At 44.1% G+C, this 72,089-nt stretch overlaps 1 protein-coding gene across 1 annotated transcript; it reads left to right on the plus strand.

Annotated features, from left to right (window-relative positions):
* Window positions 1–1,728: 1,728 nt before the first annotated feature.
* LOC147666016 (pyridoxal phosphate homeostasis protein-like) lies at window positions 1,729–51,747 on the plus strand. Its single transcript, XM_086949321.1, has 6 exons — window positions 1,729–1,818; window positions 2,478–2,553; window positions 6,531–6,665; window positions 10,358–10,500; window positions 20,823–20,921; window positions 51,236–51,747. The coding sequence occupies exons 1-6, from the start codon at window positions 1,729–1,731 to the stop codon at window positions 51,371–51,373; spliced, it is 681 nt and encodes a 226-aa protein (XP_086805447.1). The 3' UTR covers window positions 51,374–51,747.
* Window positions 51,748–72,089: the final 20,342 nt, after the last annotated feature.

Raw genomic sequence — 72,089 nt, forward strand, 5'->3', positions numbered from 1 at the left:
AATCATGGGTTCACACTCTGCAACTCTGGGCATTGAGCTTGCTTAATCTCCACAACGGCCCCCCGCGGCGGGATGCCTGGCTTTCACCTTGGGGATGCCTTGTAGGGGCTATCTCACAGGGAAAAACCAGGACGGGTTCCCAAGGCAAGCGCGGAGATACCCCTTCGGGGGTCGATTCTGGCGCTATATAAGAAATATAATAATAATAATAATGGTAATGATGGCATTCACATTGGAAAATATGCGAAGTAACGGCATGCAGTGCAACGAAATGCGTTGTAACCTCATACTACCGTTTAAAATCTTATGAGAAAACTTGAACCTTAAGATAATCGGCAGCATTACTGTAGAAAATCTGATATACTTCTAACAGATTTTACCCCACATTGACGCACCTATAGAGGAAGCGAAGCATAAACATCCAGTGGCTGAATTGCACAATGTGAAACCAGAAAACCTGGGAAATACCGACTACACCACTCTACCAAACTGTGTGATCCTAGACAATTGTTTAATTTCACTTTCCCTCCATTTTCTTCATTATCATATAGAAAAGGACATTGAATAACATGACTTCTGGATGTGCATTGTTCCAAACCTTCTCCTGTGGTTGATTTAATAATCTGTAATACTTTTCATGTATAATAGGGACCGAGCCCAAAGAGTGAACTTTACAACTGAGTTGCATCTTAGTTCACTATTTACATTATTGTCAGGTTGGTGTAAATTAATGTTTGAAAACGATTGCTATGAAAACATACTTCTCAATCTGCTGATAGAATGTTATAATGTGGTGTAAAGGTGAAGCTGTTCTGCATGTTAATTAAATTATAATATTTTGCCACTTTTTCTGCAAGATGTATTTTAAAATAAAGGTGTTTCTAAATTTAGGCTGTGCAGAATAACCTAGTTTATTTAACTTATTTCTTAATGTTAGTGCTGAGTCGAGAAAACAGTACCCCAGTGCTGCTTTTGACCACGGAGCTCCATGTAAAGGTCAGGAGGACCGCATGCGGTCCCCAGGCTGTACTTTAAGTATCACTGGTCTAAGGTCTCTACCTGTGACCCTTGACCACAAACCCATTTGCTTTGTTGATTCGTATTGGACTGGATAATAACATTTTCAAGACTTTTTATTGCCTGACCCTGGCTCACGAAGTCCTGGCATTAGATGAAAACCCCAGCAGTACCAGCTTTTGGGAAATTCCCCAGTTTTGGGATGGGCTGATATCCTTCTGCCACTTATAGCTACGAAAATCTGTTGTTACTAGTTGTTACGATCACGGCCCGTGTCTCTCCAACCCCAGTTGGCGAGGATCAGCGTGAGGTACACTAGTCCTTCTGCTTCAGACATCCTTTCTCGCTCCTGCATTTATAGTGAAGTTCTGAGGGCAAAATATTTCAGTGCTGACTCGGGCATCATTGATTGCTGGTGCACACCCAATTCTCAGTACAGTAGGGAAATAGGCCTCTATCAGGTTGGTACTAATAAGCACACTTTGTTGGAAAAGTACACTGCCACACTTACACTTAGGCTCACCGAACAAACCACAACAGGAAAAAGTCTACCACTTCCAAAGCATGGCTCCATCTTCTAGTATATTCCTCTGCCATCCTCCTCCTCCCAGCAGCCACCTTTTAACACAAATGTTAGGCACACCAATGTCTATAGACCTTGAGGACGTATCTTCTCTTTCCTTTGGAAAAAGATATATCTTTAAATAATTAATGTATTTCATAACAGTAGTTTTTAATTCTTTCTGTTTATTCAATTCTGTTCAGGTCCAGGAACTGTTGGAGAAAGCGTCAAACTCGAAGGTAAGTGAAATTACTGTTTTATTATAATATTCTAGTTTCTGCAGCATCTGTTATTTCACATCAAACCCAATCAAGGTTTCATTTTGAACTACCCTCTGGGCTGACTTCCAGCAGCACCTTTCTCCTGTGGTACAGTTTGCTGCTGTTGGTCATGGATAATGCACAGAAACCATTCTGTAATATGAAGGTCATCTGATTCAGGAAGGTTGAGTGAGTCCTTCATAATCAGCGGTAGGACTGAAAGCTCTTAGAGCAAAAATGTTGTAGACCTTGATTTGAGCAGATACTGGTGATGAAACTGGTCAGAAAGTCTCTAGAACATATTTCGTGGTTCATTAAGCAATACAGGTATATATCTAAAAACAATCCTTGGGCTTCAAGGCCTGTGACAACGTTAGTATGCATGAGTGGTTACATTCTTAGCCGCAGATGCAGATTTCAGAAGAAAAGTATGCTGTGCTCAGACGCTATGGTGGTGCTGTTGCATACAAACATTCGAGGCAACTCATTGAGTGATTGGTTCATTTGTGCATGGATGTGTGGTTATGCAGCTGGGTGGAACCGAGGTATGTTAAAGGGATCAGCAAGTCAATATGTGCTGGCGGATCAACCATCAGATCATTTTACCAGACTTTAAGAAAATTGATCTCTTATTTCAGATTCTGTCCTCGTGCCCAGAGATCCAATGGCATTTTATAGGTCACCTACAGAAAAACAACATCAACAAATTGCTTGGTAATTTAGCTACTTTACGTTTCTTCTTTTTTTGTGTTAACATTGTAGCTGTGTGTGGTGTTTTGTTAATCATGGCTAATAGTACCACATTTTCATTCCTCACAATACTTTTCTGATTTGCTTATTAAGCAATGATTGCTTTCTGTAGAGATCCTCTCTAAGTGTGTCCTCCGTCATTTCATGTTCTATGGTTCAGCATTTACTTGATTGGCAACAGATTAATGTAAAACATAACCAAGGGGGTATATTTTGAGTGCAGACATAAATGCATGATTTACAAAGTTGTTGCTGTGAGTATGTATGACTTTCTCCTTGTAGTACTCCTGGCTTACTCTTTAGTTCAGGAGCTAGGAAGGCAGCTTTCAGGAAGACCATGGCAAACTGGGGTTACTGGGATCACATTGTTAAAACGGGGCCATTTTACCACGGGGGTCCTAGGGTTCAACCTTACCATTGAGCTCAGAATGACCACAAAGTACACCCATTTAGCACTTGACCCACAGGTTATCAGCGCACACTTAGGGAGGTAGTGTGGCGTTGGAGACTCTTAGCAAAAACACATCTGATAATAATTTTTCCCACAATGACATTGCTGTACATAATCATTAGAGGACTTTGCAAGTGATGCTGATTGTCTTTTAGATTACCTTAGTTACTAGTTACAATCTTAATGGGTTCCTCTGAACAAGCCTTTTGTGACAAGTTAATTGTCCCATGGCCCTCAGAGGTGAATCTCAGGAGTATTGTCCATGAGGAGCTTCTATAGCCTACATCACCCTTCTGCCTTAGAGTTATCAATTGTCATCCCCAAAAATGTGATCTTCCCTCCTCATTCCTTTGAGATCATAATGATAGAGTACCTTCCTGTCTTTGGCTGTCACTCTGCTGCACCTGCAGTCTGTTTCTAGTTGGCATTCTTGCCATTCTAGTTGATGTGCCTTGGTATAATCCATCAAGTTGGACTCGTCTTCTCTTGCCCATGGCCCAGCCACATTGGTTGCAGTCCACTTTAGATGTGGCGGGGTAGGCTTAGTCACATCATTATAGACCACACCAGTACTGGCATTGAAGCAGCTGTGCAGTGATCACGCTGCTCGGGGATTTGGTGAAGCCTGCTCATTTGTTCTCCAGAGGTCCAGGTATACCACCTATCCAAACAAAGCTAAGAGACAACTCAAGCTACAGGAGTCAGTCATGTAATAATTGATGTCCTCGTCCATGAACAGGGGTGGCCCTCCTCGAAGGCACAGCTCTGTCAAGTGCCCCCATAACTGTGGTCAGAAGTTGATGAGGGCCCTTGAGTGTATTTGTTAGCTTCTAGTAGTTGGATCGACCACTAAGCACATCAATGATCTTCATGAAGGCACCTCTGTCCTAGTCAATTCGACATGACCGCCCACATTGCAGATGCACTACTCGGGTCACCTGGACCTCACATGTCTGAGTGAGCGGTGCAGGTCCTCACTGTGATACAATGGTCACAGTTCCCCACTGCCATAGCTTCTGTGCTATCTTCCTATTCCAGGCAGCATTTTCCTCCTACAAGGGCACCTCCCCGGCAGTCCGTCATCTCTTTATCTTTAAAGCAGACTCTGAGGCAGCTTCTCCTTGTAGGCTTTTTAACTTCCCCATCTTCTAGGTCTGAATCTGACAAGAGAAGATGGCAGCGGATTCCTTAACCCTGGAACACGGAAAAGATCTTATGTCGCTACTGGTATGCGACCCCTGGTTCTGGTAGAAACCTCTTCACACACTGAAAGTGTTTGTCCAGTCTTTTTAGCAAAGTTGCTGACAGTAGTGATGTTTTCTAACAGTCTGTTTTGAGACCTGTTCTGAGGAGTTCAGATCCTTTTTCTTATTCTGCTCATACTAAAAGCCTGGGCCTTTGTTACAAGGTGCTAGTAAGAAGTTGGTGTCGAATTGGAAGCCTCTTGTGAGAAGTAATCTAAAGCAAGGATACAAAATAAGGACGCTTGTCCCACTTAACCATTTGTTAACCTGTGGGAGGTAATCCATTCCCATGAACAATGGGCCTGGAAATGACAGGGAGACTCCCCCACCTTCACAGGGACACCCTTTCTTCTCTCCTTCACACCAAAAAGTCTTCCTACTCAGACGATCCCTCAAATGTTCTGGAGGAGCCCTGCAATCCACAAAGGCTCTCTGGGTTTTCTCCCACCCTCCATAATGGGTACCACTAGGATGTGAAAAACACAAAATGGATTCCAATGTAGAGGTGGCCACATACATCACACATACTCCACTCGCATCCTGTGTTCATACAGAAAGACATACATGAACTGCATTCATATCGTACATAGGTGGGCACAAGATGCTGTTATATGGGATAGACAGACCAATTCTCCCTAGTGAGGTCACATAAAAAAGCCTGCTTTATAACCATAATTATCACTGCAACAGTTATCAGTCCTCTAGAGCTTGGCAGGTTGACAGGGGTCATGCTCGGTAAGGAGGGTTCACATGGTGTTACTCTCCACACCAAAGATGGATGCTTTAGGACTCTAGCAGTGTTAGACATATACCGCTAGCACACATGCATAATTGTCATGTGTGCTGAGGTGGGGGTCAGAAAACTACAGCTTGCCATATTGAATTCTGGGCAGAGGTGCACGCTTGCCAGAGCCATGTAGAAAACCTTTCTGTTCCTAAAAGGCAGGTGTACAAGATCAGGCCAGTGTAAAATCTTTATAAAACTGGCCCCATATGTGCAGAAGACCATGTTTGTATAAGGCCTCCATTGCATGGCTTGAACATTTCCACTCTAATTTTTGCATACAATGATCCATCTTCGGGTATCAAACTAAACAAACTGGACAATGGTGAGCACGACTTGTATTCCTGTGTCCCATTTAAAGAGTGATGATAGGGCGGCAAGAAGAGCTTGAAGCAAACTCTTTTTATGAAAAGTGGAATAGCCATTCCGAAGTGTTGACTATCTGCACACCATAAACAAGTTAGCACGTGCTAAGCAGTCCACTTTTCTTGTCTGTAATTGTGAAGAGGGACCAGGTTATCTGTTTCTTGTATGCGATTGACGTTAACCCCATTGTTTGTAACTCTGCCCCTGATATATTCTGAAGGCCATCAGGTTTTATCAAGGTGCCACACTCAGCTCTGTGAACTTTTTAATCTCTGTGAGACCAGTTTTTTTTTTAACTAATTCCATAAACTTAACCAACTGGTGGTGCACAAGATTGTATTGTGTGAATCAGCCGCAATACCACACTAACACTGGTTTGTTGTAGTTCACCATGGGCAAAGTTAGTGAAGGATTTAGTTTTTGGCATAGAAGAGGATGGCAGTGCAAGCCTTCAATAACAGTGAAGGTTATCACAAGTGTTGTGTAAGACTCTTTGGAACGGAAGCCCTTAATGGATTGTGTATGTTGTGCAGTCTTATCTTCGGTCTGTATCTGAGCATTCCAACCCTTCAATAGATGTGTGCTCTGTCCTTGAGATATCAAACTATGAAACTGAGACATCAAACTATGGGATTGCTCTTTTTTTAGTGCCCGTTCCCTCAGAGACTGCGTTTGTATGTTTCCCTAACCCAAAAAGTGTTTTTATTGTTGTGGTCTTTCTCAGTTTTTTTTGGTTTTTTTTTTTAAGTTCAACATGAGCAGTTACTCAGGAGCCTCATTATGAACTCTTATGCAAGTATGCTCACAGTGAAATTGCACATCATGCAGTATAAGCAAAATTGTCCACCAATTTCTGTCGGCACTTATGAGAATTAAAACCTGCTAATTTGAACTCTTCTCTGTATATACTTTCAGGTCTACACTGTACCCTGTGATGTTTGTTTTAGCTATGGAACTGTTGATATGTTAATATGTCTAATTAGAGCATCTTGTATGCTCACACACCCAAAGTGAACCTGTAAATGTGTGGCGGTGAAAGCGCTTTCAAAAAGGTTTTGCGGCTTTAAATATACTATATAGGTTGTGTTTTTTGCAGGTGTCCCAAACCTCTTTCTGTTGGAAACAGTTGATTCCATTAAACTGGCTGACAAAGTGAACGCCTCCTGGCAGAAAAAAGGCTCACCTGAAAGGTTGAAGGTGATGGTGCAGGTGAATACAAGTGGAGAAGACAGTGAGTATCCCTGACTGAACGGTTTCCCTAATCACTAAATGGCTCCACTTGTCGCTTCTGCTCTATAGACATGTTTGGCGTCGCAACTTCAGAGCCCCATGCTGCTCTATTGTGGCCCTTATAAAATCACTGCTTTACAACCACAGAGGGCCATGCAGACTCAGTGCTGCCATCTAGATACCACTGGGTCACAACTTCAGAGGCCAACCACAGAGGCCCATCCACCCTTAGTGCGGCCCTCCTGATATCACTGCTATCTGGTATGGACCACACGGCTGTTATTAATGCCTCTTTACACGATACCACTGTTCCAAGGCAAGGATCTTGACACAACTCTGTGCATCTGCAGACTTGACTAGCTCTACCTGCCTATACAACTCACCACCCTGCCTAGAAAACCTCTTATTCTTCTTATAGGCCATCCACCTCTGGGCGGCAGTTTTGGGATTCGGTGCAGGCAAGTCAGCTGCTTCCCTTCTCTTGAGACTATTGTCCAACAAGGGTTAGTTGCCTGTATAGTTGCCAGGAACGTATGTTAAAACAGTTGACCCAGTGGGAAAGGTCAGAGATCATTTGCTTAACTCAGGGATGTGCTGCTCCTATCCCGCTTTCTTCACCTTGTGAGGTATTGCTATTGTATTTTCACTTCATCCCATCAAGTCCTGTGATGTCCAACAGCCCAACCCTGTATTTTTTCTCCCTGCCTTTGGATGTTCTATTTCATTTTAGCTGCAAACTGTGGCGCTTCAGTAAACATTTACAAACCTATTGCAGGAACGGTAAAAGATTTAAGGCTAGGACATTGTCTTAGCTTGTTATATAACTGTTATAATGTCTTTCAACATAAAAGTTACTTATTTGCACTCCTACAAGCTGCATATCTATAATCTGCTTTTTTCTTGAGAAACCTAAAATACAGTGCTTCAACAAAAATCCTGGTGCTACAGCAACGTGTCCGCTGCTCAAGAACCCTCCAGTAAACGACTGTGAAAGATTCTATATACCAACCCTTAGGGGCCGATTACGATCTTGTTAGGAATCTCTGCTGACCGAATCGGCTTCAGAATAGTTTCCGAACTAATCGGGTTCTGCAAGTCCGACTGACCGATTACGATGCTTCCGTACATTGTTCGATCGGATTCCCATTGACTTTAATGGAAGCCTGTGTTCCGAACGAGAACACAGGATGCCATTGACAAAAGAGGTTGTTTGTGAAAACCATGCACCATGTGACGGGCTTCCCATGGTGCCTGCCACATTGTGCATGGTTAAACAGGGGGTTCCCTAGCGCACCCCCAAGGGCCCCAACCGAAGACCTCCGGGTGAAGGGGGCCCTGCTACGGGCCCCTGAAGTTAGATTCTGACAGCCGTTTCGTGTCGGGCAGACAATCAGAACGGTTGTCCGAATCGGTCATTTTAATCACTTGTTCGGAAACCGTGTCCATAGAGCTGTACGAATTGGCTCAGAACGACTCTTTGTGTCCCAATGTCATTCGGAACCAATTCAGGGAGCCCGAGCGGTTTCCTTGCATTGTAATTGGTAGTCCAGAAAAGTGTCCGATTCAGTCGGAAACATAGGTTCCGAATCGGATTAGCCAAATCTGATAAACCCGTTCGAAGCCTTCCCAGACGCGATCGTAATCGACCCCTTAGTTGTGTGCGCAGCAAGTCTATACCAAGTTGGAATGCAGCATCTTTCAAAACTGTTACTAAGCAATTTGTTGTCATTAAAGATTGTATAGCAAATGGCACTTGTAAACGAAAAGAAGCATTAAGACATCTGCCCATTTTAGGCAAAGGAAAAAAGGGTAAAGAAAATATACATGTAAATCTTTATATAACAGAAACCCCTTGCCGATTTTGTGCATATAAGAAATATTACTGAAGAAAGGCAATCACAAAAGGGGTGACTGGTTACAAACTTAAAATGTAAAATAATGTAGAATGTGACCAGTATGGACATCTTTGTAAGTCTCTGAATTGAATCCAGATTTCAGGTTGTTGATCAGAGCCTTATGGGCGACAGTGTTGAAGGCTGCAGAGAAGTCAAGCAGGATCAGGAAGCAAGGGTTGTTCTGCCATTGAGAAGTAGAGCATCTTTGACTACTCGAGGTGTATCTGTCTCAGTGCTGCAGTGTGGTCTGAAACATGATTGGTAGCACTTACTGATGTGCTTCTGTAACTAGATAGCATCTGCTTTCTCAATGATTTTCCCTATGAAGGGGAGGTGTGCAGTAGAGCAGAAGTTGGTACAGTCTACTGGATTAGATATTTTTTTAAGTAGGTGAAGGATCTGACCTGTCTGAAGGGCATCAGGAATTTTTCTTGGCTTAGGGAGGAATGCACAATGTGGATGAGGGTCACTGGAGGTTCTGCTTGGAGCAATTTAATGATTGAAGAAGGGAGGGTATTGTTCTTATAGCAGGTTGCCTTGATAGGGTTCATGATATTAGAGCGATTAATATGCAATCCATTTGGTGGTGAGAAGATGGGGGTATGGCTGAAGGCAATAAATAATGTTGGATTTTATTTTGTCAATATACTCCGTGAAGAAGAGGTTGATGGCGTTGCATTTGTTGACTGAAGCAAGGACTGGGTTCTGGGAGATGGTTTGTGCGGTGTTTTAGTGCCTTGAAGAGGGTTTCACTTCTGTTGGTTGGCTCTGTAGTGGTGATCTTGTAGTAAGAGACTTTAGCTGTGATGGTCAGAGATTGGTGATTAGAGCAGAGTGCTTTGAGGATCCTTTGGTCACCCGGGAATTTTGATCTTCTCCATTTTGATCTTCTCCATTTCTTTTCCTGTTTCCTGTTTTCGTATGGTACATCTATTTTCATCAAAGTCTTTAGTGTTCCAGGGTATTCATAGCCTTGTGGATTTGGGTTTTCAGTTGGGCATGGTAATTGACATGAGTTCTTAAAGCAGAGTTGTATATGTTGAGGAGAGTATTGACATCAGTGGTGGGCAGGAAGTGTCTACCCCGCCACCCCACCAATGGACGTCTTTGATGGACAAATAGTTTATTTTTCTTCTCTTCCTCCTTTATAGTATATGAAATGGTGCAGGGTATGTTGAGTGATGGTGCAGGGATCGGTCCATTCCAGGGCCACCAGTCTTTGGCAGTGCATATTCTGGGAGCATTATAGAATGAGCTGCATTGGGTTCTTGAGTGGTTTTATTTTGATTGTGTTGGGAAGAGGATAGAAGACTCCTTCATGTTTTTCTTGTTGGTGTTGCAGGAAATGTGTTCTATGTTCCTGCTATATGTCAAAATTGAGAGACTGTGAATTTAGCCCCTTGCCCGTGTCCGGAATTCCGCTCCTGTGCTGGACATTCCAACCGCGGGCGTGGTCATGAGGGCTCCCGGCCGTCATCAGCACTTGAGCACTGTGACGCATGACGGACGGGAGCCGTCATCAGCACGCAAGGGGTTAATGTGCGAATATTGTGAACTCTCATAATTCGGACTTTGACGGAGGCATTATTTTAAGTTGTTAAGAACAAATGTGAATTCGCTCCTGGGCATACTCCCTTTAAGATCTTGATTTGATCTGGTAATTATGACATAACAGATGTCAGCGAGACCACATATTATGTGATGTTGTTTAATTCCTGAAGAGCAGCGGGACATTATTTAAAGTTGTCCTGGCCAGATAATAATACCAATAATGTATTTCCTTCCTTTCATTTTTCAGGTAAACATGGCCTCCCACCAGCAGACACAGTGGCAACAGTGGATCATATCATCAAGAAGTGCCCATCCCTGGAGATGGTTGGGTTAATGACAATCGGGAGCTATGGACATGACTTGGAACAGGGGCCAAACCCAGACTTTCAGGTGAGATACAGCACAGAAGTATCATATTGTTTTGTTGAATTTTATGGAGCTTCCTATTACTGGTGTTTCCCAGAGCGCTATGCTGGGCAGTTGAGTAAGTGGTTACCCTGCTTCTTTGTCATAGTTGGAGATTCTTTGTTTACAGTGCAACCTATCTGGGTGTCCTGCATAAGAAGATGCCGCTGGAATTGCAGACGTCTGCAAAGTCAATCTTTAAAAATTGGTTTGATGTAGACGCTCTTGAAGCCACCAATAGAGTGCTTGATAATGGCTCTGTCTGGACATCTATCTATATATTCTCCAGTTGTGGATGTTCTGTAGGCTCCTCTGCTTTCCAAGGGCCACACTGTGTAGGGAAAACCGCGTTAACCCATTGGATCCATAACATAGCTTACAAAAACGTGGCAATGTTATATATGAAATATTCACAGGCCGGAGCTCACTCCTACTCTGTAACATAATGTAAATGCAATGCCCTCCAGCAGATGCCCACACCCTAGCACTGTATCCCATCCATTGTGCTTCGGTAAGCTAAAACCATTCTTTCCCCACACATCTCTACCACCTTCCTAGTCTCTCATGTTTTTTTCTTCAGTTAAATGCATCCCCCAGTCACTAATTACACCCTGTAAATTGCTGCTTAACTAATTATGTTTTTGTTTATGCCAGTGTGATTACATGCACTTGTGATCAGTGAAGTCCATGTTTATGGTTGTTTGTGTCTTTTGAAGCATGTTTTGAATTTTGTAGAGCTCCCAGTTCTTGGTGTTAATCTTGTTCAAGCAACACTTCTTTAAATAGCAGCCCTTGTAAACCAATTTCTTAGCAGACGTTTTAAGAAAAAAGTATATATTAAAGGATGAGAAATATCTGATTTCTGCATTTCCAAAGCCAATACGTCTAACCTCTTTAATGCAGGCGCAGATCTATTGGCTTTCCCAATACTTGTTAGTTTCAACATAGTGTATTGCCATAACCATTCATGGATAACAGACACGTGGGCAAATATTTCAGAAAGTTTTTTTCATTTTTAGTTAAACAAAATTCCAAGATTACGGCAGTACTTGACCACGCATTTGCATGCCCCAGTGACAATCTTTGAATGTTTTTTGTAAAGTTATAAAAAAAAAAAATTCAAGATAGCTGCTGTGCATGATCACACATGGGCGAACATCCTAGAATAGTTTTAGCCATGCACTATGCCAAACTCAACAGCAGGCCTAGTCTGTTTAGTTACACAAGATCACATTCACCGAGTTGGTTCACATCATTGAAAGGTGATGATACAATAATGCCGCATAGACTGAGAAGAATAATTATATTCCTACTTGAAATCCAGAACTGAGTGGGCCCTCACACACAAGGCACAATCTGCAGTTATGGTTACTCCAGGCACTTAGTTCAGGTTTAAGTGGTGTAAAAGGTCTGAACGTTGATGAGCCTGTTGCATACAATATTTGTGTAGTCTGAACATGGGAGGTCACCTCAGTCTTTTGTTTTACCACTGTTAATATTATAACAGTGGAGCAGAGCAATGATGACTTCATGTCTCGGAGCATACACTGGCCCACACCTGGGACTTTTGCTTTTACTAACGATTATGATATATTTGGGTCCAGCTGGTTCAGACTTTGGCAAGCAAAAATACAACAACATCTTTAAGCTATGCCAGGGTTTGTGTATAGGCTGGGTGTCCTGCTTCATTGATGTGGGACGGCAAGTATTATATTTCTGTTACACCAATTGTATATTGTATTATTGGTACTTACTTGTAGGTTCAGCTTCTATCATTGAAAGCATGGGCTCAAATCATTGCATGTAAACTTTTCCGGAAAAGGCAGGTCTGAGTGCAAGTGTCACATGTGAAATGGAGTACGAATTGGGTCTTCCACAAATTGTAGAGTAGAGTGTTGCGAACATGTGATTGATTTAGATGGCAGATAAGCTTCAATTAAGTTAGATGCAAGGCGGCTCTACTACTCACAGATTGGACATCGTTTTCAAGCGATGTGTGGCTACCATGCTCTGGTGCGGTAGGATCTGCAATGCCTGAGACGCATGCTGTTGAAGTGTGCACTGGAGGGCAGACATTTCACAAAGAGAGCAGAATTATCTGCGCTGATCTAGTGAGCTCTGACATTATGAAAGTAGTTTTCTGTATGCAACCACATCCGTTGTGGAAGGATAAAAATCAACCAGTAAAAGCACTGAAACTTCAGTGCTCCTGGGAGGAACAAACACAAGAAAGGAAAGCTATGGATTAAGGAGCAGGTAACAGAGGAAAATAATAGACAAGCTATCATGAACAATGTGCTTACTCGAAGCCTACTGTGTAATTTTTAGTTGTCTCTAAGGCAAGGCTTAACAAGCATTTACAATGCAATGGTTTCGCCTTTGGAAAAGTTAGAGCTATTGGCATTGCTCATGACATTTCTTTTTTTTTTTTTTTTTATAAATAAATGGCATTGTTATTTACATTGCCAACAGCTCTGAGAGAGAAACATTGAACATAGGGGGGTGGAAATTTTGTGGGGATCACACTGGGGACAGAAGAAAAGAGCTGATAAACCTATGCACTCTCACGGAGTACAATCCGAGACAAAAAAAGTCATCGAATAAGAAGCAAATAAATGAGATTGACAATAAACACAACCACTGGTAAGCAATGGACAGGTTGTAGGCACACAGTAGGCCTTTTGCAATCAGACAAGTTAAACTACGTGGGCTGGACCACAAAAAGTAATGTGTTCTCGCTGCGTCAAAATGTCAGGAAGTTAAGAAACAAGCATGGCCAGTACAAATAAGTATGATCTTAATAGGCTGCACTATCAAAGACACACTCATCACTCTGAACTCACACTAGCACTGTTCATCCCCTGCACTTGTAATTGTGGTTTGGCTGTATGTAGTAGTGTATGGATGGATGGATGGATGGATGGATGGATGGATGGAGTTTATGGGATGGATGGATAGTATGGATGTCTGGATGTAGTGTTACATGTTTGGAATGTAATGTATGCTTTGGGATGTATTGTTGGATGTAGTGGGATGGACGGATGGATGTATGGTGTGGTGTTATGAATGAATGTAGTGTGGTGATGGATATATGGATGAATTAGGGGATGGCTGGCAGAATGGAGTGGATGTTTTGTATGGATGGAATGGAGGGAGGCTATGGATGGATGGAGTGGTGGATGTAAATAGGGATTTAGTGGGATGGATTGTGATGGATGGAGTGTGATGGTTGGATGCAGTGGGGGGATGTATGGATGGAGTGGTGGGATGGATGGATGGAGTGGGATGGATGTATGTCTGTTGTGGGGGTATGAATGAATGTAGTGGACTTTGAAGCTGCGGATCCAGGTTCGAGTCTGGTTAGAGGCTCAACATCAGTGTGATTCTGGGCAAACCACTTATTCTACCGTGCCTAAAAAACACATGAATGTGTCCCTCCATAATGCAACTGGCGCTCATGTAAAGCGCTCCAATATCTTGGGGTTGAGTTCAAGCAGTATAAAAACTGCAACAACAAAAAAAGATAAGTGGCTGAGGTGGGATTCGAACCCATGCAGCTAGAGTAAAAAGGTCACTGGCGTGCAAAAATACAAGGGCTGAATATACGGTGCTCAACTACTAGGAGTGGCCCGGCTATGCCTCAAGAGGGTGTGGCTTAACGACCAGATCGGCCGACTTTGAAGCTGCGGATCCAGGTTCGAGTCTGGCTAGAGGCTCAACATCAGTGTGATTCTGGGCAAACCACTTAATCTACCCGTGCCTAAAAAACACATGAATGTGTCTTTCCATAATGCAACTGGCGCTCATGTAAAGCGCTCCGACATCTTGGGGTCGAGTTCAAGCAGTATAAAAACTGCAACAACAAAAAAAGATAATAAGTGGCTGAGGTGGGATTCGAACCCATGCAGCTAGAGTAAAAAGGTCACTGGCGTGCAAAAATACAAGGGCTGAATATACGGTGCTCAACTACTAGGAGTGGCCCGGCTATGCCTCAAGAGGGTGTGGCTTAACGGCCATATCGGCCGACTTTGAAGCTGCGTATCCAGGTTCGAGTCTGGCTAGAGGCTCAACATCAGTGTGATTCTGGGCAAACCACTTATTCTACCCGTGCCTAAAAAACCCATGAATGTGTCACTCCATAATGCAACTGGCGCTCATGTAAAGCGCTCCGATATCTTGGGGTCGAGTTCAAGCAGTATAAAAACTGCAACAACAAAAAAAGATAATAATAAGTGGCTGAGGTGGGATTCGAACCCATGCAGCTAGAGTAAAAAGGTCACTGGTGTGCAAAAATACAAGGGCTGAATATACGGTGCTCAACTACTAGGAGTGGCCCGGCTATGCCTCAAGAGGGTGTGGCTTAACGGCCAGATCGGCCGACTTTGAAGCTGCGGATCAGGTTCGAGTCTGGCTAGAGGCTCAACATCAGTGTGATTCTGGGCACAGATCACACTTCTTAGAAAATATTTAAAGTTTACACTTCGTTGGACAACCCCTTCTAGAGACACCCTACTTTTTCAAGCCACTTAAAGCCATGCCTTACCCCTCAAAGTGTTCCCATTCCCAGCCTGAGGATGCAGTCATTTTTTAGGGGCGGGCAGGGTAACACTTGAGAGCTGTTCCCAAAAACAGATGGGCAGGCCAGCAAGTAGGTAAACATCGCAGGAAGACTTTTGCCACCCTCTGGACAGCCCCCTGATGCAATCGTCTTATATTTATAAGAAGATGGGCTTTGATGTATTTTCCCCGGGAAGTCTGTTCTCAAACACTACTGGGAAAAGCCAGGGGCTCTCATAGGCGGCCACAAGAAAGGAAATGTACTGGGTTTCTAACTATTCAAATAATCCAGCTCGGCTGCAGAGGCCCCCACGCACTCGTGGGCTGTTGTTCCATAGCACCAGCTGCACTATTTTGTGCCCCTCTACAAGGTCCAGGGTTTTAGACGTTAAGCCAAGTAGAGCATGCACCACTCCCACTCAAGCCAATTCCAGCCGGGAAGATCACTGACAAATGTAAACAAAACCGTTCAAGGCATGTGAGGACAGTGATAGAAAACTGCATCGGTGCCCCGGCATTTCTTTCCAACTGCAATAACAAGCAGCGAGCATGTCCGCTAACCATTCATAGAATTAAAAACCAAGCACGGCAACGCCAGGCTACAAAAATATGTTTACGTGCCAAACATGCCAAGAGTAGTTAACACTTAAGTTTACAGCTGCTAACTGATTGATCCAACTTAAAAGCTCAAGCTAAGCATAGGTCTTTCAGGTGCTATCCCCACAAACACTGCAGTCAACCTGCCAGTATTAATCCAAAAAAGTAACTCATTGCAGCGTTTTAAAGGGGCGCAAAAGTCCAGTCGTCCCACACCCTCCCCCCCCCCCAAATACAACAGGTTAGAGAAATCAGAACGCGAGAAAACCTGTAATTTCCAAACGTTGCCTAAGCAATTAAACAAAGTGCCTTTTCACGGAACACTTCCTGTGTCGTTTATTATCAAAACTTCAAAACATGCTACAAAAAAAAAATACATTGCATAAAAATACGTGCAAAGGTCAACCAAAGTCGCGCCACTTTCAATGTGCCCCCAGACACGTTTTGCAAGTACTCGAGAGCAGGTTACAGCGTGGCCATTTCTAAGTAAGTTATACATTAAGCCATATAAACGGGGTGGTTGGTGCCACTCACCTGGTTTTGCACTCTCAGAGCCATTTTGAGATTCGGGCAGCAGTGCTAGGCGCACGGGCAGTGAGCGGCACAGCGGCAGTACTTCCTGCCCCCTCTCCCGTAGCTCCAGCCCTCGATGGCACCTGGGATCCGCACCGGTGCCCCGCCTAGCGCCTGATAAACTTCCGAAAGGGCGGGTCTCTTCTTTCTTCACACAGCCATGCCAAGTGGGCTAACAGGCGCAAGCGCTCCGATGTCACAGGCAGAAGAAGCGATACTAAAGAGAGCTGCGGCTCACAGCGCGAGCCCCGGAGCTGCCCGCGCAGCCAATAACATTTGACGTGACACACCTTGCCCCAGGGGCGTAGCTAGAGCTTGTGGCGCCCGGGGCTATCCCTCAGATTGCCGCCCCTTGAATCCGCAGTCCTGTGATTGTGTGAGGTTAAGTCTTGATTCAAATTTTGAATCTCACCTCATTGTCAATTTTCGGGCACAGATATTTCTCACATGTATCATTGGGATGCTAGTTTTACATTGATTAACTAGTGCAAGTAAGTGTTAACTATCTGAAATCGCAGTTGTGGAGGGATACGGAATACATTTCTACAAAAACCTATGCACACAGGCGTGCTGTAAAATTGTAATTGCATTTATATAGCGCTTACTACCCCTGACGAGGCGTCGAAGCGCTTTTTTGGCGAGTAGCACGCTACTCCGGGACCCATAGAGGATTAGTGTTGAATTAGTATAGTGTATACCTTCTGAGGACAGACCAGAGCTCTGTGGAGCGATAGCCCCAATCGACACAAAGCGGAAGGGATCCCTCATGGGTACTTACAATTAACTTGATCTGACCTTGTGTAAAATAACCTAGTGCTCATGTAAAGCTCTCTGATGCCTTTGGATCAAGTTCACACTACATAAAACTGCAAAAAACGCCAATGAAAGACTTTTACCTTCAAGGGTTCCATAGCTGCCAAGGTTTCAGATTGGTATGTGTGACAATTTCATAATTTCAGTGTAATTATGAGTGACATTTTAACAACTATGAGTGACACTTTCTCGCAAGCAAAATCAAGCAATTAAGACAATAGAAACATAAATATCAGAAATAACAGACATGTCAAGCGTCTCCCACCCACACACCCATGTAGCCTGTGGTTTACTTTAAAGGTATTGGAAAGTTTTACTGACCTCAACAATATAAGCAACGGCCTTTACCTTTAACTGACTGTAGGATGTGAGAAGCTGCAAAGAACAATCAATATTTTCGCATCAGACACAAAAGCTAATATGAGACCCTCTCTCAGTTGAGCCAGTAGCGCAGCACGTCAGAAAGGTTGGCCCTGGGAAATAACTGCCTTGCCTACGCATTAACAATACATATAGGAATTCAGAATTAAAGCAGATGGGATATTGTAGCTGTTCTATCATATGCCCGTAGCTACTGACAATCCAGGGGGATTTCCGTTACACTATCAAAGCCGACACCCGGTTCCCACTCATACATCAAAAACGTGCTGAAAGGAAGTATTTCTTTGAACCCTGGCTGCCCCTGTAGTAGCTGTGCACTTTTCCGACCGGGACCATTAGCAGTGTGATTAAATCAATAACTGAGCATTGCCCCCGGGGTCTGTGGTACGGCCGCCCGTTATTATTAACGAGTTTCACTGCCTTCCCTGCTCACGCACCCAGCACCTACCAGCAGTAAAAAAAAAACGGGTCTTGGCTCGTCCAGAGAGCTAACTTTCTTTTCAAGCAACTCCATCTGAAGAGCACAGAGCAGAGCGTGACCACGGGAAAGGAGGCGGCCTGGGAACAGCAGCACACAGCACAGGGGGGATGCTGCAGAGGAAAGGAGAACGGCACAAGCACCCCCTGCAGCTCTTGCCTTCTACCATCCACCACCAAATTGCCATCACCGGTTCCAAGGAACGATCGATCATGCGGCACACAATGTTTCCAGTATAGTCGGTAAAATAGTTCCCATCCATTCTGCTGACTTCATGAGCTCACATATTCGGAATTAGTCTTTGACATGTTTTTGAATAGGAGCTGTCTTCCGCTTGCCTTGCACACCACATAGATTATAAAGGCCGCCTCCACGGGCCACAAGTGCCTCGCGGCACAAGGAGACACTCTTGAAAATAAATTCAGGTGGCATTACTCATGTTGCTACCGTTTTCGGCCGCCGCCCACAAGTTAGTGCCGCCTGGGGCGGACCGCCCCCCTCGCCCCCCCCTAGCTACGAGACTGCCTTGCCCACAAGGTAATTTGAGCTCGGTCGAGTCAATGAGGTTGGAGCCGGATTTTTTCCATTAAAAAAAAACACCTAGTTTTCATTCAGATCAGAAACCCGTATTGCCTTTTCCCTGTATTTAACAGCTACTACATTCAATAACTGAAGAGTTTCGGTTGAATACATGACAACGAAATTAGTAATGATCCCAGCTTCCAGTCGGACAGTTAGGAGCTGTGACCCACAGTTGTTTTAAAATGGCGGCAGGCGCGTTATTTTAATTTTTTAGAAAGTAACCAGGGCACAAGTCCTAACAAGTCAGGTCCCGGGCCGCGCTGTGATTGGCTGACGTCACGGGGGTGTCCCGGGCCGGCAGCCAATCACAGCGCGGCCCGGGAATGACGTCACGGGGGTGTCCCAGGCCGGCAGCCAATCGCAGCGCGGCCCGGGACAAAGGGGCGGGGCTTAAAAAAAGCACCAGAAACGCCCCCGAATCGCGTTTTCAAGAGAAGGCGCGATTGACAGCCTCTGTCTCCCAATGGCTAGCCTCCATTTATGGAGCTAGCCAATTGGAAACAGAGGCTGTCCTAACCTCACTACTAAAAACAAAAGATTTCGACTGGGAGGGGCTTCGCCCCTCGCCAAAAGTCGAAACCTAAAAATGACTATCACGTGAAATAATTTTACCTTAGTACACATGTCAAGCAATTTATTAAGATAACCCAGCATTGCTTCAAAAGGCAGACAATGTGTGCTTTATTAAGCACCACAAGAAGAGACTCATGAGGTAGGATGAGCTAAATACTATCTAGAATGAATCTTAACTGCTGCCTAGACTGGCTTAAAAAATAGCAAGAGTAGAAAGACTGTTGGTTTTGAGCAAGTGGTGATCTGCCAATGGTTACCAAGTGCAATGACGTTGCTGACAAGTGATATGTGAGCTCATTACAAGACTACTATAAGAATATTTAACAAATATTGGGACAGCATACTATATTTCCGAATTCAGGAAAATCCTAGGCCAGTGAAGAGCAGATTGGAAACGTACCTTTGAGCATGGACCAGGTGCATGTCTGGTGTAAACATGGAAATTCCTGAAGCTAAATAATAGTTTAGGTTTATAGAGAACAGATGCTAGAATCAAAGCGGTTCCAGATCAGAAGATCAAATCACTTGACCTGGGATTTCAGCCCTCAAACATGCGGATTGGTGGCTATTAATTATAGCTCCTGCATCTGAAGCTTAAAATCCCCTCACTTCGTCTCCGAACGCTGTACGATGCCACCTGTAACAAAAGACTGACCTGGATATCCCAAAAGTTCTCTTTCGCTTGTCCTCCGATTTGTAGGCCTAATAAATCCAACATGTGATATGTGATACGACATTTATATAGCTCACTACCACTCCAAGGAGCATCTTGGCGCTTAAACTCCACATCTGCCAGCAGATGTATGCAGCTATACTGTCCCCACTAGAAGGGAAATCCAACAGATGATAATGTCTAGACTATCCCTACTAGAAGTGAAATTTATATTAGTGCTTTGCATCCTGTGTCTGACAAGGTATAGATCCACGTTTTTAGAGATTTTCTGAATCTTTGCTCAGTATTGATCTCACGGAGCTGGTGAGGTAGCTTGTTCCAGGCCTTTGCCCCGATCACTGCCAAGGATTTACCTCCCTTTGTCGCCAGCCTGAATTTGGGGACAGTGAGCAAGTTGGCTGTAGTTGACCTAAGTTCCTGAGATGGATGGTATTGCGTAAAATATTTGCGCAGATACAGCGGACCCTGATGATGAAAAGCCCTATAGGTAATAGTCAGGACCTTAAACAGAATGCGCTTATGACATCCTGACTGCTGTCCATGTCTATCTTTGAAGGTCAAAAAAATGAGTTGACATTAACAGTGGCTGAAAAATAATTTGCTTGTTTGTACCTTGGTCCCCTTTCTCCTTGTTGAAATATTGCATGGTTTTGTTCTGTACATTATAAACCCACGTTTTTCTTGCTTCTGGCATATGCTACTTGTGGCAGAGGCTCCTTGCCTCAGTAATCATCTGTTAGTAGTTTGAAGCATCAAAAGGAGGAACAATTTTAGTTTCTCTCATTATGGCAGTGGATAATAATGCTGTGTTCTCAGTACCCTCGCTGGATTGCTTCAAACCCTGTTCTTTTTTGAGGTTGTAATTGCTACCAAGAGTATTTGTTCATGTGGGGATGGGTGAGGCATGGAAGGTATCACCTTATTTATGTCAAAGTGCCATTTGAGCGTTTTCCTCCGATTTGATCAACAAAAGTGTCTACTCCATAAAGAATACATTGATTGTAGTGTAATGTGTGTGTGTGTGTGTGTGTTGTGTGTGTGCAGTCCTTTAACTTCTGTGCTCTGTCTTTCAACTCTTAGATGCTCTTGTCTTTGCGGGAGGAAGTGTGCACAAGGTTAAATCTACCTCAAGCGAATGTGGAGCTGAGTATGGGCATGTCAGGCGATTTTGAGAATGCAGTAAGTACACAGTTTCATTTGCTTTTCGTTCTTGCCTTCCCTCCACATATAGTTTCAAGAAGTTAGCAATTTGTTGGCTCCACTAGCTCCTCAGGGAACTAACTGTACTTTCCAAAGCAGGTTATGTTTTAGCAAGTTAAGCAAGAGGCTGTACCCTGTTCTTTGGTATACAGCGTTTAACTCTATGCATGGGGAACATTGTTCAAGTCTTACAATGAACACTGACATTTTACACTATTACTTGCTTCAAATTAATAGTAAAAAAAAAAGAAAAAAACTGGGAAAAGTACCTTCGCAGGCAAAGGATTTTCAACAAATCACAGGAGCATGAAAACACTAACACACCAGCTGGTGTAACCGGGTGCCTAGTACACCACTTTGATTTGGTTAAAGCGTCAAAAATTATTCCTGTTCGTGTTGTGATATTTTTGCTTAGAAAAATCCTATATATGGTCCTAAAGAAAATGTCCAGTTACAAATGCCACTGACTTAGAACTTCAACAGTCTTACTATCCCAAATTTATTTGGGTTACACATGGTAAACTCCATAAGCCCCAAAAGCTAACTGACTTTTTAGGCAAAAGAAAGGACTGTCAGGTGTCGCTCACTCCTCTCCTACTGAGTTATGCTCTGTTAAGTGGGTTATGCAAAAACACCAGTTGATGGACAGAATGCAGAACAATGTTATACATTCACCCCAGTACAGAGATCTGGGCCTAAATCCATCGTTTTTTTGCTCACCATGCCATTCCAGTTTGAACCCAGCCATATGCAAATCAGTCTTGACCCTGTGCCCCATGGGAACAGTCCAGCCTGAACTGCCAAGCCTGGTCCTCCCTGGACTGGAAACAAGCATCCTAGGACCGGTTTCAGGCTTTCAGCCCTCATCAGTCAGGATAGCTTGATTCCAGCGGCATAGAGAGCACGGCACTCATCTCTGAGCATACCTGTCCCACTTGTGGTAACAAATGGAAAAACAACAGTTGATGGACAGAAACCGGTCCTAGGATGCATGATTCCGGTCCAGGGAAGACATGGCTTGGCAGTTCGGGCTGGACTGTTCCCATGAGGCACAGGGTCAAGACTGATTTGCATATGGCCATGTCTGAACTGGGGTGGTGTGGTGAGCAAAATAACGATGGAATAAACCCAGATCTGTGACTGGGGGTGAATGTTTTGCCAATGTGCAACATTCCGTCCATCAGCTGGTGTGTTTTGCTGTTAAGTGGGTTAAGCATAAGACAAACTGGTCACAGAATCTCTTGTCTGCGGGTGGTATACACAGAGCCCTGCACCCTGAAATCAGTAAGTGCACACAGTAGTAGTATTTCACACACAATAATTATTTGTTATTCATTGTTTATCTAAAAGTCACGTATTTTAGAATGATTGCAAGTATTAAAAACAGCTTGGCAGTTTTTGCACAAATGAGGCAATTTCTATGTAAGCCCCAGTCATTTCATTTTCATTTCAAATAACTTTATTCAATTCAAAAAAAGAATCATAAAAGTATACTATCAAAATAACAAGTATCATACATTCAATCACAAATCGTATTTCACAGTTCATGTTCAAAGTACCAAAATTCACAACGAACACTGACGGGCTATACATTACAATAGTGAGGTAGATCATTGAATAGTACTGGTTAAAATCTTTCACGTTGATCTCCCAAGATCTTTAAAAATGTTTTTTAAAGTGCAGTGCATTCTCAATATACAAACTATCATATTTAAAAAGACATAGTATCAATAAAAATTCATAGTTCATAGCATAAGCCCCAGTCATATTTCATTACACATCACTATCTAATCCGTCTAACGGCACAGCTGTACAAGTTCTACTGACCATGCCAAATCATGTCCCCATACTCCTTATTGTGCCTTCGGGAATTGGGAGTCGGCACCTGTATTGAACTGGAATTTGAACCCTGCATCTTGTTCGAAATATATGCAAAATCTCACTGCCACCTTTCTTCCTTCTCCTTAGGAGACCAAACGCTTGGAGGTCTGTTTCTTTGCAGCCATATTTTATCTGCCATGCATATGAATAGCGTGTGCACCAGTGAATGGAAATTTTCCTCCTCTGTTTTGTTATAACGAATTCAGAAAAAATGATAATCCATGCATACATTTATTAGCTGCACTAAGCCTGGTTTCTAGACTCTATGCTTGCACCGCACACTGCTTCCATTTTAAATGCACAAACAGTAATCATTTAAGCAGCGCCTTGAGACCCTACAGGGTGAGTAGCGTGCTTTACAAATTGTTTGATGGATTTATTTAAGCAGAAAACAATCCTGTATTTTATTCAGCATTACTAATACACATGCAAGTCTTACAACGTATGTCGTACTTAGGAGCTCATTTAGAGCCTGTTGGACCAGAAACCAAGCTAAAGTTTGGATGGTTAAGTTTAAGACTGTTTAGGGAAGCCCAACACAATATTGTCTATCACAATTTTGGTGTACCTCAATATTCTTACTCTGGGTAATTTTAGTCTTGATATTCCATAGTAAAATCGTAGATTGAAGAGTGTGTTGTGGGTGGGTGGAAGGCACTGGGTTCTTTAAAAAGTTTGGGTCGAGAGGGAGTTTTAAAAGCAGAACGCGGTGAGGGTGGGTGGCAGGACACTAAGCAAATTGTTTCTTTAACGTTGGCGTTCGGCATTTTCATGAGGGCTGTGTGGGAGTGTGGTAAGATGCCGGGTATTTTTTAAGGGTGCCATGATAACCAGAGGGTGGTCAGGGGGGGGTGGCACAACACAAAATTTGACATGATCTAGGGGCTGAGGCATGTTATGCCATGTTGTGTATGGCTCCATCTTCAAAACTTATACATGGTAGTAGTGGACCCAAACTGGACAATTACTGCACCTCGTACAAAAACTCACAGAACAATTGTATACACAGAGGTGCTAATAAAGTTCTTGCACCCTACTACCAACGGTGACTCTTGCGCATTAGGAAACAAATGTCCAACCAATACACATTCAATAGAACTGCATTCAGCACCCTCATAGACTGTTAATCTAGCCATAAAATTAATGGATATTTATAAACAGGAATACAGTATTCAATAAACGTTGTCAATCCTTGTAAAGAAACATACAAATAATGTTTTCTCTCATGAGCTAAAATAACAAAATCCAGTTGTATCTCTAAGCTTTTCACTGTTAGTTTATTCTGTACACTGACACTTCCGGCAAAGATCAGCCAACATGTGTTTCCTCTTTAAATACTTTTTCAAGGCAGGAATATAGATATAATACATGTTTCTTGATATTTATACACAAATGGTGGCTAGACTGCAGATACTTGTAAGTTCATATGTTAAAATTCTAAACATGTATAGAAATAACCCTAGATACTTATGCCATTTTAATATATCGAAAAGAGAATTTAATTGCATGGAAATAAGAGTATACAAAGACTGAGAGAGAAGATTAAAGAAAAGTTTTCAGTGATTTTAAAGTCAAGCCTTCACCAAAAGTAGTGATCAAGGTGAATTCACCCAGCTGGGGCAGTTTTAATAGTAACCCATACACCCAGGAGTTCTGTATTCCTGATCCTAGTGATCTTCATGTGTTGTAGCAAAAAGCCATGAAAGCCCATGTATAATGGCTGGAACTATTCTGCTAACCCAAGTGTCTGGAATAATGAGAATAAAGGAAATCCACTTTAAAACTGGAGATGAAACTGTAGAAACGTGCAATAACGCTAATGTTAGCGGTTCACTTACTTCAAAATAAATAAAGCATATCAGTCACGATTACAAAATCAAGTCCAGGCTCGAATGAAGCAAAAGTATATCAAGCAACAGGCTGTTATCTACAAAAAAGTCCAGATTATGTCATATCAGAGAAGGATCACAGATGCCCCGTAATCACCCCATAGATCCTGTTCAAAATCAGGATCATTAAGCGGAATATAACGCAGTCGTGCCCATCATCAGGCAAACATTAACACATGAAATATACCCATGCATACCCCAATGTTCTACGTTAGAGTATATAAAAACCGAAGTGTTCGAAGTTGAGCCAGTCAATAAAGTGAACTCTACTTCGTTACGTCAGAGTGTTCAAAATGAATACATAGTAAATAAATACGCAATATAAAAGTTGGTTCTCAAACCATGGGTGCACTGCTACGATGAGCCACAGTATTTAAGAAGTATAGCGGAAGTCCATGGTAAGCTCCCTCGCTGCAAAAAAAAAAAAATGAAGATAGTTATAGACTGCTTGTGCCCTAAGATGTGTTGAGCTTCTGTCTCATTAGCAATCTTCAATCGAGCCTTACGTGAGTGCACTTGCCTGGTATCACCGCAACAGTATCCCGAAACACGAGTCTGTACTGGGGAATGAACCTGAACATCCATCTTTCTATTACATATGTAGAGCGTCTTGGTCATGTGACTCAATTGTATGTAGACAGTCCAATTTGTCTACAGCTCCATGAAGCGGAACAAGCAGCAGCGCCATATTGAAATGGTTAAGTCTTGCATAACGTAGAGATAACAGGCCACAAAGTCTGCTCGTGTCCACTACTTAAGTAGTGGACAGGAGCAGGTCCACTACTTCCTGTATAAAGGTATACAGGAAATTAAACTTACCAAATGTCTCAAAAAGACCCTAAAGTAGGAAACCAAATCATATTGTAAAGATTCAAAACAGTCCCATTTGAAAACTACTGATAGGTGAGATAGGTGATTCCAGTTACCGCCATGTTGGAGAGGTTAAAGTCCAATATATCGTGGTCTTAGTGTATACAATGCCTCGCATATCAAGCTAAACGCGTCTCGGAGTAATTCAAATTTATCCAAAAGGGTTTTTTTTTCTTCCTAGTGCACATGATTAAAATTATACGTGAGTAGTACAGATTTTGACTAAAACTTTTTTCAAAGCTACTACATATCCATCTGATTTAAAAACTGCCTACATTCTGCAGGCATTCAAAACCATCATTCCATTGTGGGTTTCGTGTAATCCATAGATCTTCAAATATCCATTCAAGGCTGCAATATTCTGACTGTCTAAAAACACGCCAAGTGTCAAGTGGTAGACCTATATTGTCTCTGGTTAAATAGAGACATGGTATCGTCCACTAACCCAATTGTGTGGGAAAATAGACAAAGAAAAGAGATGAAGGTAAATATCATATAGAAAATTCTTTGGTACATGTTACTTTCAGGTAATAAGATTGATTAAATAAATCCACTGAGGTCTTACACCTTCTTATTTACACATAGCAGGAGACATATTGCATGATCGCATGACTAAGTACAGAACATTGGTATTTCTCTTTCTTAACATACTGGTACTATCTTATTGTACCCATAATATTCCAACTAATACATCAAACACATCACATATAATTTCCAGTTAGATATTATTCTGTGATCATATAGTACACCACATATTTGGTGTTGAAGTGTATAAAATGTCTTATTTGATAGACCTGTCCTGTATTGTAGCAAAAGCTCATTGTTTTTTCTGCTGCATACTGGCAAACATTGCATGAGGTGCACCTATAAAATCCCATGGATCTCTTGGGAAACCAAGATTTTGGTAGTCCTGTCTTTTTTGGATGAATGTAGGATGGGCATTGAATACTTTTAAGTGTCCTACCTCTACCGTATTTGATCTGTGGTTTATTAGCTATATACTTGTTTAAGCTGTGGTCCAATTTCAGAAGGTGCCAATGCCTATGTAAGATTTTAAAAAGTTCCTGACTATATGAATTGTATTGCGTGATGAGAGCCACATTACATCTTTGTCGCTTTTTCTTTTGTCCCTGTTCTTAGGAGGTTTGAGAGTGATCTCTTCCTTATCTTGCTTTGTGCCTTATCCAGTGTGTTTCTATCGTATCCCCTAGTTGTAAATCCGAATCTCAGACGATCTGATTACTTTTCAAAGATCGTGTCAATGCTACAATTCCTTGTCAAACGCATCATCTCTCCAAAAGGGATTGCTTTGATTTGCATAATAGAATGGGCACTATATGCATGTTGTTCAGAGTTCCAAGCATTAGGTTTGTGGTAAAGTCTATATGTGATCTTTCCACCTTCTATATACAAAGGGATGCCCAAATCGTCAATCTCCTTCCTACTGACGTGTAAATCCCAAATTGTACACGTTGTTATTGAGATGTGATCCAAATTCATTAAGAGTTTTGGCATCTCAACTCCAAATCATAAAGATGTCATCTATGAATCGTCCCCAATAAATAATTGATCCTGTCCTGTTGGGCGGACAAACTCTCCATATATGGTGTTCAAAAAATCCCATATAAATATTAGCAAAAGCGGGTGAGAATTCTGATCCCATAGCAACTCCAGATGATTGCCTAAACCAAATACCATTATGCATAAAAAATTTGTTTTTCCGAGGAGGAACTACGTCAGCAAGCAAGATGGCTGCTTAGGCTCCCGGCTCCGCCGACCTCCGTAACCCGTCACGATATCCTGTACATTATCCTGACTTTACGCCTAGTCTCTGTGTGCATGAACTGTTCCGCACTCCGATGGTGAAATCCGGAAACTTTTATCGGCTTGTTTGACGAAGTTCCATCGAGTTGAAGTTTGCGGCCTACTCCAGCGGTGAAGCCGGGGCCTGGAGTACTTTCACAGCCGGGCTGTAGTGCAACCACATCGGCCAGGAGAATCGGGCTGGGTCCGGTCGACCGGAGTGGAGGCTTTAATTCAGCCCGAAATTGACAGCTATCGTTTTTATTGCTCAGCATCGCCCGAGGGGTGAGCCAGCTTGTTGCTGGCTGCGGGTGGGGGCCACCGTCCCGCGGACCCGGTTTGCGCCCGCCAGGGTCCAGTGGTTCGGGGTCTCTGGCCTGCGGCCTTAACTGGGTTGACCCCTCGCATTTGCACGTTTGTGGTCCTGTCTGTCCCCCACCTCCCCAGAATCACCCGGGGAGGTGATTGTGACTGATATCGGGCATGAGAATATGGATCGAACGGTGCATGAGCCATCGCTGAGGTCAATACTGGCAGAACTTTGGGCATTTCGCTCACATGTGGATACTTTGTTGAGCAAATTGGACACGCGCCTATCTGAGATGCTCCTGGTGGAACCGGGCCCAGCCTTATTGTTCGAACAGGAATCTACAGCCATTCATACCGCTGCCATTTTGACTCCGTGCGAGAACCCCGTGAGGAAACAAGTATTGGAACCATCAGATGGTGCCCTGGGGGACGGTGTTCCAGAGGATGTCATGGTATTGCTGAACCTTCCAACCACCACCGGCTTTGGAGATAACGTCAGGCGTTCCCCTCCCGGAGAGTTTTGTTTGTGACTTTCCATTCATTTTGTGGTCATTTTCTCCTTTCCTAGTGACGCTATGACTCCTGTGCAAGACACATTGGGACTGTTCAACTAGGAGGGAGAGTTTGTCTGCGTCTGCAGTTCCTGTGGACTCACTGCCTGCCAGTAGCCTTGGGCTGCTTTCTGATGACTCTCTTCTTCTTTATTCCTTTTTTGTGTGCCTTTGGGTCTCGCTAGGAGGGGTTCGTGTTCTTGTTCGGAAGGGCCAAGGTTAAGATCGACTGGGTCGGGAAGGGTTGGCGTGGCTTTCATAAGTGTTGGACCTGCAACTGTTTGCTCTAAGAGGCTGGGCGGTGTCTCACGGTACCCTCTAATTTCTTCTATATTGTTGTCTTAAACTTGTCTTTTAGTGATAGGGTTGGCTGTTTCAGGCGGGGGGTCTAATGGGGCTGGGAGCCCACATGGATATGCCCTCCTCCGTTCTTTCTCCTACCTTTGGGGTTTGTTATTAGGGGCGACAGGCATGCTGCTAGTGGGGTCAGGCTGTAGCCATTTGCAGGGGTGCATGGTGGGGGGGCTGGAGGTTTTTTTTTTTTATTTTGCCTTTTTTATTTTCTATGGCCTTTCTTTCTTTCTCTTTCTTAAAGGATCAGTATAGCTACGAATCATTCGGATTCTTATTGTGTGCTTGTATTTCGTGCTTACGCTCCTATGATATCCTGATTCCTGGGTGGGCAGGCTCCGAGTACTGGCGCAACATGGAATGTATATTGTGTGTTCTTTTGTACCGATCTATATGCTCTGGCGCCAATTCTCCATTATAGTGGTTATTACATGCATATCCTGTTTCTTACCCTGTCCACCGCATTCTGTTTGATTGTATGGCACCTGATCCTCTCTTATAAAATATAAAATGAAACCTCTGTCTCATCCTGGAACCCAGTTGTGCCATCTAATACAAGTTTTATCCTGAATCGCTGCCGGACCTCTGGGTTGTCGGCTGATGAGCTGTGTCATACTGTGATATCGGAGATTTTAATTTGTCTAGAGGCCGGCCCCCGCGGTTGTAGGCCCATACTTGTATTTTTACTGAATGCTATAATAAAGGTTTTTTTAAAAAAAAAAATGTTTTCCAAAGTGAGACGTGTAAGATCCTAAATCCTCTGAGTGTGCTCATATAATGTGGCATCCCATTTAGACAGAAAGTAAATCAGACCCTCCATGCCCTTATCCAACTTGATGCTAGTATATAAAGCATTGACATCACCTCCTCTACTTTAACATTCTTGACCAAACTTGATCGTCCAATTTGTTCAATAGGTCCTTTGTATCTTTAATGAATACTAGTAGGTTTTGTTCTATGGGCTGCAAAGAAATGTCAATATACTCCGATAATGCGTAGCTGATCCAATCCCTGAAATGATGGGTTCTACCTGGTGGATAGGTGCAATTCTTTTGTATCTTAGGTAGAGTATAGATACTTGGGGCACTTGGTGATGGACTACAAAGATATTTAAATTCCATGTCTGTCAACAGGCAGGAGTTCCGCCAATAACTCCGTTCCTATTCAATAGGTGATGTTATCTCTTCAAGTGGATTATGTGGTACTCTATTGTATTCATTAGTGTCCGCTAGTTGATTATCAATTTCCTTAATGTAGTACTCTATTTTCATTATAAGAATGTTGCCCTCCTTGTTTTCCTCTTTGATTGTCACTTTGGTGTAACCTGACAGTTGTTGTAATGCTGTACGTTCGGTTATATTGCAGTTGTCTCTAAAATTGCCACGTTTGTGGTGTAGTTTGTCTTCTAACATATATAGATCCTTTGTTACAGCCTTATAAAACAAGTTAATGAAATTCTCTGGTGGTAACATGGGTACAAAGGTAGATTTTGTCCTTAGACCGATGTCAGTCTTTAAATTTGTGGCTATGTCTAAATCTTGCAAAATTTCACCAATAGTCGGTGCTGTCCCACTACTTTCTTCCAAAGACAACAACATTTGTAGATCTTGAATATCTTTAATCGTTTTGTTGCATTCAGAGGCAGAGAAAATAAGAATTGGGCAAGGACTATGATTAGCATCAAAATATTTCTTACGTTTTAATCTGAAATCTTGAAAGTCTCTAAAGACGAAACGAATGTTGGCTGATTTTTGCTGCAAGTGTCAGTGTACAGATTAAACCAACAGTGAAAAGCTTCTAGAAACAATTGGATTTTGTTATTTTCGCTCATGAGAGAAAAAAGTATCTGTCTGTTTCTTTACAAGGATTGACAACGTTTATTGAATACTGTAGTCATGTTTATAAATATCCATGACTTTTATGGCTATATTAACTGTCTATGAGGGTGCTGAATGCAGTTCTATTGAATGTTTTATGGCTCCATCTTGACTCCTGCCCTGCATAGCTGTTGAAAGCAGGGGCAAGTAAATTGGGTAGGTCATGCAGAACGTAACATTGGGGATGGATAAGAGTGGTTAACAGTGTTGCTTTGAACCTCTATGTTCTATGTGACACCATAGGCAACTTGAGTTCAGCTGTCATTGCCTGTTTGATGTCATTCAGAATCCCTCGTCAAAATATTCCCTTGATTCGTTGTGGCCCACTTCTATTTCTATTTACCTTTGGTGCGGCCACTGAAGTAACGTGTTAAAACAGGGCCATAATGGACAAAATGTTAGTCTGCGTTTAACAGGTTGTCTGTGACTCTTTTTATTTATTTTTTATAGTAAAGGCCAGATCATTAGAACTTTAGATATTCCTATTATTGAAATGGGTTCATCCTGATTTGCAATACATGACACGCTTCTAAGAACTATAATCCATTCTGAAAGAAAACGCCCTCTTTTTTTGCATGGTTGTCTCCACTTCTTGCTAAACTGCTGATGTACTTTGAGTGTGCGCTGGGATCCTGCCAAACAGGTATCCGGGCCTATGTTATTTCCCTAAAACTGCATTGAAAACCGCTCTATTGGCTCTCTCTGGTCACGGTCAGTCCCTTGTAAATGGTACCACAGGAACCAAGGGCACTGGGGCCAGTGAAGGCCTCTAAGGGCTGCAGCACTTAGTGTGCCATCCTTCGAGGCCCTGTACCTTTACTCGCACACACTGCCCATGCAGGCCCCGTGTTTTGGTGCAGAACAAAGTGAAGAGTCGACATGGCATACATCCCTGTGTATACAAATTAATCAAGCAGCAACAATTGCCTGAAATAACTGTGTGCACTACTTGTGCAATGTTTTCACACTTTTATCGCAATATTTAGCTGAAATTGTCACATTAATCAATTGTGTTTATCCAAAAAACAACATAGTGTTCAATGCATGTCCAAACACATTTTCATTGTTTTACAGGGACAAAAACACATTGACAAACAATTTCAATAGGTTTACACCATATATTCTGGTGCACGATCAAAAGAAATAAAGTACAATCTTCTTATTTCATGTTTCGCTCAATAGAGAGAAGCCCTATGCATTTCGGGACCAACCTTCCCTTCTTCAGGGGACAGACATAAACCACTAGATTACTACCCGATTATAGTAACCAGTATTTGTAGCTACCAAGTTTAATGACAGCCCCCAATAGAGATGGTCAACAAGTTCATGGTGAAGGATACCTTAACCATAGAATACATGCATAACATACGATTCAGGGGCAAGCAGAATACAGAGCAGCTACAACTGTTTGCGGCTTTGCTGTGTGCACAAAATCCATTGGAGTCACTCTGGCAGTGGAAACATCATCATGGACACCAGAAATTTGAAACTAATGACATGGAACATCTCTGGTCTTCAAGCCAAAAGGGACGACACACTTTGGCTTGAAATAATAAAACAACATGATGTGGTTGCTTTACAAGAAACTTGGGATACCGAATGTAACTTCTGGGTAGAAGGCTATGTATCCTTTTTCGCAGCAGCACAAAAGTCGCATAGGGGTAGAAGTAAGGGAGGCCTAGCGATCTTAATCTCAGTAAGCCACACGGGGGCGATAAAAATTATAAATGCTAACTCTCCTAACTGCTTAGTATTAGAGGTTTTGATGAATACGGGGGAACAAATCCTCTATGTAAATTTTTATAATTCAACAGAAGGTTCACAAGGTAGTGAAAATATTCTTATGTTGGCCGATCTCTTAAATGATTACAAAAAGAGTCAATCTACATTTGTTCATTATATACTTTTAGGTGATTTTAATACACATCTATGTGAACTAAACTGTTATCACAGTGTTTGCCTGGAAGATGATTATCTGACTCACCCGCACTTTGAACACTCCGTAAAAGGGGGAGCCTTAGAAGAACTGCTGATAAATCTTGATATATCAGAACCCGTTTTTGAGAACCCTAAAGATAGAGTGGCAACATATAGTGCCAGGGGTAGTAACACTATCATTGATTTCATTTTTGGGTCACCTAGTATCATTAAGAATGTCATTTCATATAATGCAACTCAGACGGCATTTAGTGACCACAACCCGGTTATTATGGAATTAATTAATAGTAACCCTACCATAATAAACACTGGTCAACAACCGATTTTTCCCACAGCAATCCGGGCTCATGACCAGGGCAGACAAGTTAAATGGTCTAGGATCATTGCTGATGACTTTTTTAATGATTTGTGTGACAAAGTTAGCCTAGAATTGAATATTTGCAGAGACCCATTGACTTCTGGAGGGAACGTTATAAAAGCCTTTGAAGTAATATGCAAAAATGTTGCTCAGACACTTACGTGTAAACCTAATAACAAGCCACGCAAAGCGCAGGGGTGGTTCAACGCAGAATGTTCCAAGGCACATAAAAACTTACTAGAAGCCTTGAAATGTATACCGCGTAATACAGTAGAAGTGTCAAAACTCAGGAAGGAATATAAAATAACGACTGAGGCACGCAAGAGAGAAATTAAAGATAAGGCTTGGGAATCACTATATGACAAACTAACACTGAGGGACAGTGCCAAATTTTGGTCTATAGTGAACTCACCTCTGTTTAATGGCAGAGAAAATGACGTATTGGAGGTTAACATCACTGAGAAACAATGGTTGGACCATTTTGAAAACATCTATGGCAGTAAGATCACCATAACTCCTTTCACCCCCATAGATTCTTTAATCACAGACACCCCAGTGAGAATCACTGTGAAAGAAGTACAAAATGCCATAGAAAATACAGCTGGCGGTAAAGCCCCCGGCCCGGACGGGGTTCCCGCTGACATGTACAAGGCACACTCTCATGTGTGGTCCGTAGTCCTTGCAAATGTTTTTAATCTAGCTTGCATGGATAAATCTAATATACCTACCTCTTGGTCACACTCTATCATTATTCCAATTTTTAAGAAGGGCCAAAGGGGTGACCCTAGGTGTTACAGACCGATATCGTTGCTCGACTCGTCATTTAAGATCCTAGGCAAAGTCATTTTAAACAAAATTAATAAGTGGGAAAAAGAAAATGAAATCTTATGTAACACCCAATATGGGTTCAGAACGGGGAGGGGTACTGAGGAACAGTGTCTCAATCTGTATATGACTATTTGTAAATATACTGTTGCTGCTAGGGGGTCAATCCATCTGGCTTTTATGGACCTGTCCACAGCCTTCGACCTAGTTAATAGGTCGAAGCTGTGGACAATTCTTCTGGAGATGGGTTTGGACCCTGCACTGGTAAATTTCCTAGCCTACTTGCACAGTGATCTGACTGCATCAGTGCGTATGACAATAGATGGTAAATGCACCGCTGGGTTTAAATCAGCGAGAGGGGTAAGACAGGGGTGCATTTTAGCCCCCATGTTGTTCTCATTGTATATCAACTCACTGTATTCAGTTTTATCAACAGCTACACCAGATATACCTAGCATGGGTGGGTCCCCTCTGCCCGTACTGATGTATGCCGATGACACGGTCCTCATTTCCAGAACCCCAAATGGATTACAGTTACTCCTAGACTCTTTTGGGGCCTCTATGCAGAAATTAGATCTGGTAGTAAATATGGAAAAGTCTCACGTTATGTCGATTGGGAAAGGAAAGAAAACTACAAACACCTTGCGATGTAATGGTGTGATATTGTCTAAAGTTAAAACATTTACATACCTTGGTGTAATTTTCGATGATTTGGGCACCTGGACCCCCCAGATTGCTAATAAAGCGATGGCTGTACGAAGGACATTTTCAGCCATATTGAGCTTCGCAAAGAGACTGGGAGGGAAACCTACTGAAGCCATACTTTCCCTGTATAGAGCCAAGACCCTGGCCCTGGCTAGATATGGGGCTGGGATTTGGGGATATAAGGATCTTGCCCCAATACAGAAAGAAGAGAACAAGTCCATGCGTTCCCTATTGGGTCTACCACAGTCCACACCCTCTTTTTCAGTCCTTTCGGAATTGGGGCAAGGACATATTGAGGATGCCCTTAACCTGGCCCCACTACTCCTCTGGGTGAAATTATGGTTGAATCCAAGTCTGACTCTAAATCGGAAAATTATCAGCGACTGTATGGGGAGAGATAGAGTCAAAGACATAAAATGGCTGAAACACATTAAATCCGTAGTTACACAATTGGGCCGCCCGGAATTGTATTGTAATCCGGAAAGGCTGTGTAAAGACGATGTTACATGGATCAAAGTCCAATTTATGAACTATAGAAACACCCATCGTGAAACCCAGGAAATCGAGAAAACTACAGTGAGGGCAAACTACACAGTAATATCAACCATGGCTATTCAGCCTTATTTGATGGTAGTGAATAGGCCATATCATCGGTGGCTACTGACGAAATTCCGTTTTAACCAGATGCATCTCCTATTGGGTGAATATCTGAAATGGAATAAGCCTAGGGATAATGCTCCTTGTAAATGTGATGCCTTCACTGATCAAGACTTGACACACTTTGTATTTTTTTGTCCCTTTTTTATTGAGGGAAGGAAAAAATATATTTTACCACTTCTGAGGGACAAGGGATTTAAGCAAGTGAAACCCGCATTGCTGTTCCTACAACTCATGGAGACCCCTATCGTGATGTTTGGGGTTGCTAACTTTTTGGTATCAGCAATGCGCGCCAAAAGGCGTAGATTACTGAATACTTCTATGACGGAATGAATTATGGAATAGCCAAGGTGTAGATTAACTTTTTCCATCATGTGTTGTTCATTTTGCTCCCGGTTGTGTTCAGGCTTTCAGGATGAAGTAGCATGGTATTGAAACTTCCTAACTTCCTATATATCTAATCCGATGGTTTGTTTGGGTATATGAATTATTGCTAATGTTCTAAATTTCTGACTTTTTTCCCACACAATTGTTCTTAACCGTTTTTAATCGTTTTTAACAACTGCCTGTAATTGTATTGTATCATTGATTTGTGTATATATGTGTATTCTTTTATAAATGTGTGTGTAGTATACTTTTATGATTTTAAAATAATCGAATAAAGTATTTTTGACTCTGACTCTGGCAGTGGGAAACAAAGACGCAACAATAGAAGCCATTGTAGATCCAATGTGAACGAGTATCGTGAACAACAAACTGAAAGGGAGTACGCAACGGTGCTCAAAATTATAGACAGGTGAAATGTGTGTTCAACGTGAGTACTGTAACCCATGAAAACAGTGCTTGCTGTGAAGCTGAAACAACAATGATCATTGCGTGAAAATTAACAAGTTTGTAGGAAATTCCTCGGGTGCACGCTGGGACAAAAAACACTCTGTTCTGTACTTACTAACACGCAAAAACTGCATGGAGGAAGAGATGAGGGAATAATAAAGCTGTTGTGTCCTAAAAGGACAACCACTAATATTTTAAGGCTTGGTCTAGACAAGCAATGTAGTACACAGTGAGTGTAGAATCATGCATTGAATACCTGTAACATGTACTGCAGCGTTCGGTGAAGTCTAAAAAGCCTGGCCAAGAAAACACTGCGTCAGCACCCCGGAATCATGTAATGGTAAAAAGAAAGTGTATAATCGCCTGATAGGCTGCGCACATCGAAAACTTGAAAGTAATCTTCCTTTCAATACCAGCAGTTGCACGCACTGGAGAAGACGCTGACTGCTGGTCTTTTGAAATGAATGCTGGATGGATACCCGCCAACTAGGTGCGAGTCACTTGATAGTTACTCCTCCCATATTCTGAACTGACTAGTATCTGAACGATGATGGCAGCCATATTGGAAGGTATATGTCGGGAACCACAGAGATGGTGTGTGGAAGTAGAGGAGGTGATACGAAAAATAAATCGATGTAGTGCATCGCTCCTCGGCCATAAAAATATGAAACCATGCTGTACATAAGGCCTAAAACGTGTTAACACTGCGATGATATAATGTAAAACTGCTACGAGTTTACCTCATGGTGGCATAGCAAAAATATATAAACAAGGAGATGCTCAAATAGTGACCTTAAGATGATCTCATCTACCGAAGGTGTCATTAAAATTGCCATCCCGTAAGACAACATTGGTTTTGAACAACTAAAGCACCATGATCGAACTATAAGTACATGGGTTAATCGTACATGAATCTTGAAAACGAGTGTCAACTCCCATATAGAAAAAACATATTGCAACTCAATGTTGATTTACGCGCAAATACCCAAGTTGTTGATACTAAATGTACAACAGTGCTGTTCTTTGGACATGTCAAGAATATGTGAAGCTGTGTGTGTAGTGAAACACTGGTGACTATTGTGTGATCGTGAGGAACGTGAAGTGACTAACAGAATGTGAATGCGATAACACGGTAGGAAACATAAAATAGTACGGGGCATAAATGGAAGGCTTTAGGCTACATTGAAATGTTTATAAAAGCAACTAAGGTCCAATTTGTCGTTGAGACCCAGTGGCATCATTGTATTGAATTTTTTGATCCAATAGACTTCTTTTTGGGACAAGATTTTGCTGGGATCTGTCCCTTCTTTAAATTGCACTTTTTCCGGAATCAAAAAACGGACTTGGGCAATATTGTGGCATTGTTCCAACCAGTGCACTACCAGATTGGAATTAGTGTTCTTTGTTCGAATCATGTTTTTGTGTTCTCTAGTCCTTATTTTGATTTTTGTTCGGTCTTCCTGATGTAAAGAAATCCGCAAGGGCATTTTATGCAATAAATAACGTTGGTTGTGTTGCAATCAGATGAAACTTGCAAGGTAATTTTTTCTCCAGTTCTGGGATGTGTGATGAATTTCTGGTGCATCACGTTGTTACAATGGATGTAATTGCTGCATTTTTTCATGCCTGTATGGTTGCTGCGGCATTTGTTCCTTTTCATTGCTAATAGCTCTTTGATATTTTGGCTTCAGGTGTAGGCAAGTAATGGTGGTTCGAGAAATGAATTACCGAAGTCGGGTTCCTGTTGTAATAATTTCCAGCTTTTATTGACCACCTTTTTGATGCTTCTAGAGCTGGTGGAAAATGTAGATACAAAAACTATGCAGTTGATGATTGTTTTTTGTTTGGTAGTTAATAGCTCATTCTTGTCGATGTTTTCAATGCGTCTTTCTGCTTTCTGGACTATTTCCGAAGGATATCCTCTTTGTAAAAATGTCTGTTTGGTGCGAATAATATCCTGGTCGTATTTGACTCTGGTAGAAGCAATCCTTTTTATACGCAACATCTGAGAGTATGCTAGATTCTGAAGAAAAAACCTAAGAGTGGAAACTCTGGTATAATAGAATGCTGTTGCGATCAGCGGGTTTGACAAATACATTGGTTTCAATTCCTACTTCATTCTTCTCGACTAGAACATCCAGGAATGGCAATTGCATGTTACTGATAGTGTATGTGAATTTAATTCTGTTGATTTTGGTGTTTAACAGCATGATGATGTTGCTCAATGCTTCTTCTGTTTGAAACCAGATCAAGAAAATGTTGTCGATGTATCGACATTACATCACTAAATGTTCAATCTTCGTTGATGTGTTCTTGTTCAAAGGCCGCCATTAATGTATTGGCATATGTGGGAGCTCCCCCCAAACTCTATGGAGGTCCCACTGATTTGTAGTAATAACTCCTGTCCCCAACGGGAGCAGCTGTGTTGCAAACAGAATTGAAGAAATTCCAATAAGAAAACTTTGTGAATGCAAATTTGAGGCTGTTGCATCAGTGCCCATTCAATGGCATCTATCCCTTCTTAGAGAGGAATCGAGGTATAGAGTGAGGTCACGTCTGTCGTACATAGCAGCCAATCTTTGATGTTGGTGGTGTCCAGATTTTGTAATCGCGACAAGTCAGTAGTATCTCGCATGTATGATTTCCATAAGTGAACGATGGGCTGTAGAAATTGGTTTATGTATCTTCCCAAAGATTCAAACAGTGACCCACACCCAGACACAAGGGGTCTGAAGGGTGGGTCAGTTGGATTTTTGTGTATCTTTCATAGCATATAAGTATGTGGTCACTTGGGAAATTCTTTGATCAAAAAGCTTCAAGTCTTTTGAGCAATCCAATCCATATCGAGAGCATTATCAAGAATTTTGATCAAAACGTCTCTGATTTCAATGGTAGGCTCATGGTCCAATCTGAATTATGTAGCTTCATCAGCCAGATGTTCTAATACTTTGTTTTGGTAGTAAGTGTTGTCCGTAAATACAAGAGCACCTCCTTTGTCCGCTTGCTGGAAGATGAAGTTTTTATTTTCAGATAGTTGCTTCAAAATAGATTTCTCTGATTTGGACGAATTTCTTCCTTTGCGTGATTTGAACTCTAGTTTGAGCTCTTGTTTAACCAGAGATTCGAATGTATCAATCATTTTGTGGGATACTGGTGCTGTAAAGGTGCTTTTGGGTCTGAATTCCAAATATTCGTGTTCATCTTTGGATATTTTATCAGTGAGAATGTTGTCAAAAAAATTGCATAATCTTACAGCCTGCATACACCTATATAGTGCGATCTCTGTTTCATGCATGCTGGTGTCGTATGTAGGGACGAACAATGTTCTTTTAGTTGAGAATGTGCAATTGTTTAGGAGTGAATTCCTGTGATGAAATATTGTTTACAATATTTTCTGACTCCGTAAATTTGGCCTGCTCTTTTCTTTTTCCTCTACGGGTTTATGCCGCGCCTCAAGTTGGCTTTCCGCCGATATTGGGTCTGGTGGTTGTGTTGGATGTTGGCCCTTGGATAAAAAAGACTCAGTTTGACTTGTGACACGTGTGTCCACGTTGTCTGAACTTGTTTGGCTTCAGCAAACCGGTTTCACCTCTGGTTGCATCTATATTCAAAAGAGTTCTGTCTGGATCTGATGCTTTCTTCAGATGAAGTGTGTGTATTCTTGTATGGCTTACGTTGTGATTACAGATCTGCCCATGTGTGTACCTCTTTAAAACGATAATCAGTAGTGTCTTTCTTGAACTTTTCTTGGTTTGCGTTCTTGTAATTCGTTGCCATAATTCTCCAATTTGTTGTTAATCTGTTCCAATGTTTTAGACCATTCTTCTGGTCCCAAGCGATTTGATAATTCTTGATGTGTGTTGTGGATTTCTTCTTCAAGTGCCCTCATGGTCTTGGACAATTCTTCAACAATAAGTAGAATTAGGTCTCAGGAACACTTGTTAAGCACCACATACCATTTATTCATGAATGGTTTATTAAATTGAAACCGGAACAACATGGGTTTTATAGCTAATCTTAAGCCTCTGGGAATCCTTTTGTCCTTTTGTGCTTATGATACTGAATCAGAGTGTATGCATGAAGTCTCTGGTTTATTCTCTTCGTGAAATAAATTCCAAGTGCTTCAGTTGTTGAGTGACTGATCCTTTGTGGTTATCAAAAGATTTGGTAGCTTTAATTAATGCCTAAATTTCTGTGGCTTGTTCGGAAGTGTAAGCTTTGATTTCTGCTCGATTTTCCTTGGTATTGGCTACGCTTTCAAATGATGGCATGTTTTAGGGTGGTGGGTGCGATCACTAAGGGAAGGCAGTTACTCTTGGAACAAATCAAAGTGATGCTAGTGACATCCCTGCGTGCCATGCCTACGACCCACTTCCCTGGCATAGATCAGCCACCCCAATAGCTGGGTGCACTATACCAGTGGTGAGGATGCAGGTGCATGAGCCCTGTACCCCTACAGTGTCTAAGCCAATTCTTAGACATTGGAAGTGCAGTAATGCCATTAACAGTTTATGGTGCTGGGAGTTTGTCATTACGAACTTCACAGTACCATAATGGCTTTACTGAAAACTTGGAATTTCGGTATCAAACTTCTCAGCACATTAAACTCACACTGATGACAGTGGGTAATTTAATGAAAAATCCATGCAGTGCCGCTTAAAATGCCCCCTGAAAAACTACCTAAACTGGTGTCTAGGCTGAGTGGGTGATCACCAGCTGCCACCACCAGACCTGTTATTGGACCCCTGGGTTGACCGCCTGCTGCTCACGGGGGTCTGAAACACTGCACATCCTGGGATGATGTGCTAAGCCTGCTCCCGGACGGGCAAGGTCCTCGAAGGGGAAGCTTCAAAGGCTTGCCGTCTTTGTGAGCTTCCTTGTGCCTTTTGCTGCTTCCAGTAACTACGCCCCACCGGTTCTGACCCCCACTTGGGACGGAAGAATCTGAAGGAAAACCAATTGAGTAAGGGAGGTGTGACTACCTTTTCCAATCCCACCCCTCAGGTGGGGGGAGGCAAGGTAAAGCACAACTCTCAGTCCCTACCATCTTGCAGATGGGGGCACCCAGCCAATCCGAGTGAGGCATATGCCTCCCTCCCACTGAAAGGTGGCATAATTGGTCCCAACCTTTACTTACCTGTAACGCCCCTAAATCTAGTATTTAGGGCACCCTTGACCCTTGCCTCCTCAGACAAGAAGCGACTAAGAAGAAAAGAAGGGCCAAAGAAGCTGTGTCAAAGCTGAGGAGGGCGCCCTCTGACTTGATCCCAGACATTCTGGCCTTACCCCACCTTGAACCTACAGAAGCAAAATCCTGGTGTGTCCTTCAGCCAGCAGCCTCAAGAACCCAAAGGACCTGCTCTGCCTTGCACCCCAAAGACTTTATCTGTGAATACCAGATTTGTTCAACCACAGACTCTGGTTTTGGGCAAATTCGCGAGTCTGTACCACTTTGCACTCTACGCCCCCAGTCCTAGTGTGAGTGGCCCAACACCACGAGGTGATCTCTGACCTGCCTAGACCCTTTCTGTGCGCCTGCAGTCTTTCTGGAGGATCCCTCCCCTCCCGAAGCTGGTAAGAAACCGACGGATGGTGGCCCAACCGACGGTGTCCCAGCATCCTGAGGCATCCAACTTACCTCTCCAGCCGGTGGTCACCTCCAGAAGATCTTTGTCCCTCAGCCTGCAGTCTTTGTCAAAACCAGAGAATACCCAGCGAAACCAACAGGGCAATCGACCCCAAAAGAGCACACTGCACCCATCCTCCCCTGCGCCGCTGTTGGTGTACTTTGGGTCCTAACTTGGATCCCTATTTGTCCTGAGTGTAACACCAGGAGCTTTGCTCCCACAACCCTGTGGCCTGCTCATTAAGAGGCACCAACCGGAGGCCCCCTATCCCCCATTGGATAACATTGGGCCTCAGCACTCTGCACCCGTCCGCCCTAGTGCCCCTGAGAGTGCTTTGAGAGTGTATCCTTGCCCCTGGGGGAACCCTTGTTCTTACCCTAGAAACTCAACCCCCGAGACGGAGTACTTACCTGTTTACCGATAACTTATTTCTCTCCATAGGAGTACAATGACTATTTTCCTTTGAAAAATGTTCTAAGTGTGGAGTTGATTTGTATGAAAACCTGAAAAACTACAGCTGTGCAAAACTTATTTTACTTTCCTTTTCTCTATGAAATGTCCCAGTGTGTTATCTAGGTATATCACACTGAGTAGAAAAAGTAACTTAAAAAAGTAATCTGAAATGTAACTGAAAAGTAATTTTGACATTTTTAATTTACCTGTATTTCAATCAATTGCATTTGAACTTGCATTCCTTTGTAAAACACTGCATAAGATTTTGCAAAGCATTTATTACACTTAACTGGGCCAGGCTTGGCTTGGTTCTAGAAATAAAATAAATTATTATATTTATACAAACAAAATTGTTCTGAGTTCAGTCTTTGAGTGTGTGACATCATTTGCTGATTGAGAGTGTACAACAAATGCTTAACACTACCCTCTGATAAAGCCTTACTGCTAGCCCACAATACCACAAATAGAGAGGTGCTATCTACTTTTACCTCTGCCTACCTTTGGGGTTCCCCTGGACTCTTTGCACACTATACTCATTTTGGTATAGTATATTTAGAGCCAGCTTCCTACACATTCTATATCCTCTTAGTTTTCCCTGTTGGGCTTGCAATTACAACTTATCACATCTGGCTCCTGCCTCCAACTTTCTTTGTAGGAACTGAACCTTAAAGCATGACCTTTTTTTCCCCAGTTTTTTTACTCTTGTTATTTGACACCTGTATCCACAGACCAGTATATAGCCCAAGCTTTGAGTAACCATCTTATCGCAAAAATCCCCTTTATACTACTTTCTATCATTAGCCATATTGAGACTGAGAATAAAAAGCATGAACTTAAAATTTACAGAGAAGTGGCAAGATCGGGTTAGATTTGCTCTGTACAGCCTCTGGTGGAAATTCTGATTGACCAGTGGTTTACACTGAATTGAGGTATGGTATATGTTTCATAGACATTGGACTGTAGAAATTAACTCTCGAAAAATAAAAGAGAAATGTTGCTGTTAAAAAAAAATGTACGTCTCTTAGAAGAGGAAGTTCTGAATTTTTACACAGTCTGAACTTGCAAAATAATGTTTCAAACATGCAATGCTGAGACTCAATGATGGTGTAATTCTTGCTTGTACTTTCATAATTTTAGTCATAAACCACTATAGGAGCTTTAAAAAAGTGATACACCACTATAGGAGCTGTAAAGAAGGTGATACAGCACAGTGCTTATGTGCACAAAAGTGTAAAAGTGTGAATTTTTTTTACAACAGCTACTGAAATGGTTACACTCTATAAATAGCTGATAGGTTCTCAAACGATGGCTCCAACAACTCCTCAAGAGACAGTAGCTCAAAAGAAGTATTGTGTTGACCTTTTGACCGCAAAGAGGAGTTATGGTCGCGGGGTAAACCTCAGGACAGAGCAAAATACATTTAATCAATAGAAATATAACAGTGCCTCAATTTGTCTCTGATTATGGGCAAGTACCTGAGTGCCAGTAGCGGTTCTAGCCACCTGGCCTTCATAGACTTGTCCAGTGCTTTTGACTCCGTTAATCGGGAGAAATTGTGGGGTCTGATGAAGAAAATGAGTATTGAAGAAGCCCTCATCTCCCTTCTACGTAGGCTTCATACTTCCACTACAGTTACCATAAGATATAGGTCTTGGGAGGGGGCAAAGGAAGGGGTCCATTGTCTACACAGAAGGTGTTCGGCAGGGGTGCATGTTAGCTCCATTTCTTTTTTTATTATATACTAATGGCTTAGAAGCATTTTTATTTGAGAAGGAATTAGATTTTCCTAAAATTGGAGACAACCTGGTCCCACTATTATCTAATGCGATGACACCGTGCTAATGGCTTTGACAGCTAATTTTTAATAACATTATGAATTAGGACCCCACCCCTTATTACTGCAAGGGTCCAACATACTAGTTTGGTTGTGGAGGGGTTATTCCGCTTTGCCTGCAAGTTAGGCCACAAGCCAGTGACATAATTGTTTACTCTCTACAAAGCGAAATGCTTATCTGTGGCATCTTATGGGGCAGGAGTTTGGGGTTACCACAAAAGCAGACACTTGCAGGTCTTGGGAAATCTATTTATAGAAAGGCTATTTTCGACCCCAAATAGTGCCCCACACTTTTTTGTCATCATGGGGCTGGACTATCTTGAAAATCAAATAGATTTTGCCCCTTTGCTTCTTTGGGCAAAGATCTGGCTATCTGAGGACTTAATGTTCTGAAGGGAAGTCATTGAGGCTGTACTAACTTAGATAGTCCATTGTCGATCCCTTGGCTCCGCTTTGTGAAGGATACATTTCATGAGATAGGCCTGGGGCACTACTATGACAATCCTGCATGCATCCATATGAATGCGAAAGCCATTATAAAAGAGGCGCGTTATTCTGGGACAAATAAGTGCGGCTTACAAATGGTAGTGACGAGTCCCTCATGTTTGTTCACCGCAGAACAGTAATTGTATCTAACTTTTACAACCAATTCTCAAACACAATTGTTTTTTACTAGATTTCGTCTAAGCTCCTTGCACTATTAAGTGGCATTTCCCAAACAAGCAGGATGGGTTGATAGATTAACGCCTTTTCCATGTGACAATTTGGCAGATCAGAGCACTTTGCACTTTATGTTGTTCTGTCCCCTTCATAAAGAGCCGAGGGGAAAATTCTTAGCCTCACGTTTGAGAGAAATCCGGCCATGTACCTATATAGATGGTTTTAATTTTATGCATTTGTTGTCTACTTTGCCTATTTGCACTGCAGTCTCTAATTATATTAAAGTTGCAATGCCTATAAGAAAGCTCTATGAGTCAATATAGATTAACAGAAGTTTTGTAAGCTTTTAATAACAATTATTCTCATTCATAAAATGTTATGGTTGACATTATAGACTATTACATTGGGTTTTTGGCATTATGATTTATATTCCCTATCAAAATTTTTCGAATGCCATCTCTTTGATTTTTATACTGCTTTTTTTTTTCATGCCTCTGTAACTATGCCATATGAACATTTTATTGCAGAAAGTATGTATGTAAAACTTTTATGGCCTTTCAAACCGAATAAAGTTATTATTGAATTTGATATTCAATAGCAACCCTAAAAAGAAAGCAATAAAATGGTTTCTTCAAGTGGCGTAGCAAATCCCTTCAAAAACTGTCTTATTACGAAAGCTTTGTGGTCCGAATAGTCTACTGTAAAGGCATGGGCTATTTCGATGTAGCCTAAGGCAAGCCCGTCTGCGCCCGTCCGCGACCAGACGGGACCAGGGGCCACCCCCCCTGCTTCTCCCGCTCTTCCGGTCAGGACCTACAGCCCCATTGACCTACGGTCCATCGGAAGCAGAATTACTGCCACATGTACCCGTACCTTCGCAGCCATATCCCTCCCTTCTTGCTGTCCTGACTGCAAACACCCCCTCCGAAAAGTCTTAGCAGGCCCCTCGACGCCGAAATACTGCATGCTGGCACTAAACTGTCGATCATTACCCAAGCATAGCACCCAAATGTCCATACTGCTGCAGGAGCGCAAGCCAGATGCTGTCTTTTTAACAGAGACTTGGCTTTCCACCCATTCTGACCCAGACATAGTTGCAGCCCTACCAAGTGGATACCACATCATTAGATTGTACAGACCAGCAGGGAGAGGCGGGGGTCTGGCGATTATACTCAAAAACCAGTACAGTTGCCGCACTACAACAGAAAACATTCCCGAATGCGAAAGCATGGGATTCTGTATAGAGTTCAATGCAAATACCTCTTTCTCGGGCACCTTGATCTACCGTCCCCCTGACCCATCAAAATTGTTTCATAGGTCGCTCCCGGAGATCATTGCTAAAAGAGCTCTGTCCGTGGCTAACTATACAGTTTTGGGAGATTGAAATCTCCATTTCAATTCCCCCTCAGATAATATCGCCAAAGAGCTACTAGACGACCTAGGAGCCCTGCAGTTGTCCCAGCTGGTTACAGCTCCAACTCACGAGAAGGGCAACTTGCTTGATCCAATTATCAGCAGCTGCAGTGAGCTGACTGTTGACCCTCCTATCCCCCTCCCATGGTCGGATCATTTTCTGATACCGTTTTCCTGGGCAACCTATAAGGTCCCTCAGTCACCTCCCCGGACGACACTTAGGAGAAACTGGTCAAAACTCCAGTTGGAACCCTGGCTGCTTAGCCTGGACGCCGCTCATCCGCCTCTCTGCTCAGATCCTAGTGCAGCAAACGAAAACTATGTTAGCTGGATTACTAACTCACTGGACACGATCCTCCCTCCCCAAAGATCCTCATCTAAAAGAATGCAGAGATCAGCGCCCTGGTTCTCTGACCCTTTAAGAGAACTAAAACGTCGTTGCAGGCAACGAGAGAGAGCCTGGCGTATGGATTTTCTCCCGGAAAAAAAGGACGCATATAAAGAGGCAATAAAAACTTACAGAGATGGAATCAAGACGGCAAAAGCAACTTTCTACTCTGACAAAATCCTAGAGGCCAAATCAAAACCCAGGGAAATTTTCCGGATAATAAAGCACTGCTCGAATGTCACCACCGCCCCCCCTCCAACCAAAACCCAAGGTCAATGTGACGAGCTCGCGGACTTCTTTCACAATAAAGTCCTGAAAATTTACTCCACCTTTCAAACTAGAACCACAGTTTCAGAGATAGGTGACCCACCCTCCCCTAAAATACTCCCTCCCCCTGTCCAGCCAACCCTCGAGCACTTCCCTCCCTTGGACCTCGACACCCTCGGTAAAATGGCACGGCAAGTCAAATCGGGTTCTCCACGCGACCCAGCCCCACCAGAAGTTCTGATGCAAGCACACGAAGCCACCCTGCCTGTTATCATGGAACTCCTTAACACATCCATTGCTTCATGTGTTGTTCCTACAGCATGGAAACAAGCCATGGCGCGGGCGCTGCTAAAAAAACCAAACTTGAACCCCGACGATTATTCCAACTATCGTCCCATCTCTCTTCTCCCTTGGGCTGGCAAGGTGCTGGAGAAATATATAAACGTCCAACTGGTCCAGTTTATTGAAAATCATTCTCTACTGGATACATCCCAGACAGGGTTCAGGCCGAAACATGGCACCGAAACCGCCTTATTAGCGGTCGCCGAGGAATCTCGAAGGGTTCTGGATCAGGGAGGATACGTGGCAGTGATCCTCCTTGATCTAAGCGCCGCCTTCGATACGGTCAGCCATGCCACCTTGCTGAACCGTCTCCAGGACATCGGAGTCTCCGGCGACGCTCTAAGGTGGTTCGGCTCCTTCCTGTCCGATAGATCCTTTCAGATCTTCGATGGTGATACAATATCAACCAGTAAGCCCCTCAGCTGCGGAGTACCACAGGGCTCCTCTTTGAGCCCTGTGTTATTCAATGTCTACATGAGATCACTGGCGGGTGTCGTCGAACCGTACGGCATCAAAATTGTGTCGTACGCCGACGACACGCAGTTAGTGGTATCATTAGGTCAAAATAACATCAGTCACCTTCAAGGTGGCCTGCGGAGTTGCCTAGAGGACATCAAGGAGTGGATGACCAGCTCCTCCCTCAAATTAAATGGAGATAAAACAGAGCTACTGCTTCTAGGCCCAGCCTCGCCAACATCTTTTATCTCCTTGTGGCCCCAATCCCTGGGCACTCCTCCCACCCCCAAGGAAAGTGTCAAGAGCCTAGGAGTGTGGCTGGACAGCAAGCTGTCCTTTTCCACCCAGGCTACCAAGCTGTCCGCCACCTGCTTCGGTATCCTTAAAACCCTAAGGAAGGTCCTTCCACTTCTGCCTCCAGAAGCCAAGAAAGTAGCAGTCCAAGGCCTTATACAGTCCCGCCTTGACTCAAACAATGCTCTATACGTGGGGGCTCCCGAGATGACTCTCCGGAAGCTCCAGATAGTGCAAAACTGTGCAGCACGCACCCTGTTAAAGATTCCACGAGCCCAGTCAGCCAGACCTGTACTGAAAAGTCTTCACTGGCTGCCAGTTAAACACAGAGTGTCGTTCAAGGCGTTGTGCATCGCACACCGGGCATTCTGGAACACAGGACCCGCTATTAATAGCAAGCTTATCATTCCTTACCACCCAAACAGGAATCTCCGCTCCTCTGAGGCTCTCCGTGCTGTGGTTCCTCGAGTGAAGAGAGCCAGATCCGGGGGTAGGCTGTTCTCATTGAACACCGCTAAACTATGGAACACCCTCCCCCTCTCACTCCGTTCCAACCCGGACCTGCTGTCATTCCGCAAAAAGCTGAAGACGTTACTATTCACCCAAGCCCCCTAGCTCTAAGGCGTCACGTTACCTGTCCCCTCGATTCTTACCCCCAGCGCTTGGCGCCTCCGGGCAGCAATCGCGCTCAATAAATCTATTTCCATTCCATGAACAATGCCATTTGCGTGTTCTCATCAATTCACTTCATCTGATGCATAGGGATTTTCGTAAAAGTGAAGTAGTGTCTGCGTACTGAGTGCTTAGGGTGAAAATTACATACAGGGGGTCCAAAATGTGAATAAAGTAGATATTGGCTCAGCTAGTGGATGGAGAAGAATTTGTTAGGGACAACTGCACAAAAGGAGCAGATGAACTAAGAGGGGCAAGATGGGGTGTATGCACACAGATTTATAACGGGTAATTCATATACAGGCAATGTTCAAAGGGGAGAGTGTGAAAACAAAGGGGTCATGGCATGGCATGTTTTCCTCATGTAACCAGCCTTGTGGGCTCAGAAAGGTTTTTAAGGATTGATGTAAGACCAGAGGTGTTACCTGCATGTATTTAATTCCCACATCGACTCACAGTATGAGTTTGACAGGAGACAAAACTTTAAGTATACAGGGCTCCTTTGCATGTACAGCTGCTTTGTTCTCAAGTGATCATTGTCTGATGCTGCAGCATAGAAATATTGCTGAAGTTGGCAATGCTGTTCTTTTTATACCTAAAATCAAACTCTATCATCTTTAAGTACAGTGTTTAATGGAGTGAAATTCCAGTAAGTGCCCAGGTCCCAATTTAGCGCGGGAAACCAGCTTTATAATGCAGTCATTACATTACCTTTACATAGCAGTCATTACATCGCAACATCCTTTACATAGCATGTCATTACAACGCATGTCATTACAACGCATTTCATTACAACGCATGTCATTACAACGCAGGCATTGCATTGCAAGTCATTACAATGCATAGTACCCTTACACTATCCAACACTTACCCTATTGTTGCACTCACTGGAGTTAGAATAGTAATTATTACCCCTATACTATCCAACACTTACCTTAAATACGATGTAATGGTATGCTTTGTAAAAGAACGCGTTGTAAAGGATGTTGCGATGTAAAAACTGCGTTGTAAAGGCGTGCATTGTAAATGTATGCGTTGTAACGTCATACATTCATTTAGCACACACTATCAGGCACATGCATCAAAGGATTTTGCGATCGCAAACGGTGCGAATCGCAAAAATCAGCCGTTTGCGATCGCAAAATCTGCTTTTTGGTATGCATGAAGGGTGAAGACCCTTGCAATTTGAGAATTCGCAAATATTTGCGAATTCTCAAATTGCGATTGCATTTAAGGAATCGCATTTTGCGATTCCTTAAATGCAATGCATGAAACTTTAAATTGCGATTTCGCAATTAGGGGGAGCAAATTACCAGGAGGTTGAACCTCATGGTAATTTGCGAAACTTTGAAAAATGCACTTTTGTGCATTTTTCAAAGTTTCATGTTGTGCACACACATTGCCCTAAGGGCATGTGTGTACACAACATATGTGCACAGATTGATTTCAGGGGTGCAACAGGGTGTTCTTTGGACACCCCTGCACCCTTGAAATCGCATTCTCAATTTGCGATTCGCTAATTGCTAATCGCAAATTGAGAATTTCTTCCCATTCATTCCTATGGGCCTTTAGGCCTATAGGAATGAATGGGGAGGTATTCCTTAAATGCGACTCTCAAATTGCGAGTCGCAATTAAGGAATATTAAGAAATCGCAATTTTTTTTGCAATTTCTTGATGCATTGCATTTTGCAATTCCTTAACTGCGATTCCTTATTTTTCGCAATTAAGGAATCGCAAAATGCAATATTGATGCATGTACCTGATCTTCTGCATGTTAAGTTATATGGTGGGTTGTGACCACCTAGGGTGTCAACTTTTGCTTGCTGCCTGCTGTGTCAGGACCGATAGATTGTCCTGGACAGTCAGTAAAACTACACCAGGCTTTGTTATTCCAGGCTCAATGGAATCTCAGTTTGGCAGTTTTGCTTAGATGTGTACTGTTTTGTGCAGGTCTGCTCACAGGCTCATATTTTTTGAGAATCAGCACTTGTTTTTCCTCCCCAGACTTTCACTAACAACAACCGATAGAAAAACACACAAGGAGAACAGAAGTAGGAAGAGTGTGAAGGAAAAACATTGATAAAGGGAGAAAGCAGAAACGAAAAGAAACCTGAAGGAGTGAGATAAAGAGCGAGGGAATGCCTAGTGAATTAAGAAGCATAGGGTGGAATCCAGGCTATACAGCATTTGTATACGGCACCCCAGCCCTCGATTTTGCTGGCTTCTAAAGTTCGGGCACCAGCACTTATTCTTTTACAAATTTAGCACAAACTACAGACGCTAGCGCTATTTTCATACGTAGCCCTGCAGCATGGCAGGTATTTGTGATCTGGCAGAGATTGGCAGCTTCATTTATGTTTTTCAGATCATAAACTTTAATACAGGCTTCTGTCTGATAGAATGCAATTTTGTTTTGTCATTCAGAGGACAAATACATTTATCACACCCCTCTGAAATTGCATTGATATTTGTAATTGCAGAATACTTACATCTTAATTACATTTCTTAATCTGTTGATGTTTTAAATTGATAAAACGTGTACAGGTGTGTGCATCCAACTTCTCCACCTTCGCAGCATTCCACTAGTATGTTGTTTCTTTTTTACTTACCAAACTATGGTTTATGTAGCTGCCAATGGGAAATATACAGAGGACAAATGAGTGCTAACCGCACACAGCTATGAATACTGGAAAGGGAAACGCACTTAAAAGGCAACTCTGTAAATCCAGTACAAGAATGATCACATTGACAAGATATTTTACTGTAGAATGCTTTAGGGAAACCTGAAAATAAGTGGGATTACAGGCAAACTCTTCTAAATTTTGAAGATAATGTAATTACGCACTGGGAAACAAAAGGTAAATAATATCATTCAACTAAACTCTAGGTTTCTAATATTTTAAAATAGTTTTTTCTCTTTTTGTTTCGTCAATTAATGTTCATGTCTTTTGTGGTAGCTATCGATCTATTTCTGTGGTTGCTCACTTGTTGATAGACCATTTTAATTTAATCTGAACTGCTTCTCTCTACATTTGCAGATTGAGGTTGGATCCACAAATGTTCGAATTGGAAGCACAATTTTTGGAGAACGAGATTATCCAAACAGTCCCAAAAATGACCGCCATGTGGAGCAGGCACAAGACAAAATGGCCGGGCTGGCAGTGGAGGAGCGCTGAAAGTTGTGTTAAGAATGTGGTGTAGGCAGTGTGGATCAGTACCTAGTTCTAACACAAAGAAGCCAATGTAATGAGTCTAGACTTAGCCCTCTAATTGCAGAACTTTAAAAGCTGCGGCCCTGCAATGCTGTGGGCATTGTAAGCACTGCAGGTCTACTTGCTATTGCCTGAAACAGTTTCTTGAAGGGTTTTAGAATCCTTCACATATCATTAACTTTGGGCAAGTAGGGGAACCTAGGAATATTTCTGACGTCTCTGGTTCGAAAAACTTTAAAAGATCATTACTCTTTTCTGTGATGGCAATTGTACTTTTTGAACTTCATTATTGTGAAAAAAATCGCTTTCTAATCAATAAAGTGGCATGTCTGATATTTAAAAATATTGTACAACTATTTATGAAATAGTGTGCGCATGTTCTGGTTGGAGTATTAAGTGCCTTTACTTTGCTTGATGTCTCCGGCTTAGCCACCTTGTATATTCACTATGAAGACAGTGTCACACTGTGAAGGTTTATACAATGTGTTACTTTCTTTTTGGAATTACTGTCGATGGATGACCTGGTTAAATTAGACTGATGCATATTTTGCCGGTGAAAACATTTTTATGGAATGGGTGAGCAATGATGGCTGTACCAAACAAAGCATAGTGGAGGAGGTATTCAGAGCTAGCGGTCATGCTGTTTTTCTTTACCATTTAATTGGAAATGTGAGCTGTGGCTGAGCATTGAGGGACCCATCTTCTGCAGCAGCAAAATTGGGGCTCTGTCCATATTCAATGGAGACCAGAACTGCCTCCTGCCCAGGTGTTATAATCACATTCCTATGTTCTCTCAAGAAAAGGCGATTTTCTGGCTTACTAAAGACTGTACTCTCACTGTTATCTAACATATATTGTTTAATCTATTATTTGTGACTCTAGCCTTACTTGTCCAGGGAGGCAGAAATTATATAGTTCCTTGTTCAAGTATGCCAAATGTAAATTCACAGTTGTCCATGCATACCATCCTTTGTAAATGTAAAAATTGGACTCCTTCATATCAAATTATTTCATTTCACATCCTGTGTCTACAAATCTCTGGGGGAATCTCCAGTCTTCTGATATGAATAATTCATTTTGTTTTTAATCAAATGTTTTGCTTTTAGGCATGACAAACTCTTGAAATTTCCAGGACGTTGTGTATTTTCCTTGTGCACCCAAATCTTTTGTCCCCTTGCATAATTCATTTAATTATTGTTTATAATACCTTTACCAAAGAAAATGACGTGCTTTAAATATGAGATAGAATTGTGAACGAGTATGCATGATCACAAATCAGGCAAGCAAACTGAGTTTATCCCTGAAGATGCTTGGACAAAGGCTAACCTTTTTAACTCTGGAGCACACAGATCTCTTTTAGGTCCATTCTTATTTTTTGAGTAAAGCAGAAAAAATCTTGCCTCCGAAATGTGGGTGTGAATTTTTAGCTTCTCTTCATAGTGACGTTTCCAGCTAGAAAGTTCAGTTGTGTAGTTCTTTTAAATATACTTGTTTGATGCGATGAAGTGTGTTGAAGACCGTGTAACGCACCTTAAATAAAATGTAGACCGGTGATAGATGGCTGTGTAAGGTAACATGGTTTGATTGTATTTTGAGCACCATGAGAGGAAGCTAGTTATCCCATGAACATGGGGATGGCCGTTCACCCCATGAAAATGGGGATGTCTATTTACCAGACAGCTGTTTCTAAAGCCAGAGGGTAAATTAAAGGTGTCGCTTAAAAAAAAAACATGCAAAGTTCCAAGCAAGATATTCGATTTTAATGTGCTTGCATCCATAGATCTCAATCTTAGGTAAAATCTATAGAGGATCTGAGGTGGAATACAATGAGCAACAGAAATGACTAAATACATGTCCGTAATACTGAAAATGAGGACATCCCCTCCTAAATGCCCATTAGACAGCAACTCAGTCTCTTGATATCCACCACTGCAAGCAATGTAAAATAGTTGATTATTGTTTGAGGACTAAAGGGATGCCCTTTGATGTTTTGATCTAATGTTTGAAATCAATTCTATGACAGATCAGAGAGTCACTCTGTGTCAGACAACACCGGAGAAGGAATCCAACCCGTATACACCTCACAAGCTACTGCAATGGGGCACACTGGATTCGAAGTTCACCAATTATAAACTCAGCCAAGGAAGATAAGAACACCTCAAGCACATAACTTTCAAGCCCAGGTATTTGTGGACAGAATGAAAAGGATTTACCTTTAGAGAACCGTATTGAAGGCCGTGAAAGAGATAGTTCAGGATAAATTGGGAGACACCTTGTCCTGTGGTTGGAGATATGTGGCCTCTTAACAGAAAGTTAGCCCTTAAGTAAAGCCAAGTGCAGTTTTTGAAAAGAGTCCTTCAGCTCACATGTCAAAACTACACAACGTCTTGAAGGATGATTGTGGGCATAGAGTAATGGCTGATAATACTAAAGAAGCCAGCTCAAGAAAAGCCATTAAAAGCTCAAGTTCTTATAATGACCTTTCAGTTATCGCTCAGCTAAAACAGTACACTCAGCAGAGCCTGTACCTAAACCCAGAAGAGTGAATTTCAATGTAGAAGACCTTTCAATTAAGAACAAATGATTCAGGGCAATTATGAAAATGTGAGTAAATAACCCAATCCAAACGAGAATCCTTTATCACAAAATCAATACAAAGCTTATCATTAAAAAAAGAATTTCTGGAAGAAGGTCCACACGAGTAATATATGGTCAGCCTAAATGTGTATTGAAAGTATGCTCAGTCAAATGTATCAGTCAGTCAAAAGTATATTTATTTAGACCTTGGTCTTTTTAATAGATTGAAATCACATAACAATACGATTATAAAAGACGTTAAAACAGAACCAGATTAACAATATCTAAAAGGATGAAATAGTAAAAGAGGTAGTAATCCATTTACAAGATGAACCTGAGATTAGCGCACTAAACATTAATCAATAAATACACTATTAAGTCTTAATGCACAGTGTGTAAAAATCTCCAAAGTACACTTCACATCTAAAAACCTCATTAAATCAAAAATGTAACTGCTTGACTTAGATTTAAAAAGACATATTTCCTAAACATTGGTCTTAAAATACTTTGCGTGTAGATAAAAACCATAAACAATCTGATAAAATATGTGCAGCATTACATTTAAAATTCAACCTACAGGTAACTTTTTCTTATTATCTGAGAATCTTCTTGGCTGCTGAGCTTTCAAATGCAAGGTTCAGACTGACTCTAAATGTTCAAAGGGCAAGCCTTAAAGATCTATTGGGCTGAGCATCCATACAAGAAAACGCTTCACCATTCTTTTACGATTACCACAGATATTGAGTGGACGAAACACTATGCAAATATTGCATAGCCGTTTCTCTAGCCTGATTTTTAATTATTGCCCACAGCTCATCCTTAAGTTTCCTCCCAGATAAACTATTTTCCAGTGTTTATAGATGTCCTTTTCCAAACTTCCATTAGCATTAATTTATCAATTTGATCCCATCTTAATTCACTGTACATAAGATCTTTGTGACTGAGCATTAACATTTTTCAGTGAGGCTATGCTCCAAGCGATTCCAATATCTAAACGCCACTGCATAGGCTAGCTCCAGAGTTATTTTGGCTTCCATCCTGGCAGCTTGAAGTATCGCAGAGGGCGACAAGGAACAGTTTTTTTTCCCCACATTTATTTTATTTTTTACACATCTGCCTTCTTCAAGATCCCATTCAAATTTCCCACTGAGACAAAGCAGTGCTACTCTCCTATTGAAATGGAGTATAGCATTGCTGAGTAGGCCGCTAGGTTGGTCTTAAAGAGTGTCCTCTGAATTCTTTATTCAACTTCCTAAGTCCACTAAATGGCATGATTGCCTTTGCCTGAAGGGATTCAATGTGGCCTTTTCATTGTAACTTCTTTTCAAACGACACCCCTAGATATTTATATCCATTAACTACCTCAACGTCTGCTTTATCCAGGTAACATTTACATTTAGAGTTTCAATCAATCATTCAATCAGGGGTTTTAAAGTGTGCCACTCACCCTTGAGGGTCTCCAGGCGCTGGGGGTGCAGGGGAGGGGAATGGTGTAAGCAGGTCTCTAGGTCATTCGAAGCGCCAGGTCTTGAGGTCCTTTCTAAATTGGTGCAGAGTCGGACTTCGCCGGATGCAGTGGGGGAGTTTATTACAGATCTTTCAAATATTGCATAGCCCTTTCTCTAGCCTGATTTTTAATTATTGCCCACATCTCATCCTTAGGTAGCCTCCTAGTTTTCCTTTTACGCATATTTATTCAAAGTTTCTTCTTTGTACAGTATTTACCAAATACATCTAACTTCCTCTGAAAGCCGATTTCTGTCATATCCTTAATAAAAAGGTCATCAGCATATAAGGATCACGTGACGTGGGAACCAATAATTTTAGGACAAAATTATTCACAGCTCTCAAAACTTTAAACAGATCAGCTAAATATGAGGTGGTGCAGAATTGTCCGGAATATTCATATGCTTCAAAGGTCTTCTGGAACACCATGAAAAAGTATTTTTTTCTGGAACAGTCTGTAAACACAAGTTGTTTTTCATTGCAACTAATCCGGTATCATTTTCTGTCGCAACAAACTCCTTCCCCACACCCAGATTTGTGTCTTGCTTGTACAACACAAAAAAACAAAACCGAGAAATTACACATTTCAAACTTGTTTGCAATTTTTCACACAAATGCACACACAACACTGCCAAATAAAATGGACGCTGGAATTCAACAAGTGGCTCGTACTAACAAAATTCAGCACAAATCCACTTTCTAAGTCCTAGTGAAAAATACAACGCAAGATGTAAAACGGACGTATCTAATATGGGTCCTGCAGCATCGAAGAAAGCGCCACCATACCAATCCCGCTGGTACCCAAGAAATTGCACATACTGCCTAGCATTCGAGCAAACTACCTTTCGCACAATCCAACAACTGCACGTCTTGTGTTGATCTGGGGGCCAATAACCCTGTCCATCCACTACCACCACAGAGACCTGACCAAGACAAACAAGCAGCACTGAAAACGATCGCTTTCACAAAAAAAAAAAAACGGCAAGTGGTGCGCGTGCATGCGCCACTGCCAGCATATGTCTTCAATTATCACGGCCGTCTGGCCGCGATAATTGAAGATATATGGCCTTTGGTGCACGTAACAGACACCAATAGGCCATGGGCGGAGCAACGCGACTGCCCATGGCCTATTGCACGTTCTGTTTAACAAATACATGCACGCAAAGGCCAATGAAAATGGACCTAGGAAATAACACGCACGAGCTGCGTGGAATTTCCAGGTCCATTTTCAAAACCCCAGGAAAAGGACTCTGGGCTGCGCGAGACTGCTTGCGCTGTGTACGTATGCCTGAGACCTTAAAATAGGAGTGGATCAAATACATAACCTTGCCGTAATCTATTTTTGATTTCTATTTTTCCTGTCAATGCTACTTTTTGTGTTTACTTCCACTTGTAGTATATTATGGAGCTCAATGAGATCCCATAGTTTGCTAACACTTTCCACAGTACTTCCTGATCAACCGAATCAAAGACTGACTGAAATTCCACAAAGCAACAAAATAAATTGCTTCTTAAGTCTATCAACTTTTGTGCTAGGGACCATAATTTGAAACAGTGGTCAAGTGTGGAATGCCCCTCCTTGAAACCTTTCTGTTAAATGGGGATTATAGTTTTATTTTCTGTCCAAAGCTCAAAGTAATTCAAAAATACCTTTCCTCCCACATATAGCAGGTTTTATCTGTCCATAATTTTGGCAATGTATTACCACTCCTTTGCTTTTTATAAACTGGATTTAAAACTCTGCCCTTCCTGTTTTCTGCAAATAACCCTGTTTTTAGTACTCTTTGAAATACAAAATTAAGCATCCTGGACCACCAGTCCACATTAGTTTTAAATATAACTGCTGCTTTCGTTAATCTCAGGGCATTAATTGTCTTTATGACCAGCTGGGAGAAAACTGCCCTTATTTCTTGTTCTAATATAAAATAACCTTGGCAAGGGGTATCGTTGTACCTATTTGTGTTTGTCTCCTCCAGGTAGATAAACCATGCTTCACCTACCAGGCACCTCAACTTTCCTGTATCCTTCCAAGCCATGCCGGGGTGTTCAGAATGTTTTATTGTCTTTGAGGTCAACTGCTTCAAGCATTTGGCATGAAAAGCCGGCTTCTTTATAATGAATTCTCTTTTATAGTCCCTTCTAATTTTAGTTTTTAATAGCCTATATTTTTCATCAAACGACGTGTGTTCAGATTCTCAAGTTTCTATCATCTCCACATATACTAAGTTTCAGCTCTATATTTAAGTAAAAGAATAGCCGGTTGGTCAACATTGCATGCCCCTTATGAAATTTCCTAGCTGGGCTATGAGAAGGTGCCTTGCCATTTACACTAAGTAAGCCATTGGAAGCCAAGAAGTGGAACAACGTAGCATCTATGTTTATGTTAATGTTTACGGATTTATAGAGCGCATGGCTGCCCGTGAGCGTCCCTGCTCTGGTGATAAAACAGATGGGATTGAGAGGGGGAATTAATTAGGGGAACAGCCAGGTCTTCAAGAGTTTACGAAACAATGGGAGATTAGGCTGAGCCCGAATGTCGATTGGCAGTGCATTCCACAGTTTGGAGGCATTGTATGAAAAAAGACGGCCTCCAGACCGGGCCCTCTTGATCCTGGGTATTGAAGTCAAATGAAGGTGAGTGGATCGAAGAGTTCTGTTGGTTTTGTAGGGAACGACGAGGTCCTTTAAGATGGGGGGGGGGGGTGCCTTGCCATGCAGAATTTTGTGGATAGTACATAGGGCCTTAAAATCCACCCTTTCAATTATGGGTAGCCAGTGGAGTGACCTGAGGGCTGATTTGGCTGAGCAACGGTTGTTAGTGCCCGTAAGAAGCCGGGCAGCGGTATTTTGCACAACCTGAAGCTTCGCTGTTACTTTATTAGGGGCACCGAGGTATAGGGCATTGCCGTAGCCCAGTCGGGACAGAACGAGGCCCTGAATCAGAAGCTTTTTAGATTGGGTAGTGAGTAAAGGTAAGATTTTTCGAGAAGTGCGTAAGAGACTATAGCAGGCTCCGGCAGTTTTTCTGGCTTGGGTGTTAAGTGTAAGGCCTTCATCTAACCAAATCCCCAGACTTTTGATGTCAGACTTTGGGATTGGAGGTGGGCCCATACAAGGGGGCCACAAGGTCTCCGGGCGAAAGTATGATTGATTGCCCAAGACCAGGATCTCTGTCTTATTGCTGTTAAGCTTAAGATGGGCCCTGTCCATCCATCTAGTTATATCCCCAAGACCGGAGTAAAGATCTGTAGAAGGGTGATACTGCTGACTTAGTGATACAACAAGCAGGGTGTCATCAGCATAGGTCAGGAGATTAATACCATATTGGGTGACAATCTTTTCAAGGGGGGACATGTACACATTAAAAAGCGTAGGGCTCAAAGAAGAGCCCTGAGGGACGCCACAGTGTGCAGGAGTTATCTTAGAGATGAAATTACTATCTGCCACTTGAAATGAGCGGTTATGTAAAAAGGATTTGAGCCAGGACAGGGCCAGCCCTGAGATACCCAGGTTCTCGAGCCGGTGGACCAGCGTAAGATGATTCACGGTGTCGAAGGCCGCACTCAGATCCAGAAGGATCACTGCCACTGATCCCCCTGAGTCTATGATCTTTATGGCCTCTTCCACAACCGCAATCATTGCGGTCTCCGTGCTCTGGACAGGGCTGAAGCCCGTCTGTGAGGGTTTAAGTAGATCGTTTGTTTCAAGGTAGTCAGATAACTGACGGTTAATGTATTTTTCTGCTACCTTGCTGACGCCTGGTAAAAGGGAGATTGGCCGAAAGTTGTTCAGTTCCAGAGGGTCCAGATTGGGTTTTTTAATCAGTGCTTTAACGATGGCCCTTTTCCAACTTGGGGATACAGTGCCCTGCGAGAGGTTAATCAAATTTGCCATGGGTGCAAGAATAACGGGGGTAACTAATTTTAAGATGTTCAAAGGGCAGGGTCTAACGGCGAGCCGCTTTTAATTGATTGAAAGATGGAGGAACGGGAGTCTTTTGTTATAGGAACAAACCTATCCAGATTGGGCTCGGGTTTCTGTGACGTTAAACTAGGACAATCTCGTAAGTCAGGGATGCCAGTAGTGTTGTGCAGGGAGAGATGGTTCAAGATTTTTTGGATCTTTGAGTCAAAGAACTCGGCTAGCTCATTACAGCGACTATCTGAGGGATCTACGGGGCAAGGGGGTCAGGGGTTTTTAAAAGCTTTTTCGCAATTTGGAATGTTTCCCTCGACGAGTTGGCAGAAGATCTAATTTTTTCTTCAAAGAATGAGGCTTGTGCCGATTTCAAAGCCTTTTTATAATTGAGAATCATGAGTTTATAGTCCTGCTTCTTGTAGGGATTGAAGTCCTTCCTCCATGCCCTTTCAGACTTTTTACAAAGTTTTTTTAGGAGTCGGACTTCCTTAGTAAAGCAGGGAGAGGTGGTTTTGCCACGGGGCTTACAGGTGGATGTTCTCGGGAGGACTATATCCAATGAGTTTTCAATCCACATTTAAAACTTAATGTCCGCTGATAAGAGATCTGTCTCACCTGTTAGAGGTGAGAGCTCCAAGATGAGCTTCCATTCTTCGGGGTCCAGTTTAGACCATGGACGTGCAAGCCTACTGGGGTCTGGTCTGGGGCGATGGATGGCCGCAAATCGCCAACTAAACGGTATAAGAAAGTGGTCTGGCCACGGAACTGGAATAGGTGTGGGTACTTTGATGTAAGGGATGTTGGAAAAAATGGGGTCCAAGAGATGCCCCAGAATATGAGTGGGCTGGAGGCTCCCCAGCTGAAGCTGGTAAGTCGCTAGGTCCATTAACAGTTTGGAGGCTAACTTGTCTCCGCCATTGTCAAAGTGGATGTTTAAGTCCCCTAGAATCATAAAGTTGGGGAGGGTAGTGGCCAAGGCCAATGAGTTTTCCAGCAGTGAACTGCAAAAATTGTCCCATAGCACCTGGTGGGCGGTAGATAAGAATACCCGAAAGGGATTTTCACGGAGATGCTTGAATGGTAAAATGGACATTTTCACAGTCAGATCAAAGACTGCTGAGGAGTCGGCAGGAAAGATGTTTTTTTTTTATAAATTATGGCAATTCCTCCTCCCTTTCCCTTTGATCGGTCCAGATAGATGCTGGATGATGAATCCCGGAGGTAGGGCCTTGACGATGTCTGGGTCAGAGTCCGGCCCTAACCATGTCTCTGTTAAGAACAGGATCTCCGGCCGAAGATCCTCTAAGATTATGTGAATTTCCTGCGCATGTTTCGGCAGAGATCTGCAGTTTAGCAGAGCCATGTTCAAAACAGTATAGAGGGGTGGGCTAGGTTCGTCGGTAACTAGCCTATAAGGGCAGTGGAGGCAATGAGTGACGGGGCCATCCATTGTGATTGAATGTGCACAGAGGGGTGGGGAGAGCTGTCTCAATTGAAACAATGAGTCCCTAGAGTATTCTAGGGGAACCTGGGGGCCGTCCACCAGGGGGCTGGTCTCTAGGCTCGGTCTGGCGCAGACGGGCTTACCTCTGGTGCACCTCCGGCGCGCCAACGGCGTGCCCGCTGCGCAGACGATGGGTGGTGTGCATTTTGTAGTGTGGTATCCTAATCTCCCTCAACACTAGACCGGCAACCGTCGCTACCCCTAAGATGGCGCCTATGCTGACGCGCTAGAATGCCTGGGCCCGCGTCTCAAGTGGCCCAAAATTAGCCTGGAAATTGAGTTGCCTTAATAGCTAGCAGGGCTAATACTATATGCAGACATTCCTTTATACAAAATGTCAGTGTGAGAAGTTGGCCTGGTTTATACTGTACACTAATTAAAGTGGGCACCGTGCACCAGTCCAAACAACCCTCATGGTGATTTAAGACATCAAAGATAACCTTTGAAAGCTATCCAAGTGGTAGCTGTGGGGAGCAGCCTTCAGGATTAGTCTTGAAGGAATGTAAAGCAGCTTGTTTTACCAGAATGCAACCTTATAGTGTTGACTAAATGAAAGGAGAACCTCACAGTAGTTATAAAAACATGTATTTATTAATATAACACTATCTAGTATGACACAGTATATCCTACATTGGAGATAATCGCAAAGCACACAAGGGGAGGGGCACCAAAGCATATACTAAGTAAGAGGTATAAGAACCACGACTCGAATCAAGACAGTGTCGAAAGTACGTAGAAAAGCTGGGACCCCAAGGAACCACCTACGGTAATTTGATAGGGACCCCACATAGTTTGTGTGCAGTGCAGGAACACAACTGCGTGCTCCGTACAAGTCTATGGGGAAGTTGCGGTGAAATTTTTGAGTTTGAGGACCCTTTCCAGTGGACTTCGGAGAGACTCCATGGAAGACAGAAGGGTGGAGAGCTACCCAACCCGCCGATACCGAGGTACCCAAATTACCTTTCCCATGGAAGCCGGCTGCATAGGACTGAATTGGCGTCCGAAACCCGCTGTCGAACCCAATGGAGGACTTCAAAGAAGAGCTGCTGCTGGAAGGGAGAAAAGTGTCTGTTGGAATCCAAAGGTGGATTGTTGTCGAGGAGTACCTGTAAGCATATGCAACCGAGTCTGGGTCACTTGGGAGTGACTAGGGGCTCGGTAGGTAAATACCCACAGATGTCTGGTGCGTCAGGTTAGTTGATGGAGTCTGTAGGAGAGTAGGGTCTGCTATCCTATGGTCACCCCAAATTTTTGCTTTTTGCTTCACTGGTTTATGACTTAATGTGGCTGTGGGCCTGCTAATCAGACCCACAGCCTGCTGTTCTCTCTCTAAATTACTGCCAATGCACTCTAGATGCATTACGAATTGGATACTGGTTCACCTTATAGGCCTCTGTAACAGTGTACCATAGGTACCCAGGGCATAGGTGCATCCAAGGCCTGCCAGGGGCTGCAGCATGTATTGTGCCACCCCTGGCCTGGCCTCCATATTTGAAACAACTGGCTGATCACAGCTGGGGTAAGTTGGTGTAATCACCTCTTGCTTAGATATAGTATCCCTATATCTAACCTTAACTGGACACATGTTAACCTATAAGCCATTCCTGTGGAAGGCCCCTGCAATCCTGGGGGCAGAGTGCGTGGTTTCATGTGAGATGGTGCTCTAGCATGAGCTGAGCCTGTCTGCAGCTGTCGGGAACAACTCCCTTAGCTGTTCCGGGATATTGCCATACCATATACTCTTAAGTGCATTATAATCCTCGCGGTTATATGCTAACTTTGGTTTGGCTTTATCAAAACATGTCGAGTAAGGTGTCATACGATTTGGAATACTATCCCCTCGACAGTTCTGTCGACGGGGATAGCATTCCACCCTTCTAGAGGGACACGACATGTACATAGCCTTAACCCCGGTTAAAGTTAACCAGAGCCTCAGCATCACAAAATGGATGCTGCCACCACAGACACAAGTCTGACCTCCTGCTGCTGGGAGTCCTTCCAGCGAGGGAGGCTTGGACAAAGGGTTTCCTGCCTTGGGAGGTGCGAGCACCACCCCAGACAGGATTTTGTGTATTGGGTAGGACAGGGCTGAATAGAATCAGACATGCCCGGGGCACACAAGGTGTCCCCGTGCATAAGCCAGTCCAAACCGGTCCTGGGACTTTCCAGACCCAGGCCTGGTGAGGAGCTGGACAAAGGAAAGGGGGTGTAACCGCCCCCCTTCCTGGTCCCACCCAGAGGAGGGACCTAGCAGGTGATCCACCCCTCAGATTGGAAATAAGAGTGGGAGCAGTGCCATAGCACCGCAGATCATCCTGAATCCACTTGAAACTAAGAAGACGACTGGACTTCGACATTCTGCTGCACAGAAGACTGAAGAGCATCTCCCTTGTGGCCTAGGAGTGGCCACCCTGTGAACACAGGCACCATCCAGCAACTCGACGTCTGCTTTGCCACCGCCTCCTGCCGGAGCCCGAGCCCAGAGCCTGACAAGACCCAGACTTCTCACAGCCCGATCCACAGTCCCTGCAAAGAAGGGACCCGTGGAGGCACTGAGAGACGTGGAACCGGACCTCTTGAAAGACCCCCGAGACTGGAAAGGGGCGACCACTCGGTCCCCCCGAACGTATGGTTGGGTGCCCGATACCCCCGGGAAACCATTTTGGGCGGGAGGCGTGGCTCGGCTGGTATGCCCGAAGTGGCGTAGCCGGGGCGCGCCTTTTCCCGCCCAGGAGGGGTTGTCCTAGACACCCGCCCGGAAGACCACGCCCAGTAGGCATACCGGAGGAGGGTCCCCGCCTTCCCGCAGATGGATAAATAGAGCGGGAATCCGAAGAAGCGTCCTCTTGTTCCTGTGCTCTGAAGGCTGCACCCACTCGTTGCTCGTGAGCCCTCGACGGAACAAGCGGCAATTTTGAGAACTTGTAATCTTGTTGTTTCTCTTTCAGTTATTGGAGTACGAAGGATCCAGGACTTCGTTGATCAACTAGAGCGGAGTACTCGAAGCCATGGCCGGCAAGAAAGCAGGAAAGGGCTCCGAGATGGAGAAGGTATTGCGCCACTTATCGAACCGAATGGCGAGCTTTTATCGAAAGCTCGGAAAAGTTGACTCGATCGGCCGGGGTTTGGCCGAAGTTAAGAAACGGGTTAGAGGCATGTGGGCTGCTGAATTCATATCTGTGCATAGATCGCCGCCTAGTGTTGGGTCCGGATGATTGCACATTGTTGTCCTGGAAGAGTCTTCGAAGTATCACGAGATAGGTGGCTCCTCCCCTGGACTACAGTGCGCATGGGCATCGACTCCATCCCCAGATTGTTTTTTTCCGCCATTGGGTTCGGATGTGTTTCGGTTCCCTCTGTCGGAATCAATAGTTGTTTAACTTACTTTACTTGAGACCAAAAGGTCTTTAGGACTCGCGTCGGTATTGTCTATCGTTCGGGTTCGTTTGTTTCATCGACTCCGAACCAACTCTGCCCTTCTGCGTGCTTTCGGCGCGGACGGGCCTACACGACGCTCCAACCTACTTTCATCATGGAACGAAGTCCATTTAAGAGGTGCCCGGTGTGTGCCTCGAAGTACCCACATATCGACGTGCACCCGGTGTGCAATAAGTGCTTGTCGCCGGACCACGACAAGGCCAAGTGTATGGCCTGCTCCAAGTTCCGGTCAAAAAAGACACTCAAGCTCCGCCGAGCTGCAAGACTGCAGGCCCAGCGATCGGCGCCCCCTCCGACGGACATCTTCGACACGGAGGATGTCGGCGACGACACTATCCAGGATATCACAGAATCTAACCCGGCGTCGGAGGTCGAGGAAGACTACGACGCGGAAGACGAGGATTTCGAGGAAGTCGTCGAGGAGGTAGGGGACGACGACGGGGCCCTTGCCACCGTAGAGGATAGCTCGGAAGAGGAGCTTCCTCACACTGACTCCGGGGCCAGCCACCATTCTAAGGCCCAGGCCGAGGGATCGCCTTCGGGCCTTACCCAAAGCCTTGATTCCCGTCCCACGGCTCTGCCTTCCGGCCCGGCCACGGACATTGATACGGCACCACTCACGGTACAGAAACCGAAAGTGAAACCATCGGTCTCGACGCCAGACGTATCGGAACCGAAAGCGCAAGTCGCACTGGTCGGGTCGAAGACTTCGGAGGCCTCGGCGCCGAAGAAATCCAAGATGGCCGTCGAGCTCAAGGGCCACGCCAAAATGGCCGACCCGAAGACTACGGTATCGAAGCCGAAGGTAAAAACGGTCGACGCGGCTGCATCGGCGCCGAAGTTGGTCGACGCACTTAAGAGTCTCATCGATACCAAGAAGGTCGACGACCATAAGAAGGCCACGAAAAAGCGGCAGGACGACCCCAAGTCTCTCGCTTCCACTCAACAAGGCAAAGGGGGCAGCTGCGCCGGCTCCGAAGACTGCGTCATTGGTCGCCGTCCCAAAACCAGCTTCAGAAGACTCTCTCGAGCCGGTGCGTCCCTCCGCCTCGTTCACTAAAAAGGTTACGGAGTCCCTTCAGCGTATTAGGGAGGGGGCCGCAGCAGTCGAGCCGAAGGACACTGTGCCGCCCAAGCCTATCCAAAAACCGGGGAAGACGCCAACGCCGATTCTGTTCACGTTGCCGCCAAAGACGGCGCCGAAGGCTTTCACAGCGAAACCTGGGGCCGGAGTGCCCTTGAAGTTATCTTCGACGCCAAAGGCATCGTTGGTGGTTGCAAGCACGCGCCACCAACCGCTGGCAGAAGAAGAGCGTCGAGAAGTGATCATCGACGCCAACACAGGCAAGCTCTCTATCCTTAAAAGGAAGATCACCCCTGAACCAGCATTGGAGCATTTCCAAATTCCACTTAAGAAAAAGATGGACTCTGCTGGTGCCTCTGCCTCTATGGAGCCTGTATCACCACAAGGCCATGAACTTTCACCCACTCGTTCTAATGTAGAGGAGGGTGATGGGAACGACGAGGATGAGTATTCCTATCCAGTCTACTCAGACCCAGAGGATGTGACTGAGCCTTGGTCTGCTGGTGGCGACCCTGGGGACCCACATTCAGGACAGGAGCCTCAGCTTTTTTCAGCAAAGACTTCCCCAACAGAAGACTCTGCAGCTTTCAATGCTCTAATTGAAAGGGCGGCAGCCAATCATGACGTCAATCTCCATGCTGACCCAGTAGACGTCGATTTTCTTTTTGACACCTTTTCAGTCGCTGTAAAAACTTTGCCAATGCTAAAAGGGGTGTTGAAACATGCGCCAGAGGTCTTCAAGGAGCCCACCGAGCAAGAGTCATCAACCCACGTATCGACAAGAAGTACAAGGCAGCGCCCACTGATCCAACATACATCAAAGGACAGTTGCCTCTGGATTCCTTGGTTGTCTCCAATGCACGCAAAAGAGCCAACTCACAAACTACGGGTGATGCTCCTCCCCCAGACAAGGAATCAAAAGTATTTGAGGCTTCGGGGAAACGTGTTGCTGCGCAGGCAGCCAACATATGGCGCATATCCAACACACAGGCGCTACTTGCGCGTTACGACAGGGCACACTACGACACTCTAGAGACCCTTCTACAGCACTTGCCAGATCAATATAAGGAAGCAGCAGAAATGTTGATACAGGAGGGGAAGCTTATCACCAATGCTTCAATTAAGTGCGCTCTGGATGTGGCTGACACCGCCTCAAGAGCAATAAACACTAGGGTTTTACTGCGTAGACATGCATGGCTCAGAATATCCGGTTTCAAACCAGACATTCAAACTACCATCTTGAACCAAACTGTCAACCCAGACCACCTGTTTGGCCCAGAAGTTGATACCACCCTCGAGAAAATGAAGAAGGACACCGACACTGCAAAGTCTATGGGTGCCTTGCAGTCCCAGCAGTTTTGGGGTGGTTCCTTTCGTCGCTCAAATAATAGAGGCACCTCGAGGGGTCAACTGTCACAGTCGACGCAATTCTATAAGAGTAACACCCAACCCTCCTATACCAACAAGGGTCGGGGTGGATACCGTGGCAACAACGTCAAAGGCAGAGGACGTGGTAATAACAGCTCCAGGTCCTCCACCGCCAACAAACAGTGACGCCTTGTCACTGCCCCCCGACCACGCAACACCGGTCGGGGGGAGACTCCAGCAGTTCCTGCCCGTGTGGAAGTCCATCACCACGGACAGGTGGGTCAGATCTCTTATCCAATATGGTTATTGTCTGGAGCTCACGTCCACTCCACCCAACATACCCCCAAAGAGCTGTCCTATGTCCGGCGAGCACTTGCACTTGTTGCAGCAGGAAGTCAACGTCATGCTGCAAAAAGGAGCAATAGACCTCGTGCCCCCGCAGGAAAGAGGTACAGGAGTTTACTCCCTCTACTTTCTGATTCCAAAAAAGGACGGATCCCTCAGGCCCATCCTAGACCTCAGACCTCTCAACTTTTACATTCTGTCAGAACATTTCCATATGCTCACGCTGCAGCAGGTTCTCCCACTGCTTCGGCAAGGGGACTTCCTGGCAACTCTGGACCTCAAGGATGCGTACTTTCACATTCCCCTGCATCCTTCACACAGAAAGTACCTCAGGTTCACCATTCAAAACCAGCACTACCAGTTCAAGGTTTTGCCTTTTGGGGTCACCACAGCGCCCAGGGTCTTCACAAAGTGCCTAGCGACGGTGGCGGCGCATCTGAGACGTCTAAACATCCACGTCTACCCCTATCTGGACGACTGGCTCATTCAAGCGAAGTCGGCCCAGCAGTGCGCCGACCACGTGTCCCACACCATTCACCTTCTGCACGATCTGGGGTTCTCACTGAATTACCCAAAGTCCCATCTCCAGCCCGCCCACATACGGCAGTATCTGGGTGCGACCATAAACACTCTGGCCGCCACTGCGCAGCCGAATTCAGTGAGAGCCAACAGCATTCAGTCGCTGATCCAAAGATTCAGACCTCAACACTCGCAAGAGTGTTCATGCAGTTGATAGCATGATGGCCTCCTGCATCTCCATAGTCCCACACGCGAGACTACATATGCGTCCGCTTCAGGAGTGCTTAGCACGTCAGTGGACTCAGGCTCACGGGCAGTTGAAAGACCTAGTGTTGGTGAGCGGTTGGGCATACAACTCTCTGCATTGGTGGAATTCACAAAACCTTTGCAAGGGCCGACCGTTTCAAGAGCCTGTGCCGCAGATCATCCTGACAACAGACGCTTCTCTCCAGGGATGGGGAGCGCATATACTCCAATACACGGTGCAGGGACTATGGACACTACAGCAAAGGAAGATGCGCATCAATGTACTGGAACTGATGTAAATGTAAATGTATTGCGATTTATATAGCGCACGTATCACCCGAAGGCATCAAGGCGCTTGCCTTGGGAACCCGTCCTGGTATTCCCCTGTGAGATAACCCCAGCAGGGTATCCACAAGGTGAAAGCCAGGCATCCCGCCGCGAGGGGCCGTAGTGGAGATTAAGCAAGCTATTGCCCAGAGTCGCAGAGTGTGAACCTGTGAGTCGAGTAGGCACCGGAACGAGAATTATCGAGTCCGTGGAATTTTTGAGCCCAAGACCCGCCGAGGCGGGGAATTGAACCCTGGTCCAGGACCGATCTCAGCTTCCGGGTCTGCCGCTTCTAACCCCTGAGCCACACTTCTCCACTAACCCCTGAGCCACACTTCATGGCCTTAAAGGCATTCAAAGTACATCTGTGCAACAAGGTCGTGTTGATCCGGACGGACAACATGACGGCCATGTACTACATTCAGAAACAGGGGGGCACACACTCTCCGCAGCTGTCTCATCTGGCTCAGAGCATGTGGAAGTGGGCCATTCAGAGGAATATTTTCCTCATGGCAGAACATCTCCCAGGCAAGGACAATCAGATGGCGGACCTGCTCAGCAGGCACAGCCACCAAATGCACGAGTGGGAGATACATCCATCAGTACTCCAACCGTACTTCCAAAGGTGGGGTCATCCAGAGATCGACCTCTTCACCACAAGGGAGAACGCAAAATGCCAAAGCTTCGCCGCCAGGTTCCCACACCCGCAATCGCAGGGCAATGCGATATGGATGAACTGGTCAGGCAGATTTGCGTACGCTTTTCCCCCAGCACCTCTGATACCGCTGGTGGCGCGCAAGCTCAGGCAGCACTCGATGACTCTCATCCTAGTTGCTCCAACGTGGGCTCGCCAACCATGGTACACCATGTTTCTGGAACTTTCCGTGGTACCGCATCAAAGGCTTCATCTCACACCCAGCCTTCTGACGCAGCTCAACCTGGCGATCTGGCTCCTGAAGTCCTAGAGTTTGGCTACCTTAACCTACCTCCCAATTGCATGGACATCATTCGGGAGGCGAGAAAGCCCACTACTAGAGCATGTTATGCGGCAAAATGGAAGAGGTTTGTCATCTATTGCACAAACCACAACATTGATCCACTAGATGCTTCTATTCAGAACATCATCTGTTACCTGTTCCATCTATACAAGTGTAACCTGGCATATACTTCCATTCGCATTCACCTGTCTGCGATGGCCGCATACCTCCAAAATAGACAGCACCTTTCACTTTTCAAAGTGCCTGCCATCAAGGCATTTCTGGAAGGCCTCAAAAGAGTCATTCCGCCACGGACTCCACCAGCTCCGGAATGGAACCTCAATGTGGTTCTTACAAGACTGATGGGTCCTCCCTTTGAGCCACTACATTCTTGTGAACTTCAGTTCTTGACATGGAAAGTGGCTTTCCTGGTAGCAATTACATCGCTACGGAGGGTTAGTGAGCTGCAGGCCCTCACAATCCAAGAGCCTTTCTTCCAAGTTCATTCAAACAGGGTAGTGCTCCGCACTAACCCTAAATTTCTACCCAAGGTTGTGTCTCAGTTCCACATCAACCAAACCATTGAGTTGCCGGTGTTCTTTCAAAATCCAGAGTCACTGGCGGAGCGGATGCTCCACACCCTTGACGTTAAACGGGCCCTAATGTATTACATTGATAGGACCAAGGATTTTAGAAAGACTAAGCAGCTTTTTGTTGCCTTTGCGCCACAACACAAAGGTAACCCTATTTCCAAGGCTGGTATTGCTAGGTGGATCGTGAAATGTATTCAATCTGCTATGCAAAGGCAAAACGCACTCTTACAATTCCACCAAGAGCCCACTCCACCAGAAAGTTGGGGGCCTCTATGGCTTTCCTTGGAAACATTCCCTTAGAGGACATATGTAGAGCAGCCACATGGTCTACCACACATACATTTACTAAGCATTACTGTGTAGACGTGCACTCCAAACAGCAGGCAGCTGTAGGGCAGGCTGTTCTCAAGACACTTTTCCAAACTGCTGCAGCTGGCACGGGCGGCCGCCGCTAATGGAGGGACTGCTATGTATTCTATGCACAAATATGAATTCAGCAGCCCACATGCCTCGAACTGCAAATGCTACTTACCAGTATGCATCTGTTCTTGGCATGTAGGGCTGCTGACATTCATATCGCCCGCCCTCCTCCCCGGCGCCTGTAGCAGCTGCAGTGTTCACATATCATTTCATGGCATGGTCATCATTCACTGAGTTTCACTCCATCTTGGCCACAATGGCTAAAAACAATCTGGGGATGGAGTCGATGCCCATGCACACTGTAGTCCAGGGGAGGAGCCACCTATCTCGTGATACTTCGAAGACTCTTCCAGGACAACAATGTGAAATCATCCGGACCCAACACTAGGCGGCGATCTATGCACAGATATGAATGTCAGCAGCCCTACATGCCAAGAACAGATGCATACTGGTAAGTAGCATTTGCATTAGCGGCCCAGAACAGCTCAGGCCGCCCTAAAAAGGTAATAGGCCCGGCCTTGCCGGGAGTCGTCCCTGAGGGTAGGGGGAAGCGTGTTAAGAGGAGGGCGGTTTCTGGGGAAGATCCGGTTCCCGAGGTACCCCCAGTCGCCCCCATTACACCGGCGGTCAGCCCGGTACCAAACCCAGGTATAGGTTTACCAATCCCGGTTGTAATTACCCCTGTTAATGACGAAGAGATGCCCCCGGAACTGGCCATCCAGTTAGCGGCAGTGCTGCCCTGGCTCAAGAAGAAAGCGGGGGGGGCAGTGGCCGCGGGAGACCCGGCCGAGGAAGCTAGATTAATAATCGAGCAGTTACGGCAGTCGAGAGAGGCCGCTACGGCGAATGTTCCTCTTGTTCCTCCACAGGTGGCGCCGGGAGGACCTGCGGTTAGCCGGGAAAAGGCGGCAGACACGACGGTCGAACCTGGTAAGCACACATTGCCAATGGCAGGGGAGGGGTCATTACCTTCATGGCGCGAAAGGGTGGCCCAGCACATCCCTGCGGCCACGAAGGAACTGATATGGGGGGAGAAGTATGTGAATATGTTTTCCTTGTTGACTGACCATCGCGTGATGGAATATGCAAAATCCCAGAAGGATTTATGGCACCCCAGTGTATGGCGGGCCAAGATGGCAGAATTTAGGGTTGATGAGACTGTAGCAAATTGGGTAAAGGCCTTTTCGATATTTACGGCAGTCATGGGGGAGCGAAAACCAGAAGTCATGACCGAGTTGACCTGTTATCAGAATAGGATTATGGATTTTTGTACCATGTATGAGGGGGACGAGTGGAAAGGATACGATATGAAATTCCGAAAAGCGAAAGAGTTTGATGCAACTTTAACCTGGGATTGCCTCGACTCGGTGTCATGGCACAAGCAGCTCTTGCCTGGGGCAGCAGGTACGTCCTCACCGGGCAGGAGCGGGTCAGGGTCAGTCCGCCAAAAGCCCGCGGTGCCCTTTCGTGCGGGCGCCGGTGGGGAATATCAGCCCAAGACCGGCGGGAATGGCGGCAAGCGGGTAGTTTGTTGGGGCTTCAATAGAGGCAACTGTAACAGGCCCCAGGGAACATGTAGGTTCCGGCATGCGTGTGCGGGCTGTGGGAACTCCTCACACCCGGAGAGTAGCTGTAGATCAAAAAACAGCGGAACGGGAGGAAAAGGGGGGTCTAAGCAAGAGTGAGGTGATACTTTGTAACCGGTTGCCTACACCTGTCGATATCATGGCACTGACTCCTTGGTTAAACAAATACCCTGATCATGTATCCGCCGGGGTGTTGAGGAATTGATTCCTATATGGCTTCAACATCCCGACGGGGGATTTTCGGGGGGACTCTTTTTGTAAAAATCAGTTAT

The sequence above is a fragment of the Lissotriton vulgaris genome, unplaced genomic scaffold (assembly GCF_964263255.1).
Source record: "Lissotriton vulgaris unplaced genomic scaffold, aLisVul1.2 SCAFFOLD_289, whole genome shotgun sequence".
Classification (NCBI taxonomy): domain Eukaryota; kingdom Metazoa; phylum Chordata; class Amphibia; order Caudata; family Salamandridae; genus Lissotriton; species Lissotriton vulgaris.

Excerpts from the sequence above, each read along its gene's own strand:
- LOC147666016 (XM_086949321.1), top strand. The coding sequence starts at position 1,729 with ATGTATTTCATAACAGTAGTTTTTAATTCTTTCTGTTTATTCAATTCT. Across the intron at positions 10,501-20,822 it reads GGCCAAACCCAGACTTTCAG|ATGCTCTTGTCTTTGCGGGA; the intron begins GTGAGATACAGC and ends TTCAACTCTTAG. Across the intron at positions 20,922-51,235 it reads CAGGCGATTTTGAGAATGCA|ATTGAGGTTGGATCCACAAA; the intron begins GTAAGTACACAG and ends CTACATTTGCAG.